At 45.1% G+C, this 63,778-nt stretch overlaps 1 protein-coding gene across 1 annotated transcript; it reads right to left on the bottom strand.

The window, feature by feature from the left end:
• Window positions 1-3,515: 3,515 nt before the first annotated feature.
• On the bottom strand, window positions 3,516-45,016 carry PAK5 (p21 (RAC1) activated kinase 5). Its single transcript, XM_086631121.1, has 8 exons — window positions 44,813-45,016; window positions 19,616-20,413; window positions 13,756-14,247; window positions 11,859-11,992; window positions 9,603-9,729; window positions 6,509-6,634; window positions 4,294-4,428; window positions 3,516-3,671 (listed from the first exon to the last, which is right to left on the bottom strand). The coding sequence occupies exons 1-8, from the start codon at window positions 45,014-45,016 to the stop codon at window positions 3,516-3,518; spliced, it is 2,172 nt and encodes a 723-aa protein (XP_086487247.1).
• Between the last annotated feature and the right edge of the window lie 18,762 nt (window positions 45,017-63,778).

The raw sequence follows: 63,778 nt of genomic DNA, 5'->3' as shown, positions 1-63,778 counted from the left end.
CTTCTGGAGTACTTCATACGCAGAGCTCTATGGGTGTGCCAATCACTTCTCTTTAATTTTCTGTTCTGTATGACCAACCACAACGGGACGTCTGGGCGTTTCTTTCAAGTGCTGGCATTGCCAACTCGTGTTGAGCCATGAAAGTTTTTTTTCTTGTGTGTGTAGAGCAGAAGTTGTGTATTTTTCTAATGTGTGTGTGTGTGTGTGCGCGTTTGGGGGGGAGCTCTCAGAATGGCCAAATGAGGGTGCCTTGGGTTGAAATGGTTCTTTCTCTAATACTGCTCTTACTACATCGTTTGCTTCAGCCTCACAAACCACACGGTGATTTCTGCCATGGGGAAGTTTCTTTTTGTGCAAGGAGAAGAAGGGAGGCTGGTGCGTGACAAACGGGTGCTCTGGGTCTGATCAGAACTGGCCTCTTCGGGGGTGGGATGATCCCAGGGAGAAACAAAGTAAGTCTCCCACGTAAAGGTTTTTGCAAAGGCTGATGGTACAGGTTTGAATTATTATTTTCCTTCATTATTTTTCCCCTCGCTTTGGGATTTTTTTGGTGATGTATTTAGGGTGTTTAGCTCATAGGCTGCCTGGCTTTGCCACACCCCATTGCACTGCAAACCCTAAGCCTTTGCACTTTCCTCCTTACGGCAAATTAAAATGTTTTTGGTGGTGGGTTTTTTTTTTCAGTCATGTAGGGGCTCTTTTGCCTCTTCCAACCTGCTGGTCCTTGTCTGTTGAGTGTGATGTGCTTGGGACAACTATTAAGTGTTGTTTCTTTTTTTTTTTTTCTTAATTTTGGGTAGAGGCACAGTTAACATCTCAAGCTGCTGCTTCTTACTCATGTCCTGTAGTTCATCATAGGTGTTTATGCAGTGATGGTGCCATCAACCAGGAGAAAAATTTATTGACTCCGAGATCTTCTTTTTTGAGGTCTTATTCCTACCTTCTTAATTTGGAAAATTATGGCTGGACAGAAGCATTTCCCTCTCCGAATATCTCAAACGAACAAATACAATCAAAAAGTAGAAAACAACCTATTTTCTTGCACTCGTAGAGACACCGACTCCTGACTGTCAGCTTCCTGTGGTTGGTGGGTAGGCACCGGTTTTACGTGCGATCCAGTGGCTTTCCTAACCCCAGATCTTTGTGGTACTGGAGCTCAACCCCTGCAACCTTCACTGAGGCTGGGGCTTCCCAGCAACTCCCCAGCCAGGAGTCAGGTCGCGGCTGTGACGAGCACCAAGGGACCAGGGCTGAGCAGCTGCCTTTCAACACAGACACAGCCACTGACCTTTCAAAATCACTAGGGACAGCTCTATAAATCACTATATATATGTGTTCTCTCTCATATACACAAGGAACCTCTTTTTTCTTGTTATTTGCTTGGTCCCGTACTGTGTGACTGAGCCAAATTTAGAAAATAGAAATAAGGCATGGGGGAAAAAAAAAAAACACACTGAAAATGAAAGCATTTATTAATTAATTTATTTAACTTGCATGTGCATTTGTCTCACCAGGAGCTGGTGTTCACAAAAAAAAACCCTTTGAAATTGACAAAACTTTCAACAAACTTGATGAATACTGTTTAAAGTATCTAATGATAAGAAAGTTGCAGAAAATTCACTTGTACAGCCTAAAATGTGCTGAAAATCGAAGAGAAAAACCCCACCAACCCCTTTTTTATTCAAAGATGGTTAAAAAAGTTTAATTTTGCGGCCAGTATGACAATTTCACCTGTTTGTCATTGCCTTTACCGGTGCAGCCTTTTTTCCTGAGTTGTCAAGACTACAAAACAGAATCCCCCTGGAAGGCTGCGGGTGCTGCGCGCTCCGCCAGGGGTCTGCGGGTGGGTGCCGGGAGCGCGTTGGCGGCGGGGCGGCGGAAGCCAAACACATTTTCTTTAGCATCTTCTTAAAATGTGCAAACAGGGTTAAGAAGAGAAAGCAGCGGGGAGTAAGACGCGCAGATGTAAGCACGTTTATTCAATGTTCACGTTCATATTTATCCCCTCTTTTCTTTTTCATTGCTTCTCTCCCTTCAAATGTTCTTTAACTTTTTAAGGACAATACTAAAGGAGCTTCTTTGCTATTGGTAACTCTTTTGTCCCAGAGGAAGATCTTTAAGAAACAGCTCCTGCCAGATTTAGATGTTTGGTTATAATTTACTACAATAAATAACAATTAATTTATTCACTACGAGATTCCGTAATAAGAAAGAAACTAACTGTGTTTTCACAAAATTGGCTTTGTGTTTCTTAATGGTATCGTAAAATGAGGTCAGTAAGAAAAAGAAAATCCCACCTTTGAAAAACATGGCTTCTGTATTATACATAATTAAAAAGAACAAATCATTAATAAATAAAATTCATTTATCATTGAAATAATTATGAAGCACTTCTAAAAATTTTAAAGGCAAATCTATTTAGGCCTACAGTTAACATGCAAAGTCATCCAACAAATAACACAAAATTGTACCGTAGTAGTCAACTGTTGCATCAACATTCAAAAAGGTCTAGACAGCAGCACGACTTCTTCCATATGGCGAACATCTCGTAACGCATCACAACGGTCTGTTGGAGCTCCAGAGGATACCCGCTGGGCAGGTGGGTGGACGGACTCTGGCCGTCCCTTTTCACTTCCAGAGCGGGACAGAAAGAATGGAGATCTTTGTGGTAAGAAAACTAAGCTCGTGGTGGCATAAAACGAAGGGACCGCCACGGTGCGAGAAGATGACCCTTGAGCAAAGGTACGCCAGATGTGTTAGCTGCCACCGTGGGAGAAACGGGGAGATGAGGGAGACCCTGATGACTGCTAACGCTCAGCAGCAGCCTTGGTTGCCACTGCATCACTGGTAGCGCCCCATCACCGTCACTCTCCTCGCCCCAATGGAAAATCTGCAAAACTTCCTAAAGGGTTTTCTTTTTCTGTTTTCAAAAGGGTTAAAAAAAGTAGGAAACTTTTTCTTAATCTCCTCAAATTCTTGCTAAGTTACACTTATTACTTTAACTAACACAACGGTTACGTGACAAAGTACGGCAAATTATCAAAACGTACTGTACAGAAAATTACAAATTCGTTGCAAAATACATTGCGCTGCTATGACTGAGATAAAAAGTGCTTTTTTTGTCAGAAAAGTGTTCTTCTGAAATAGAAGTGCCGTAGCCTGCAATAAAATTCTGGTGTTTCACTCTGGTTGTGCTATCCTCTAGTAATTATCTTTCCAAACTTGTTTGCATTTGGCACCTTTTTGCCTGGATGGCCAAGGCGACGACAGCGTGGGGGAGCGACGGTCCATGGCGGAGCGTGGCCACCCAGCTGGTGGCCAGGATCGCTCCAGGGTCCCTCGCAGCCCCAGAGAGCACCTCCTTGGTTTTTTACACACCGCGTTATTTCCACAGGGCTGGTTTTCCTCCGCAAGGTTTCACTCTTCCCTGCCCACGGTTCCCACGCAACCGCCGGGATTCCTGCGCGGCCGTTATCCGGAGTTTGCACCGACCTCCTCCCGAAAAGTCGCCGGCGTCAGCGGTGCCTGTGCTGCCTCATGAGGGGCACGATGCAAGAAGGGGGCCCGGCCAGTTTGAGAAACGGGTGTCTCAAGAGTTCCTGTGCTGTGGCTCTCTGCGAGGGCTCCCGCACCAGCATCGAGTCCAAGAAGCCCCGGAGGACCGAGGAGACCTGCAACATCACACTGGCATTAGGGGTGGACAAAGACACCGTTTCCAGCCTACGTTGGGTCTGTGCACGCTACTTTTCTTGAGAAGACAAGGGACAGACTGAGCTTTCCTACAGCCAACAGGTGTTCTGAGCTGAAGGGCCATGGGTCTTCTATGGGCCGTTAATATTGAAAGTACTGGGGGATCCGTGGGGTGCAGAAACACGCGCAACACACGGCTTTGCACGTGGAGGGGGGGGAAGCAGCAACACACTGAGGGCTCAGGTCTGACTTCTCAACAAACACCCAAAATGGGAGGTACCCACATGCATGGATGTACCAACCCATCCGCAGCAGGGCTCGTGCCAACTCGCTCTGGTCCTCGGCCAGGGTGGGAAGCACAGGGAGCACGAGGCTCTGCCCAGCTCCCTCCTCTGTCACTCACTGCAAAAGCAAAGCCAGGGCTGGGCACCAAAAAGGCTACAGTTTTCTGGTGGCTGTAGCCTCCCACGAGTCCTGTGTAGGACCCACTGCTCAAGGTGGTACCTTAAAGATGCAATTTATCCTTTGGGCATGCAAGTGTGTGGCTATGATTTTATTACACCTTTGTGTACGCAAAGTTCTCGTCCCCTGTGGCAATCTGACCTTGTGCATGTCCTTCACCCGGGGCGGTAAATTATCCCGGATTCGGCGCATGGCCTGCAGCGGTGGCTCGTTGAAGTAGGGAGGTTCACCGTCGATCATCTCTATCACCATGATGCCCAGGGACCAGATGTCCACCTGTAACACACAGTCCCTTCATAAACACCGCAGGTGGTGCAGAGACGGGGAGTAACAGGCTCAACACTTGAGTTTATGCAAACCTCCGAGCTGGCCCATTCTGTTGTACCTGGTGTCTGTGTCCAATCTAAGCCAAGAGTCTGGTGGTCCATCACCATAAATCTTTTTTTTTTTTTTTTAACCAGCTGACAAAGGTTTTTTTTATTTCTGAGCAGTAAGTGCATTGAACAAAAAAAAAAAAGATAAATGACTTACAAATCCTGTTCTGCAGCTGGTTTAGATGATGTCCATGGGAAGCACTAAGGTGCACTCGTTTGAGGCGCTGGCTGCACCTGCTGTGCTGCATTTCAGCTGCACTGATTTGCACCCACTGATACGTGCTGCTGCAGAGAGGTGCAGCGAGTAGGAGAGCAGGGTAAAATCCAGCTGCTGTGAAAACAGTTGCTCTATTTTTCCCCGAATATGAAAGACTACAGACACGCCATCTGAGCCCCCAAGGCAAATGCAAGCAATTAATACACTCAGGCCCGTTTCCAGCGAGCACAGGTAACGCTCTACGTAATCTTTGGAAAATGATTCAGCTCCATCTTAAAAAAAACCAACACACCTTTTTTTTTTGGTCCTGGCCTGCTGCAGAGCTGTTCCAGAATCCCAATCCTCTGATGACTGTAATTCCCGTCATTTGCCAGCCCAAATACAGCCAAGGCCAGCACGTACTGCTTTTCCTCTTTTGCCAACACTATCCTTCATTTTAAATCCTCTTTTTTTTTTTATTTTTCCCCTTTCTGTTATGGTTGGGAAACCTAATGTAGCTGTAAATTCAGCCACTTTATAATCCCTTCAGTGTTATTAATGGGCTAATAATAGCTGATGTTATTATCCCTGAAACGTCTCTTAGAATGCCACGTCCTGGGTGAACGCTGGTGCCTGCAGGGTGCTGTCGCTCTGGGGCGGACGCTCTCCTCGCCAGCGCCAGACCTGTCCCAGCTGCGTGATGTGAAGCTGTGGTGTCTCAGGCCTCAGCTCATTTCTCCCTCCCTCTATGTGTGTGTGTATCTGTGTGTAAATAGATCTCTCTCTCTCTCTCTGTCTTGCAGGTTTTCCCTCTGCAGCTGTTACTATAGGCACTATCAAGCAGAAGATGACTCTGCTCACCACGTAGAGGAGAAAATGCAGCCACGTCTCTGGCTGGGGAGGCGTGAGTCACTGTCATGGCTGAGCGTGGGAGAGGGGATTGCTCTTCCCAGGCTGGCAGCGCAGAAGCGTCGTGACTCAGAGCTTCGTAACGGACGGGGTACGGCACTGCAGAGCCACCGGGTCCCCCCCTACGAGGTCTTGCTGGTCTCATCTGAAGGGCTCCAATAGAAATGTGTGAATTGCCCTTCTTCAACTATTTGGCAGTGCTTAAAATAGTTCCCACAGACAGACTCCCCCAGCCCCCACACTCAACTAATGAGAGACCCCAGTGCAAGGAATGAGCCGATACGAAGACACAGAGGGTGGCAACCCAGCCCAGCAGCTGGCTCCTGTGCCTGAGACCCTACAGGACCATGCCTGTGCCTTTGCTGGCACCCCTCCGGAGGAAGGGGATCTTAGGCTTTAGCTGGATGAAAGCAGCGTGGCTCTCTGCCTGCAGGTCAGTGAAAACACTGGTGTGACCTGGCTGCACAGTACAGGCATGAGATTTGGCTACTGGTTTGGCATATGCAGGTGTAGACACCTGTAAGTGCAGCTCCAGCAGGCTTAGTAGTGAAGATCATCAAAGGGTCTTTCATGATGATGTGCAAATGATGCCAGTTTCCTTTAACAGAGCACCCTAAGCTAAAATCTGTAAAGGCATTACATTGTTTAACGCACTAAATGGAGTAGTTATTTAACGACCTCGTCTCAGAGAAATACTTTAAAAGGAAGCAGGATGCAGCACTCTGGGGCAAACATAATTGCTGCTGTTTAGCATATCTGCATAAATCCAGTTGAACTGTGCGTTTCTCACAGGCTTGGTGGGGTGGACCAAGGCTCCAGGCAGAGGGCACACAGCCGCCCTGGGTCTGCGTGGGCAGGCGGTGCCCGCGGCGCTCACCTCGGTGCCATAGGGCAGGCGGGAGATCACCTCCGGTGCCATCCAGTACGGCGTGCCAACCAGCGACTTCCTCCTGGGCACCTCCTTTGACACTTGGGCGCAGAACCCAAAGTCGGACAGTTTTATCTGGAAAGCGAAGAAAAAAAAAAAAGCCCCTCTTGAATAACAAGGCAAGTTCCCCCGAGACACACGTGCCGCTGAGATCCACGTCTCCAGCTGCTGCTGGGGAGGGGTACAGGGACGGAGCTGCAGCGTTTGCCTGGGATGGGACAGCACAGGAATTTTGGAAGTGTGGCTGGAGACGGCAATACAGCCTGGGGAATGTGTGGCTAATTAAACCCAAGGCAAGGAAAAGAAGTAGGAGAGAGCAGCAGTGGTGCTCGTTACTAAGGTTGCCTGGATAGCTCATTGCCTCTCCAGCAGCAAAAGATGCGGAGGCGACAAATCGCTTTTAATTCCTATTTAAAAAAATGGAAGGAAAGCAAAAAAGTTCTGAAGTAACAGTAATTTATAATGAATCCATTACTTCATGGATGTAAACCCCATGTTTGTCATCTATGTATGCACACTAATATTTAATAATACGCATATTGCAAGTGACACACATCACTCCTATTATTTGTAGCAGGTGTATGATCCATGAATTTGCCGAAAAACAGATTAAGGAAGTGTCATTCACCCTTTTTCCTTTCACCACAGAGAGCATGAGCAAACACAGACAGCAATACCCTCACCAATGATTTTTCAAGACCACGACCTCACACTGTGCACTATGACTAAAGAAACTGTTTCGTCTATGTAGCGGGAAGCTAATTTGGGGAAAGCAGGGAAGACTCTTCCAAAACAGTTCCAAGAGACAAGGGACACCTTCCCCTTTGCTTGGGAACTCAGGAATTAAAGACAGTCTTGTCCTTGAGTAGCTGTGGCAGTGACCTGAAATAGAAATAATGGGATACACAAACACTCTGGAGAGCAGCTCTTGCTGCATCATGTGCCTGCTCATACTTTTACAGCAGTTTTTTTTTTCTTCCACAAGAAAAAGTATGGAAAATTATTGCCTTCCCCCCACCCCTCCCTGTGGCTGTACAATGCCAAAGTGAAAATGCTCCAACCTCCAACCAAAACAAACTGGTCTGGTGGCATCACTTCCCTCCAGAAATGGCTTGTTCCTTAAGGCTAAAATTTTTTTGGTTTTTTGGGGGGGGTATTTTTTGTTTGTGGTTTTTTTTTCCCCCAAATACTTATTTGGAGGCCTTGAAAGTCTCATAAGGGTTTTCCTGGCCATGAGGCTAATCCCCATCACCCCCAGCTACACACCGCCCAGTGCAGCAGCGACCCATGTGCAAGGTCCATATGCTGCGTATCCGATCCCGTACTCGGCGCCTGGGGATATGAAGTGAGCCCAAACAGCCCCAGCACAAATGAAGTGGGAAGTTTCATAAACCACTGCATTGTGTAGACCAGCATTTCATTATCAGCACTGATTTGTTTCCTTTTGGCTTCAGTACAGACATTACTTTTTTTAAAACTAAAAGGGTATTATTTTTAACAGAATTACGAAATGATTGTTGGTATTTCTAGAACAAAGCCAATAATAGCCAAGTTCTCTGTGCTAAATGTATTTTTCAGTTTACAGGATGAAGAATGGAAGAAATAATGCGTATTTTGGAAGCAGAGCCCAATCTTCTTTTGTAGGAGCACAAGGGGTTTTGCATATCTATTGCTCATTCGAGTACATAAAAGAAGACGATTTTCTAAAAAAAGATAATTGCACAACACAGCCATGAAGAAATCTGCAATGCAGATAATAAGTACTGGAGTAATGAGTGTAATGAGGCACTGTATGCAGATCCTGAGAGCGGATCAGATTCTATTTCAGCAACATGGATTGAAATTGCAACTGAAAAACTCCTACACACGTGGAATTTTCTTCCCCTGACAGGATTAACAGGAGCAGCCCGCAACTGCTGCAGGAGGAAAATCCCTCTCCCTTGGTGAAGTGGGAATCAAATGATCAAGGCGAGCCTTTGATTAGAGAATCGGACCAGGCCTGGGAAGCCAAGGGTTCTGCCTTCTGGAGGAGAAGATCTAGGTTTGGTTCCAGACTGACCAGGTGCTCTTGGGCTCAGTCCAACCCACTAAGTCAGTCCTGCTTTAGACAGGTGTGGAGCAACCTTTAGAACCCTGTGATGGGACTCATCGGCCACGAGTGCGTTAGTTTTCACTCCAATTATCCCAATGGGGCCACAAGGCGAGATGCAAACTAGTGCCTAACTAACTCAAGCAGAAATTAGGGTCTTATGAGTGATTTGCCTCCTTCCACCAAAGCCTTTGGGTGCCCCAAGTTTAGATGCCTCATTTTTTACTGCTGGGTGTGCCCAGCAATACCACAGCACAAACCCACCTTTCTCCTTGTAAGGGAGTAACAACTTCTCTGGGACCAAACACTGCTGATGTAATATTCTTTTTGCGTGCAAACTTTATTTTGCTAATTAAGCAGGTCACGTGCAGCATTTTCTCTCCTTCTCGCCCCACTCATGAACATCACAAAGACAGTTCACTGCCAGCAGCATCCCGTCCAAGTAAATGGAAGTGTGGGACAGGTACTATTAACCATCTTCTAAGTACACCAATGGTAGAAGCTACTCTCACAGTCCAGGGAGTGTTTCAGCAGCAATGTAGACCCTTTCCCATTTGTACAGATTGATGTTAGCCTCCTAACTAGCTTGGGAAAACCGAGCAAATGTATAAAAACTTGCCAACTAAAGGATAACTAAATGTAGTAAGAAGGAAATATTTTTGAGAGGCATTGAAGTGGAAGTGGTGCAGCATGGAAGAAGGTCTCCCATCACCTAAGCATCACCCACGTGGCACAGCTCCTTCTGCCACTGCCTTTTGATGGCTCCGATCTCCCTCAGGGACTCTGCATGCAGTGCAGATGTCAGTCATCATTCAGGCCCGTGTTTTTCTGATTCAGCTCTCTAACAGAGGTTGTATCCCTTGGTTTCGCATGCCTGGCTTTTTTTTTTTTGAACGTGCACAGCTATTTTCCTGGCAGCCCTATCAGATGGCAGGAGAAACGTTGGGCGCTCACCCTCCCGTCGCTGGTGAGAAGGATGGAGTCGCTTTTGATGTCACGGTGGATGACGCCTTGGTTGTGCAGGTAGGACAGGGCTCTCAGGACGGACAGGCAGACGGTCGCTATCTGCTCCTCGTTCATCCTGAAACAGCAAGGTGGAAAAACGAGCTGAGCGTTAATGAAGACGGCGGGAAAGGGGAGCTGGAGCGAAGAGGCACAAGTCCCTGTTCATGCCAGCACACGGACAGCCAGGAGAACTTTTAGGCAATGGGTCTGTGGACTGACACTTTGGTCCTACTTCTGTTGGAAATGGGGAGATGAGGGGTGAGGAACAACTCTGCAACAAGGCCTGGATAAGTCTCCTTGCAGCACTGAAAAAGCAGAGTGTACTATGTGATGTTTCCCTCTGGGAAATAACAGAAATGCCTTATTTACAGTAAACTTACTGCTTGCCAAGGAGGGTAAGTGACTACTGGGATGGAATAAATATGAGAAAAAACACTCTTAATTGTGCAGATAAAACATCAGGCCCTGGGTGTAGCTCTTCGAGAGCACTTCTTTGCTTTTATGCCTTCTATAAAAATATTTAGGGTATTTCAGTAGAAAAATAAACAGCAAGAGTCCTCATTTCTGCGGATGTGCGTGAAACCCCACTCTGGAAGAAGCTGTCTGTCACAGCGTGATGGTGATTGTCGGGATGGGTGGTGTACCTTGATCCTGCTGCCCCATTGCTGATGTCTCCAGCATCTCTACTACGTGAGCAAAAAAATACCCGTGGAGATTTCTGCTTTAACTTCGTGCCATTTGCAGTGTTTTAGCAAAATCTTTGAGGGAAGGTCATGCAATGTAAAAAAAAAAAAAAATCCAGAAGCTTAAAGAAAGACTATTTTGAGTAAAAAAAGAGATGACAGCTCTTTAGAAGTGGTGTCCTGGGAACATCTGTTTGCCATTAAACTTCTGTCAGAAATATCTAAGATAGAGCTTTTAGTGTTTTGGGGAGCAGTAGTTAACAAATGACTTGCAATATTGTGATTTATTTCAGCACATCAGCTAAGGCAACGCTACAAACTAAAATACCTGGGTTACAACTCTCCTTCTGGTAGGATCTCAGAGCATTATTAAACTATGAAAGAAGACAAATTTTCTGATTTGCTCTTCCTTGCTTTTCTTCTTCCTCACTTAAATACTCTCCCACTGGTTTGGTGCAGAAATCTTTATTTTTTCATTCAAGTGGAAGAAATTAAATAAAGAATTCCTCTTCTCTATCTCGTTTTATCCTGCTTATCAGGAAAAGATGAGTGAAGAGCAGATGTAGAGAGGGCTGTAAAATCTAATGTCTTCGCTCAGAAGAGGAAGAGCAGTTCCATACACTACACCTTTTGTGCTGGTGAATCTCCTCCTTTAAAGGTACGATAGTGACTGAAATATGGGAATAAGCTTTACTGTAAACACAAATATTCTGATATAAAAATACTTTTCCCATTATGTTTTACGCTTAGTTTGCAGTTAACGTTTCTGACAGAGTGGTTACGTGGGTTACGAGCATGGAGAGAAATCACCCTTAGAACTGACGTAGTTATGACAGCAAAACCAACAATAGAGCTCACCAAACTGGGAAAAGAAGATTTTTTTTTTTCCATTTTAGGAAATAACGGAGAGAAAAGTCGTGTTGCTGTTATATTACCTCCTACAGCACTAGTAAATCCCCATCTACCAGCAAGCCCTTTCAGATATTTCTTTCCCTTCTATTTAAAAAATGCTGGTACTGACAGGAATTCATCTGCAGTGGCTTATTTATGCTGGTAAAGTGAGCGTGCTACAGTATGTGTATGTATGTATATACGCACACATGCATATATAGCTATATAAATACATATATATACATACACACTTATGAAAATATATTTTTCATTTATGTATACTATATGTATTTTTATGTTTGTATATATGTATTTTGTAGATACATACAAATAGGCAGCAATAACTATATATATACCTCCTGGCTCTATGTATGTATTTTTATATATACATAAAAATATATATTTATAGATATATTTTAAAATATATATTTTTATATATATATCTCATATATATATGATATAAAAATACATATATAGAGCCAGGAGGTACCCAGCTGCCCTCAGCAGGAGGTGAGGTCCGGAGGGCACGGTCTGGAGGCATCCATGAGGGAAAGTCACGGCATCTCCCTCCCACCCGGCTTACGCTGTGGGCTTTACGGTGCCGGTCCCCGGCGCAGCACACCCAACCCACCTCGTGTGAGTCACTATATCTGTCAGAGCGCCGCCCTCCAGAAACTCCATCACAACCCACAGCTCATCGCCAACAAGGTAACTGTTGTACATGTCAACCACGTTTTCATGATGGTAATCTCTCATGATTACAACCTGTGAGGGAGAAAAAAAGACGATATGTGGATTGCTACGAGCCGTATCTGACACTTGTTTTGACCTTCTTTTTCACTGTACTTTTCCCTTTGTGCTTAGCAAAGGTTCTGCTATGAATCACATCCTCCCTAATCCTTATGCCAACGCATAAACAAAATCAATATATTTACATAAAAATAACAGTCATTAAGAAGAAGGAAGAAACTTTAGTTGCTAAATTGTAAGTGGTAGATAATAGGGGTTTTTTTTCAGACTGCAGGAACAGGATTGTTTATTTCATTGCTTTTTTATTGCCAGTTGCTTTCAGTACAACAGAGATTTTTATCTTTTTTTTTGACCTGATCAATTGCTCAACCCGTCAAAGCCGCCTTCATCATGTATCGAACGGTACTCTGCACAGAATTTTAACAGAATGCTGCTAATAGAGGGGCTATTCATGACATGAGTCAAATCCCACACCTAACAGAGACTGCACAGAATTGGGACCGCAGTAACAGCAGCCCGGCCAAGGCAGCGACCATGACCACATGGTACTGAGGGATGTCAGAAAGGCGATCGGGAGGGAAAACAACAGCCAGGGAAGGCTTCATTGTAGATGGAGGAATTCTGAAAGAAATTTTCAGATGACACAAGCGACTGGAGCACGCCAGGGAAACAGCTTGGTCCTGCACAGCACGTAGGACTTACTTCAAGTTGTTACCATTCAAGAGATGCTCCGTTAGGGCTACCACAAGGCAGTTCAGTGCAGTCTTCCAGCACAGGCAAAACAAAGCCAAAATACCCAGTACAGTCATGGATTGTGCAAAGGAGAACTGAGTGAAGTTTGTTAAAAACGAGTATTTTAATTGAAAAGTTAAATTTTTAAAAGTTTTAAAGAAACCAGTCTGTTATGTGCTGAGGGAAGATCCTCTTACAGTTCGAATACAGGAAACAAATGATAGACTCGAAAGGTTAGTTCTCACAACAGATTTCCTGGGGGACCTGCAGTGTTTTTTTTGCATTGATCAGCATATTCACAAGTGATCGTGCAAAGGGAGCGGAGAACGAGCAACACTATCTTCTTTAAGGGAGTAAGAAGTAAAAAAAGAGAAACTCTTTGAGTTGCAGAAGGAACTCTCAGCACCAAACAAGTGGGTGAAAAAAAAAAGGCAAATGAAAACCAGTGTTCTTAAATTTAAAATAATGTACATGGGAAAAACAAGCTTCCATAAGCAGCTGTGGGTTCTGAACTGGCTGCAGCCACTCAGGAAAGGGAGACATGGGAATTAACACAGATGGTTCCATGAGAAAGGGATGTCAGCTCTTTGCTTAGTAACCATCAAGAAAGCAAAGGGACTGCTAATGGTTAGGAGATGAAAGAGGGAAGAAACAAAAAGCATGTAAATGCCAGAACACAGTGCAGGTGCTTCTTGAATAGTCTGGTTAGTTCAGATCCTCCATCTTGGAATAATAAACTAGACCAGTAAACAGTGAGAAAAAGTCAGCCAGGAGATGTCTGCATCTGATATGCTGCATGGACCAGCTGACAGATTTCTTAGCCATTGCCTGTGACTTCCCACCGGATTACAGGTTTAAAGCCAGGAGGAGATGTAGCTCATTTGAAACTGGTCTGGCTATACAATATTTATACAGCATAGATGCGCATGGGACTTACCACCTCTTTTAGAAAGATGTTAATTTGGCTCTCGAAGTTGCCATTTGGCCCACGTCTCCGGTTGAACCTATCGCCTGCAAAACCCGTCGCACCACCCAAACCAACGTACCTCATTAAAGAGCAGCTCCCTCCTCTGCTGCTTCCTGAGATCCATCTTCTTCACGGCGACTTGCTTTCCTGTGTGCTTCTCGGTGGCGATGCAGACGATCCCCGTGGAGCCCTCCCCAATCTTGATGAAGCTGTCCAAGTACTCCCGGGGGTCGCCGGGGCTGACCACTAGCTGCAGGGCAGCTCTGAACTGTTCATGGGACACCCTGGACGGCTGCTGGTCTGAGGAGGATCCCCAGCTGGGTGGAGGATAAGCACTTGACGTGATACTTGGGGAGCTGGGGTAGGAGGCGGTGGAAATATAGGGAGAGCTGGGCTGGAGAGATGGCTGGTGATAGTGGGATGCTTTGTGGTAGACCAAAGGGTACTGGTAGCTGCTGCTCGAATAGCTGACTTTGCTCTGACTTTGAGGTAGCTTTACTGGTCCCCTGGGGTAGGTGTCCGATCCAGAGAGCGGTGGGCTAACGACCAGCTGCGCCCGATCGTAATCCACCTGCGAGACAAAAGCAGAGGCGTGATCGCGGACGAACAACCAGCTTTCTCGCTGCCCGTCCAGCCCTCACCACTACGTTCGTTTTCGGCAGCCCTCGAGCTCCTCGGCAGGGTGCCGGGACGACGTGCTCCCACATGTACCTTCTTCTCAACGGGACACTGCTGCCCTGTATCTGAAAAGAGATTTTTTTAGACCACTGGGCTGCTGCACTCTCATCAGCATTAGAATGAGGCCAGGGAAGACCACGAGATCTTTTGTGCATCTTACGAGGTCCATTTTTCTGTCCAGGTACCTGTTTGTAGATAAAATAATCTTTGTTTTAATGCAAGCATATGCTCCAAAAAGTGGATTTGCTCCATATTTGCAGTGCCCTGCAGGGTCTCTGGGCTATTTCCTCAAAGAATTCATCCCCTTCATAATCAGTAGTCCTTTGGCAAATTCCAATTTGCGTCTTTCCCTTCAAATACCAGTTCCTGAGTTTTGACTCTCAGCCCTTAGTCTTTTCTTATGCTTTTCTCCAGCAATTCAGGGATGATCCAACCTCTTCTTGCAGAGGCGGTGGTATCCTGAAATCCCTGTCATCTCCTGCCTTGCCCTGCTACCGGCTGCTGTTTGAGTGACTGCACACATGAGTACGACGAGTGGCCTAATTCAATTTACCATTTCGTAAATCATTTTCCAGAGTGACACGCTACTTAACTGCAGTGTCACGAAACCGCTAATTTTCATCTGAAATCAGAGATAATCGCAAAGGAAATTATCCCGATGGGAGGCCTTGTTCATTTGCAGGTTCCTTTCTTTCGTTTTCCAAGCTTTCCTAAGCTTCTTACACTGAAAGCAAACAAGCACTCCACATTCACAAATATAATAGCTTGCTTCTATCCATACTAAAATAAAAAAAAAAAAGATGTAAGACAAAAACCCCTCGCCAAGCCCCCAAATACTTTTTTTTTCTGCTGGAAAAGAGTATTTCCACATTTATGATACAACATATGTGACTCCTGATGATGTGTGGAGCATCTCGGGGCAGGGGGATGGTTCGACACAGGCTCATGATGTAGCACAATTACAAATAATTATGGCAATGAATTCATTTAATCAATCAATTTCGGTGGCAGCGCACAGGGGTGGACAGAGCAGCAAACTCTACACAGCTCACGGTTGCTACTATTACTGCTGGCTGCCGGCCAGGAGTCCCTGATCCATGTTAGTTAAATGCACATTAATCTGAATTTGGCAGTGTAATCAAGGACCCAACTGAACTGTGAAATTGAATTCTGCGGTGGAACATCATTTGACCGTTTTATGCTAAGACTGCAAAAAAAAAAAAAAAAAAAAAAAAGGGAAAAAAAAATCTGCCGCAGCATCAATTTATCACTGTAGACTGCCGCACAGCGAGGAGGAGTTTCCATCTGGAGAAAAGCCTCTGTGATATTCCACCAGCATTTTCCCACCTCATGTGAGGTTTAGCAGGGAAGAGGAAAAAGCCTCTCCAGAGGGGCTGCTCAGAGGTTGCCCTCGGAAACGTGGAGCTGGAGTCCGCTTCCATCTGAGCCTCGCAGGCGGACGGCTACCAGCCGTACGGAGCATCCGGCGGGCGCGTAACGGAGTTGCACGGCCACCTCCCGGGATGCTGGTTTTGTCCAAGCAAAACATCCCCATGATGACAGCCGTAATTTCACCTACTGCGTCAGGCAGGGAGAGCCGTAAAATAGAAGAGGGTCAGAGACATCCTGAATTTCGTGAAGGACATTACATCTGCCAAACTAATTAACGCGGGAAAGTGCTCAGATGGTTTGGTGGAGGGAGGGCAACTCAGTCTAGCCCTGTCCTATATATCTGTGTACGTAGGGACACATAAATTATTGCTTTGGCTGTAAATAGGGTTGGGTTTTTTTGAAACTATTGCGATGGGGAAAGCCTTGTCTGGAAATTTAAGCTGGATAAATCCACACTAATGAATTATTTGAGGCTTCACCCATGCCTGATATTTCTGAGCACGTCCTAAGCTTAACACATTGGCAAAAGCAAATTTCACAGTGAAATTTTAAAATGAAAATTCAGGCGCTGAGTGCGCTTGCTAAGGATTTTCGAAAGCTTTTTGAAGTCAGCGTTGCAGTACAACATAAACCCATTCACATCCTGAATCCCATGAAATCTTACAAAAAAACAGGAGCTAAAAGAAGTAAATCAGCTGAACCTCTCCTCCGAGGCTGTGTCCTGACGCAGTGCTTCACATCCTGGCAAAATCGAACACGCTTTATTCCACCAATAATTCTATTTCTGCTACTGAATGCAATTACCTACTGAAAGGAAATTCTTTAAGGGCTACAAAGGAAAGAGAAACCAGCCCTGCTCTCATTCGGGATCGGGTCAAGGGAGCAGCCGAAGCTCTGACACGACATCCATCACGGCGCCGCGGTGCATGGCGATACCTGCTGCTGCTGCCTGGGTCTCTGCACCGACTCACAGCATTACCCGCGTCCCGCGCGTGGCCGCGTCGGCAGCCTGGTCTTTCTGTTGTTAAAAGGTGGATGAAACACTGTGTTTAGACGGAGCCTGTACCCTCCTAGAAGAGTGGCAAGCCCCTGGCCAGGTGGGCTTGCCTTTCAGCAAAAAGCTATGGGTGTGTGAATGAGAAAAGAGGGAAAAAAGGAGAGGATTTCTGATCGTAAAGGTTTGGCTCTGCCTTCACCAGGCTGGAAATGTCTTCCTGGTGCAGAGCATCTGCAAAACCCACAGCCGGGTGAGAGACCGCTGCCATGTTACAGCAGCACGAGGTAGGGGAGAGCAGGAATCAGGGCCCCTTGAAGCAGGGATAGGAGAAGGTCACCGAGAGCTGCTACCCAAAAAATGACAGGGAAAGGAGCTTTGAAACAGAACCTGGTGCAAAAGTTAAGAGGGCTGCCTGCGATGAAGAGGAGGGTAGAAAGAAAACATGCAGTGCAGAGTGTCCAAAAATCAGCAGACCTGGTGGGACGAGTTTGATATCGTGTGACAACATTGAGGAGAGCCCATTGAAGGAAGAGGGATGTAATCTCTGGGTCGTGAGGATAACGCACCATGCAAGTGTTACTGGAGTTGGTCTGCAAGAACAGGAGAGCAGGTGGGTAACACGGGGGTGGACTGGAGGGAACCAAGTCTGAGCCTCCTGCTTCCTACACCTCCATGGTCCCGCTGCACGGCGGTGGCCAAGCCCAGCGCAGCAGAAGCCTTCTGAAGTAATACCTCTGAAATCACTGATGGCGAAACAGGGCAGACATCGGATTTATGTGACATCTATCACCTGCAAATAATACTGAAGTAAGTCTGCTCTGCACGTTCAGAAGCCAAAATGAACGTCTTTGTTAAACGCATTTTGAAGCCATACGTTTGCGTCTGCAGACTTTTTCACCGCTTACTTTTTTCTTCCTTTTTGACTATACTTTAAAGCCAATCTCATTTGTAAAATATCTGATTCGAGACCTGATTCTCATTTAGTAAGCCCATTTGATGATCCATTATCTTACTAATGCCTCCTTGAAAAGAAGAGTCTTCAGCAATCATGCAAGACAAGAAACTGCTATTCACTTCCAGGAGCTGCGGACGGGTTTGGGAATTGAAACTGCTGCATTTAACAGTGAATCATCAAGTTTCAATACACCGAGGCTGTAGGAGTGTTTTTGATGCTCTGAGGAGAGAAACAGCTCACAATGAATCTTGCACGGCGGCATCTTTTTTTTTTTTTTTGTAAAAGTTGTTACTGCATTTTAATGGGATATTTGTCAATGTGTCTGGAGTGCTTTGAGCCCCGTAAAATCCACCTCTGTCTTCTGCCCTATTGAATGCTGTAAAACTGGCAGGAGCAGGTGCAAGAGAGTCTATGAATTACTGGATTCGTCCTTCTCTTTTCTAAACCCTGACAAAATGATGACTTTCAATGAAGGAAATGGCAGATAGCCCATCCCAGGCTTTCCTCAAAACTTCCAGAACCCGTATTTAACACCACACTCTTGCCTGCAGTTTAACGACCCACACGCATCCCTCCCACCACACCCTGAGCTCAGGAAAGGCAAGCAAAGAGACCTTGTGACTTTTCTACTTCCCCCACCATTTATCCTCAACCTCCAAAGCCCAGCTCTGCGCTTTAACACCATGTGGAATAAAAAACACATGGCTCTCCCTTTACCATGGGGCACTGGTTGTAACTCTGCATCCCAGGATCAGCAAAGCAGCTAGAACCTGAGCAAACAAGACACAGGCATGCCTCCGGCACAGGGCTATCATGGATTTGCAGAGACCTGGGACTTCTTCTGAGTCTGCAGCTGGACAGGACAACGTTCTCAGTGCACAGAGCCAGTATGAAAATGCACCGTTCAGATGTTCATTAAACAGCAGAGTGGGTCTCACCACCTGACAAGCCACCTACCTCAGCATGTTTGGTAAGTCACAGCAACCCAAGACTGCTTCAGCCCTGGAAAAATGAGCTATCATCTCGGTGCCCGTTGCTAGCGGAACTCAGTAATGTTCAAAGCAATCTATGCTGAAGAAAAAAATGTCTCTTGCAGAATATTAGATGTTTAAGCGGGTCATCATCATAGTTATGTGACTAGACATGTAAGAAAAGTGTTATTCTCTCAACTGAACAAATAGTTACAGCAAACTATTGCAAGTAGGGTAGGACAGCTTGTATAGGTAATATTCCTCACGTGACTTAGAAATGGCAGAGCAGGCCACGAAGTTGTGCAGAGGAGCTGCTTGTAAATATCGTGGTTGAAATGCTTTTTTGCACCTTAATTCTTTTTAACTACATCTAAAATGTCTTGGGTTGAGATGAGCTGCTTTGACTGAATTTCACTGCTTGAAAACAGAGTGGAGAGGGGTAAACCTCTCATTAGTGGCAAAGGGTTAATAAACCTTGTAGTATAAATATGGCATCTATACAATATAAATTATTAAAACGCAGAGGTTTTAAATAAAGTATTAAAACACATACAAGCCAGACCAGCTTCTCAGCCCAGGCCGAGATCTGCACGGGCGTATGAACTCCTAATGATACAAAAACTGCCCAAGAACTTGGAGTTATAGGGAATCCCAAGTAAACCCCCCCTGGAAGCTGGGCATCTCCAAACCTGCCTTTGAATAAATATCTGAAACCCACTGGTCCCTGACATCCATTTTCAGACACCCGATTGAAGTGGGTGGGTTTTCACACCCGCCAAGCGGCAGCTCCACAGCTCCCGGGCACATTACCGGCCGCGTTCGGCATCGCGTGCCCAAGCGTGGGTCCCTGCCCTTCGTTTCTTGCACGTGCTGAATTTTTTGCACTCCCCTTCTGGAGAGGCTGATCCCTGCCCTGGCAGCACTGACACCAGGGATGTCACGTTACCTTGGGGATGCCTGCCGCAGTTTCGGACAAGCGGGGGTAGGTGTAGGAGCTGTAGGAGTGTCCTTGCTGGTGTGCTTTAAAAGCACTTGCTCCGTAGGGCATGGCTGGCTCCTGCAGACCAGAGCCCGACCTGGATCTCTGCCTCATGGCTGGCTGAGGGCTTGCTGGGTCCACGTAGGATGACTTCGGCCTCTTGTCATAGTCGTCCTTGCCCAGGCCATGTCCCCAGTCGCCATCGCTGTAGTCCAGCCTCTCCTTGGGGCACTCGCTCTGCACCGACGCTCGGGATGGGGTGTAAGGAAAGGGATCTCTATAGTCCAGGGAGGATCCGCTGGGGATCCGCTGATACTCCAGCTTTAGGCCACCATATTCCAGCGGTTTGGGCTTTGTGTCCAGGTGTGGATGGTAATCTGGGAGGAACCTGGAGAGGTCTGACTGCAGGGGCGTCACTTCCGAATAATAGATGTCCCGGGAAGTCACCTTCATCATGTGCCCATTCTGCTTGGCGGCGTAGCTCCCTTTGTAGTACCGGTCTAACTCTTCCCCATAGAGAGTCTTGTCTCGATATTTTTCCACAACATAGTCCGTTGTAGTGTCTGACTCACTGGAGTACTGGGAATATGTGATATAACCATTTTCCTCCTGGTGCCTCGGCACATGGTTTGCGTTTCCTTGGTGGTGGGTGGGAGGACTTTCCTTCCGCAGCGAATTGGATCGCGTCACCGAGATATTGTCGAACTCTTCCAGCAGGCCGTTGATTGAAGTATCCTTTCGAGGCTTATTTCCTCTAACAATAGTCTGGGAATAAAAAATTGCTTTGATTAAATACTGATTTTCATTTAATATCTGACCAAGAAAACTACCAAAAAGAAAGAAAGTCTATGATTCACCCAGAAATACCCTTAGCGACGTGTTATGTTATTCAGTCACATACCTCAGAATAATCCATTGCAAGGAAAAAAATTCTCAATAAATACTTCAATAGGATGTGCAGAAATGAATAAACAAAGAGGGGTTAAATTCAGTGTACGTCATAAGCTGAGCTTTGGCATGCAACCTCAAGACACTCATAAAAATCCCAGTTTAAGAGGTGGGTGTTCAACAGCCCACAGCAGAGACATTTAAAACCACGACTTATTTTTCATTTGTTATTATTCAGTTGTCTACATCAAGCCAAACTGGTAGGCTGAATCTGATTTACAGGGTATGGATAAGCTAAACAAAAATCATTCAGCGGTCACTTCTAGATGTTATTTTAACAAACTGTTGGAATGAAAAGTAGCATATAGTTTACCAAGCACTGGGTTTGTTTTCTGGTTTTGTTTTTTTTTCTTTACAAAACAGTACGTTCCTGGGTAGCAGAATTACCACTGGGGATTGTCTTTTGGTTAACTTAGTATTAGAGACACTTGGGGAAGAGGGAAAAATAATATTAACTACGTCTCCTTCTTACAATACATGGCATCCAACAAACCATTGTACTCAGCCATGGCTTTGGGACATCCACATCACGGATGCCACGTGGTGGCAGTGACGGTGGCCCTGTTTGTGCCCTAATATTGCAAAATCCTCTATAGGTCCTCCAGCCATGGATGACGAGCGCGTAGGACCACCACAGATATGAACTTGCTCCCACAGACTGCCCACAACTCCCTGCCCATCCCTACTCCTTTCTGTTGGAAACACTGGTGCTCCTGGTAGGACAGGAGGTGAGCAGAGCTTGGTTACAGCTCTCCTTTAAGAACGACTGACTATTTTTAGCTAGTACCATCTGAAGACTGTACCATGTGGCTGCATCCATTTTTCGGCAGTTGACTCCCATTGAGCGCCGCTTCACGTTCATAAACACCTCGCAAGAATAAGATGTACAGATTAAGGGCTGGGGCCATAAATCACCGCGGCTCTACTGAAAAAACATTTGCTTTGCCGATTCGCTTCGGCTGAAGATCTATGGCTGCATCTTATTCAACTTGCTGAGTTTTTAAACAGTCACTGCAGTCACCCCAAGGAGATGTCCCTCTGTGAGGTGCAGCCTGCCCCCGCTGCATGCCGAATGTGGCTTGTTGGACATCAACTGTGGCATATTGGATATCAACTGTGGCATATCGTACACCAGCCATGGCACATCAGACACCAACCATGGCACATCGGACACCAGCCATGGCATATTGGACACCAACCATGGCACATCAGACACCAACTATGGCATACTGGACACCAACCATGGCATACTGGACACCAACCATGGCATATCGGACACTAACCATGGCATATTGGACACCAACCATGGCATATCGGACACTAACCATGGTATACTGGACACCAACCATGGCATGCTGGACACCAAACATGGCATATCAGACACCAACCATAGCACATTGGACACCAACCATGGCATACTGGACACCAACCATAGCATATCGGACACTAACCATGGTATATTGGACACCAACCATGGCATGCTGGACACCAAACATGGCATATCAGACACCAATCATAGCACATTGGACACCAACCATGGCACATCAGACACCAACCATGGCATACTGGACACCAACCATGGCATATCGTATGGCACCAATCATTCTTATCCAGCTGGACTGAGCTGAGCTAATGAACTACTAATTAACTACTCAACTCAAGGTACCTATCCTGCCCACAAGAGGCAGGCCATTTCCTCCTGGCTGCGGAAGATGCAACAGCGTCCCTGGTGCCGCAGCCCAGGCTGGTGAGCAACAACTGGTGACCCCGACGTGATACATCGATGAGACCCTGGAAAGCCCTGGGAAGCCCCGACTCCCTCGCCGAGCCGAGAGCCCGAGCCTAAGGAGCCCGAGCCAAAAGAGCTGGAGCCAGCACCGGAGCTGGGAGCTCGAGCGAGAGTCCTTCGGAGAAGAAGGTAAAGCCGCAAGCCCCGACGTGGTATTCGCGGGAGGGAAGCGTGCTGGAGTTGGATGAATGGGCCGGGTCTCTGCTCACCCTTAAAGCCTTTGTGAAAACAGAAAAAATGGTAAAACAAAAAGGGGGAATTATGGCACCAATCATTCTTATCCAGCTGGACTGAGTTGAGCTAATGAACTACTAATTAACTACTCAACTCAAGGTACCTATCCTGCCCACAAGAGGCAGGCCATTTCCTCCTGGATGCGGAAGATGCAACAGCGTCCCTGGTGCCGCAGCCCAGGCTGGTGAGCAACAGTATCGGACACTAATCACGGTATATTGGACACCAACCATGGCATACTGGACACCAACCATGGCATATCGGATGCCGACTGTTGTGTCCAGCCTGGCCGCTGGCCCTGCATTCACTGCAAGGCCGATAGAGGCAGCTCGGCTCCTGGCACGGTGAGGCTGCTCAATCCCTGCTCGAAAGCACGCAGGGGCTCAAACTTTGTCAAAATACACATTTCATCACTAACGAAATCACTTTTTCACAAAATGAACAGCAATGGACTTCTCTGTTACTCAGCAGAAGGCGGTTGAGTAAAGCTGGGCTACAAACAAAGCAGTCCTGACCTCACACTGATCCCTGCTCTGATTTATGTCCGTAATTACTTGCCTAGTTTGCTATTTTGAAGCTAGCGATATCGAAACAATAGGACAGCAAAAATAAGGGACAGCAAATAGATCATTCCTTTCGCCTCCGGAGCCATTCAGCAAGATGAGGGGAATCGCCCTCGTTCGGCGACAGCCTCTTTGGCAGGAGGGCTGCGCCATCATTCATATTTAATTATCACATAATAAACCAGCAACATTCGACAATGAAATGCTTATAATTGAAAACAAGATTGAAATACCCAACTGCCACCCCGCGTCCCCGGTGCAAACGCATGCCAAGGAGTGAAATGCCAATGTAATACTCTCCGCGGGACTGGTCTGCACAAAGGAGAGGTTTCCTGGAGCAACCTGCGTTGTGCCTGCACAAAAGGACCTCGGAGCTGGAGGGAGCCCCTGGGAGAAGAGCCGCCTCTTTGGTTACAGGAAAGAGGAGTTTTCCCTCTGCTCCTCCAAGCAGATGCTCTCTGGAAGCAGGATTTTTCAATCCCTTCAGCAGGAAGCTTTAGAAGAATGCAGTCGAGGGTTTATGTGTTGGTGAATTCGTCAATGACAAAACCCTGCAGTTTGGGGATTTTCTGCAGCCAGGTGCATGCTTGGGAACCACTTTTTGATTATGAAGATTTACAAAAAGTATTAATAGTGAAACGGTCTTGTAGAAAACTCCCGATTTTCAAAAAAAAAGGCATTTGTCATCGAAGCCCCAGTCCTATGAAGCAGTCTCGGTTAGCTCTGGGACCCTGGTGCCATCTCATCCCAACTGATGAAGTTAAGGGGATTAAGATCTAAAACCCTTTTGTCAGGAAAACACTGACTTGCAAGCATGATGGCTGCAATTTCGATTTGCTTTGGGCTCCTCTCTATGAGTAAATTAAAAGGGCCAGCACAAAGGGAGGATAAAACTTACTATCCCAGAGGCACATTTTCTAAAGAATAGTCAGTGATTTATTACTATTAATAACAATTATTATGAAGTTTATTATTATTAATTATTAATAATAAACCCACCAACAATAATATTTCCATTTGCTTTGGTTTGTTTTTAAATTCAGCACTTCCCTTACGTGAATGGACACACATCGTGGTGAGATGCCTCTCTGGCTAAATCAGCCTATCCGAGCTTGACTTTTTTCAAGGAAATATCCAGCGTTATTCCTATCAAAAGAACAGTACTGTCCACAGAGCAGATAATTTAGGAAGTGTTTCACTGAGACTCTCTGATATACGCTACGTTATCGAGTATTTTGCTATTTGAATAGGATGTTTATACACAAATCTGAAATACAGTGGGTGTCTCCCTGGTGGGCAGAAGCAATTCTGCATGACTTATTAGGCTTAAAAACCAAATTAAAATCCCAAAGCGGGTATTATTCTGTAAGATTAATGAGTAATTACTCTGTAAAGATGCCCACAGAGTACCAAAAATTAAAAAATAAAATCAAAGAAGATGTTTGTAAAAAATGAAACATACGTTGGGCCACATTAACCTGTCGAGGTCATTTACTACAAGAGAAGGTGTGTGCCAGGGGCTCGCCAGCACCCCCAGCTTCCTTGTGAAATGCAGTATTTGCAGAAAGAAGCCAAAAATTCAAAACTGCCATAACCACGGCCCAAATTCCCAACCCCCAAAGCCTAAGGTACCCAGGTTCAAAGGTGTGACTTCAGTGGAAATTGCTGACGTGGGAGTCTCGGCTTGGGAACGTAGACTCCGGTTACTGCATCGCCAGGCTGTGTGCTGCGTCGGTGAGCAGAGGGAAGAAACCTCCTGGGACTGAAATGCAACAGCAGGAATCACAAAAGATGGAAAATTCTAGCTCTAACTTAGAAAGCCAAACAAAAAACTTGAACGACAATGTAACAGAAAAGCTGGCTACATCGACACTGAAATAAACGCAGTTATCCTGATAACTAAGTTTCATAGGAACTAGACTGGTTTTTGCATTTTAGAGGCTTTATAAACTTAAAAAAAAAAACACAACTTGTGTTTCCACATAAAGAGGTAATTTTACTTTTCCTCAACTGAATTCATATAGAATTTTTTAATTTTTTTTTTTTTTAACCACTTACTGGTCTCCAAATTTTAAAGAATCTTTAAAGAATCTTTAAAGAAACTTAAAGAATCTTTGAAGTTGCTGCTAGTAGATAGCGAAAGCAAAGCATTATCCACCAAGATTGATGGGCTGGGATTTATGAAGCCTTTGTTTCTACTGAGATCATGTAATGGAAACCTGTACAACACCCTGGCACGCATGAAAAACAGAGATCAAGCCCCACCGCACGCGCAGCTTTCGCTGGGATCCCCGCGGAAAGATGGGATTTGGTCGAGTCGATACTCCATGTTTATTAAAGTACGTTTTTCAGCGCATTGTGCAATTTAGGAGGAATCAATGTTACAACAGATGAAGGAGGGCCGGTGAATTTTATGCTACCGTTACCGTCATACGTTAAAATCAATGGGGTGCAATCTCTGTGAATTAAAGTGTGGTATTCTGAATCTGTAGCTCTCATTTCATTTCCATTGCTCTCTGGACAGGTTTGGCGTTTGCTCCGGAGCACGGTGACAGTAGACATCCTTCATGGTGTTTCCGTAGTGGTCTGTCCTCCGGTGATAAGCTATAATGGATCTGTCTGTAAGAAACGCTGTCTTGCCTTGTTTCCAAGAGGAGATGAAAAACAGCTTCTGCGCTCAAATTCTGTATTAACCTTGACAATAATGAAGTGGGTAATTAACTGTTTTGCCCTAATACGACCTTGCGTTTATTGTCTTTAAAACTACCATACTTTAAGGATACTATAAGAATATATCATCCTTTGTCCTCCCGGAGCTGTGTGTTCAGAAGGCAATGAGGATATAAAATCTCTGTGATGTGCAGGGTTAAAAAAAAAAAAAGGTCTCTTAAGGAAATGTCACCCTTATAAACAGTCAATCTAAACTCTGGTTTTGCTTCTAGCTCGCTTATCCCCTCCTTTGCATTATATGTAAACTAAAAGTACAGCCTATGCATACCTGAAAATCAATTTTTTCTTAAGAAAAGGTGCATAAAGAACAGTTGGACGAAGTAATCTAAGTGTAAGTGATGGAAGTGTCAGTAATTTGTCTTCTTGTGCTGCAAGACATTCAAAGGATTTGAAGCTATGTTCATGACACCACGTTTTACTCCTCAGAGTAAGCAAATGTGAACAGCACTTCCTCGGGGAGAAAAACTGATCCTTGTCATCACATCAGGAGGAAAACTCTGGCTTTCTCTGGAAGTAACGGAGTTTTATAGCTGCAGCCAAGGGTGTAAGAGGTGTCAGGGGTCTGCACGTGACCTACTCTCACCAGAACAGGCTGTGAGATCTCAGACCAAGCACAGTCCTTAGAGGAGCTCAAAATAGCTGGAGATCTTCAAAACTGCAGACGGAAGAAAGTGTGCAGCAAAACCCTGCTTTTTCCAGCAGCCCAGGGCCAACACGAGGTGGGCTCCTTTCCCTTGTTTGTGAGGTTAAATTTTAAGTCTGAGCTGCTGTCTTGAGGGCTAACACAAGGACCAGGCTCAAAGAGGAAGACAGGAGATGAGAGATAAAGACCTGCCCATGGTCTCCAATGGTGGACTCTACACAGGTAAGTAAATATGCTGCCAGGGAGAAAAAGCAATGGCAGCTCAAAGTCCAGAGACTGGGGAGCACAGTCGAGATCCAGGACAGCTGGCCCACTGTTTTACTTAAAGTTTTTCTCCATTGAATATTCACTTGAGGACAAGTTCTAACCTCTTGAATCGCTTTTCCAAATGATGAGGTCAGTGCCATCCTCGCGACCCTGCTACGCTCCAGTGCATGTTTAATCACACCCAAGTGGGGAAGCTTCCTGAGAAAGGACCAAAAAACATTTCTGTACCTCTATTCTCTTTTTCCCTGACCTGATGATGGCATCATGGCAGGCTGCACTTCCCACGCTCATGGCAGAACTGCCAAACCAACGCTGCATTGCCATCTGCAAGAGACGAGCTTGTGCATCAGCCTTGGACATCAGACAAAAGACCATGTTTAAAAGAAGTGCACAAGTCTTGTCTATTTTTTGGACAACAGGAGTTCGGAGATAGAATTAAGGATTGGGTTTGTACTGACGTCACATTCCTCTCTGCATTTCCTCCCACCTAATGTAGGTGCAAGTGCCTTGGGGAACACACTCATACATTGCACTGCCCAAAAATCGCAGGGTTAGGAAGTTGCTGACGCGTCCCCTAGGTCTTGGCACAGTGGCCTTAGCGTTGAGTGACCTCTCCATGTGGCCAGAAGACCTGCTCCTCACCAGCAGCCACCCCAGGGCTCTCTCCCTTTGGGTGCCACCTGCTTGCACAACCGGTGCAGGGTCCTCTTCATAACCACATCTAAGCTGTGTCTATGTGGTTGTACCGCGAGGGAGGTAGTTGGATGTATCTGCTGCTTTGAACTCTGAGACCTGGATCACACCAAAACCCACATTCTGGCTGTGGGACCACCCAACTTCATCCTGAGTCCCAATCAGAGATGCCACGAATTGTGGAAGTGAAAAACAAGTGGTGCATCTGGGCAGCTGTCTCCTGACCTCGAGAAACAGCAGCAGCCAGACAGACGGACAGGCTGGCACCAGCGATCCACACCAACCAAATCAACCAATTTCCCCCTGGTAATACAAAACATTAAACTAAGTGGGAAGTTTAGGGTGCTCGTGCATTACAGCACTGCCCTGGAAACATGCCTTTTGCCACAGAAGCTCATCAGATACATGGCGAGAAACGGTGCTGGATGGGAAGAGACGTCATTTATCACTCCGCACCCTCCAGTAGTGTCCTACGGGATCTGCTCCAGTTTTGATCTACAGCCTGTCTACAAAACGGCTATTACTCAGAGTTAGTCGCAAGGAATACACAACAGACAGGAAAGTGTGTCAGAACATTTTTTCCTGAAGCCTGTAATTTAGAGCTTGGTTTACACCTGGAAGCCTCAGAGTTTATATCACTCTGTTAAGAATTCCTTCCCAATGCTATATATTCTTATTCTCCCCACAAAAATAATTCAAAAAATATTAATCATTTCTGGTATCCCTCAGATCCCTCCTGAAGGAAGGAGTTCTGCAAATTTCACCAGTGTTGGATGCCTCAGCTGGGTGTGGAGGAGCAGGTCTCTCCTCCCTGGATCATAAATGCACTGTACACCATACAGTCACCTGGCAAAACCAGGAACATGAGATCATGTCACCTGTCCCTTGCTGTGAAGGGTTTAAGCACGCGAGCCATGGTCCTGACTCATCAATTTCTCTAATCCCTTCCTAGCAGATCCAGCAACTCCTGGTGGGGATGGTGCTTAGACAGGACCTTTCCCATGCACAGGAGATATTAAATATAAATGAAAGCCCCCAAAGGAAAACTCAGACAAGTCCACCTCTGTGGTTCCGCCAGCTGGGAGCCACAGGATGTGCCATGTCTGGGATGTGCTCGTTACCAGGGCTGACTCAGCATCACCAGATATGAAAAAGCAGGTTTGACTCTGTCCACTCACTATCCTTCGACACGTTATTCACCTCCCAAAGGATGCTAACAGCAACAGAACATACAGTTTCTTTTTTGTCTTATGATAGAAGAGGCAATGGGTACTTGAACCAACACCTTGCCGCAGGTAACACCGCGCTTTCCAAGGGGAGAGGGGTCACTGTGGGTAATGTTAGTTCAGAAACACCTCCTTCAGAAAGGCTGATTTACCTGTTCTGTATGAAGTTTCCCCCATTCTGGTTTCCTTAGTATTGGACCAGAGACACTGAGCTTGGAGGAGTGCACTGCTGGGCTACTCAATGACTGTGTTACTCCAGGACTGCGCCCTTGTCTCTCTACTAAATTCAATGGAGTAGAAAAATAATTCATTCTCACAATTTCTCCTTTGGAGGACGGATGGGTCCCAGCGACTCCTTCCCATGCATCCACCAGTACAAAAATATATCCCACTTGCTTCTGCAAGCGCTACCTGACAAAATGCCGCAGCCACCCTGGGCTGAGCTCCGCAGCACGTTTTGATGGGTCTTGTCCATAAGGGATGGAAAGAGCTGAACAGGTCAGACGAGCTGTCATCGGGTTCCTGCTGCTGCAAACCAGCTACATGGAAACCCATGAAATATGCCCGTCTACGTCTGAGCACACATCGGCATCACCAAACATTTTTGCTGCACAACGACGTCGCTGCACAGGAGAGAGTTGAGCTTGGTAATACGTAGCCTTCAGATGCAGACATCCAATATTATCACATTAATTAATCTGATACTGGTCACAGCACAGGATAGGAGAGAAGCTGGGAAAACGTCTGCATGGCCACGTGTTAATTATTGCAAGACGTAGATGATGGTGGTGGTGATGATGTAGAAATGAAATTAGCCTGAAAAACACATATTACTCGATGGATCAAAATAAAGGTACAGCTAAAGGTTTGGGAGAAGTGTAATATGCTTAACACCACCACTAGTGCCAGCTGTTTAAAATTTTTCAAAAGTAAAATGACGGAAAACTAGAAAAAGAGGCTAACCAAACGGCGCCGTGTAATTTGTCACCCTTCACAGCAGTTTTAAAAGTTAGTTGCCATAGCAACAAGAGCAATATTTCATTATAATCACATTCACCGGTAATTCTTTTGACATCTTAAAATATAGTAACTTTAACAAAACACTTAGTTTTAAAATTCCACTGAAATATCTACATTCTCATAACTTTCCTTTTTTTTTTTAAATACACAAACATGGTTGTTATACGTCATTTGAAATGCTATTAGAGAATATTGTCAAAAATGGTTATTCTGGGTCTACTTAAAACACATCAGGTACGTGCAATTTTATATGCAATATGTATACACAGATCTCTCAGACACACAACAAATGAGTGTGAAATGTGACTTAAAATTTTTAGCTTGAGTGAGAAAGTGTCCTTATTGCTGACGAGTTATACAAGCACTTCACAGGGAGAGGGATGGAGTTATCTCAAAACCACGGAATTTCTATTTCCCAGGACTTAGGACACTTCAAAAATATCTTTTATCCCAAGATGGAATGACAAAGCAAAACGTTCCACAAGGTGAAATTCCTCAAAAACATTAACTGTGGGAGTTTTAACTGTCCTCTTAATAGCACTGCATTTTCCTAGGGCTGATGGCAATCGTTTCAGCGCGATAGCACACGAGAGTGGACCTGCTAAGCCAAAAAGCTGTATCAAACCACAGCAAAGCCTATAGTTTTTTGTATAAAATCCATCCCTCAAAGTTTCCCTATTTTATCAAATCAACGTTTTCTGCCAGACAAGATAGCTGACTCGGAAAGCCTGTGGCCAGCCCTGCTGATGAACACCAGCAGGATCAGGTCTCTTTTTCTCCCCTTTTCAAAGCCACATCATCTGCCAATGCCTCTGTGCTAGTGGATTTTTTTTCTCCTTCCCCAAGGAAGTTACAAGCAGATTCCGTTAAGATTTACTGAGGTATAGCTGTAGTCCAGCGATCCCTGATGCCATTTCTGCTCCATGCAGCATCCCGTGGTGGTTACAGGGGAACCCTGTAGCAGCAGCACCCCAGAGCTTCCCACTTGGGCTGACTTCAGAGGCAGCTATAAAACACAAGGCAAAGTTGGGGATGTTTGGACCAGATGACAGAAATCCTTCCCTCCAAGAAACACAACACTCTTTCCCAGTCTTGTAACACCGAGACAGGAGCAGACTGGAAACTCGTGACACGTCACAGCTCCAGGACTGACGTTTGCCGCAGGCAGGGCTGTGTGTGACTTGAACAGGTCTACGTCCAAATCAAAATGAGAGAATTAAGGGCAGTGAATATAAAGCCATGAAGCTCCAATGTCTCTAACTGGTACCGCTGAAATCTGAGCTTGGGAACTGGTTTGTGCCTGGATTACTGATGTGCTACAGGAGAGACGTGGGAAGGATGCCTCGGGCACTACAGCTCTTCATCCTCAGCCACCACGCAGGTACAGGGGACAGGAGATGAAGCAAGGGCTGGTGGCAATCCTGACGTCTCTTTCCGTTCTGGCATGACCACTTTTGAAAAGTGCAAAAATGCATCTTAAAGCAGGTCTGAACTGACTCTGCTACTCATGGCTTTGAACGTGGTGTAAGCACTTGTATCGGTGGAGAAACTGCAGGGAGGTGAGATGACAGGAGGATGCTGGACGGGCTTGGAGCCAGCCCAAAGGGCTGTAGAGTTTTCTGAAGCCCTCTCTGCAGCCACAAGACAATCGTTATCAAGCTTAACGTTGTGTAAGCCATGTGTCCTTACAGCTAATATTTGCAGCCTAGACTGTTATTTTTTGGGGTTTTTATGTGGAGGAGGTGTGAGGCAAATAAAAATCCACTTTTCTCGACAAAGGCAGAAGAAACAGCAAGAAGTAAGTAAGCACTCAACCACCACCTCCCCAAATACTTCAGCTTTGATAACCTACTGCTACGTTTCACGGGAGCTGTGGGTCTCCCACGTGGTGCCAACACCGAGGCACCACTGACGCTGCTCCTATGGCACAGAATCAGTATTTTCCATCTATACGTGACTAGTGCTGGGAACTGGTGGGGCACAACATCATGTGAGTCTTCCCAGGGATGATATACATGAAGAAAAAAAAAGTCCTTCTGCAACCAAGGCACATGACACAACCACAGATTTTATTCTAGGAGTCAGAAAGGAGCTGGGGTGGGATTTTCAGGGGAAAAGGAGCCCTTCAGTAGGGTGGGATGGTGTAAAAGCCAGTGCCCCATCATTTTAGTCTTGCTCACCACCATATATGTTTATTGCTATGACCACCAGTACAGGAGTACTGACTGCCGTCACGGACAATACAGCTTGCTCTCGACCAACAACGCCAATTAAATCACCCTGAAGAGAGCGACACTCTGGAATTCATGAAGTCACACCTCAGCATAAAACGTCTTTGTAGCTCAGATGAAGATGACATTTCCCTCGATGAGGTTCCCCTCGTGCCCTAAACATGCCCATTAACAAATGCAAGGTTGATGGAGCATTAACCCGATTAACGATGCCGGCACTTTTTTCTCAGTGAAAGATTTCTGGCTGTGGTTTGATTGAGCTTTCTGAAATATTTAAGTAAATTCCAGTGTGATAAAATTTTACGCTAGGGAAGTAACTGCCTTCATCTGACAGCTCTGGCAGTGGGGCACTTGCTTAGGAGGGCAGAGGCTCTTCGGTCACTCCGCTGTGGTCGCAGTCATCTCCCCGCTTTTAATTGGAATGAAGATTTTGACAGCCTGATAATTTAGAAGAAACAATTTCAACTGTATTACTTTTTACTTTTACCTCCTTTACTTTTACCACTGCAAAGGAGGCTTTATATATGGCAGATGCTTGAAGACAAAGTCAACATTTCTGTTTGAGAGCGCACAGAGGCCAGCTCGAGAAGCTCCTTGTGCTTTGCAAGCTGCGGCGCAGAGTTGTGAATTACCTTCCCACTTCACGAATCATCAGGAGAAGGCAGTGAGTGGAAGAAGATGTTGATGAGTGCTGCCTCAGTCCCAAGCACCACCCATGAGCCCAGCAAAGTACTGCTCAGGGTTGAGACGGTGACTGCAATCACAGCCCTGTGTACTTGGGATTACAACACCGAGGAAGACTGGGATGACGTGTGCGGTGCACTGGCCACGCTGGCAGGGTAGGAAGAGTCAAGGTAGAGAAGGAGAAATCACCCCGCAGGCAGCGCTGTGCTGAAAAATGCCTGATCCCATGGCCTTAAAAGTTTCAAATCCCATGGCAAGGAAGTTTCAAAGTACTTCACTAAAATTCCTGGGCCCCTCGTCCCTCCAGGGCCGCCTCCCACAGCACTTTGCCCATCAGGTCCTTGAAGAGGCCGAAGTCTGCCTTCTTAAAGTCTAGGGTACAGAGCTTGCTGAGTGGTTTCCTTGCTGCCCCATGGATCTTGAACTCCACCGTGTCGTGGTCACTGCAGAGTTGTAGAACACTGGAACAGGTTGCCCAGAGAGGTGGTGGATGCTCCATCCCTGGAGACGTTCAAGGCCCGGTTGGATGAGGCCCTGAGCAACCTGATCTAGTTGGAGATATCCCTGTTCCTTGCAGGGGGGTTGGACTAGATGGCCTTTGAAGGTCCCTTCCAGCCCTAACGATTCTATGATTCTATGATTCTAATTGTGTGCTCCTGGACACACAAATATAAGGTGTTTTTTTAAAATGTGATTTATGTTTCTGAGTATTATGGGCTCCTTCATCTTCTGAAACCTCACTCTTTGAGTTGAGTATTTAGGAATTTGTATTAGCAAAATAAAAACACAAAATCATTTCATATGCATTGTAAATTGCAGTATTCTTTCTTCCAAGGAAGTATATTAAGTTTTCCTTTTCATGGACAGCTATTAAAAGGGAAGGGCAGCAATAGGAATGCCCTGAGTTAAGTCATACTAACCTGCACCGAGTGACTTTCACCTGCAAACGTGGATATAGAGCAAGGAGTGCCCCTGTGCAGAAATCTAACCATTAGGTCAAATCTTCAAGGTGGGTGAGGGGAGAGACGTGAGGAGCTTCCTGAGTTGACATTTTAATTATTTGCTCGTAAACGAGAAGTGCAAATCAAACACCTTCTCGACGGGAACAAACCGAGGCGGATGATCTCGGAAGATGCTCCGCAGCAGAGTTAACTCAGCGGCGCGATGCCCGGCATGGCACCGCAATATCTCATTTACAAGAAACTGCCGAAACATTTCTAGGATAATCTCGATTTGATTCGATTTGCTGGGCTGTGCCGTCGCCAAGTGCGCTCCGTCCCCAGCGGCAGATTGGTCCTGACACGCTTAATAAATTAATCTGCCCAACAAAGTGCTGCTCCCTCCCCTCCTCTTCCTCCAACCCCCCCCAGACAGCACGGAAAGTCAGGAAGAAGGAGAAGGTATCACTGCTGATAAAAGAGAAATGGGGCTGCTTCCCCCAGCCTGGGGTGTGGGATGGGAGTCAGACCCGATTTCCTTTCCCAGAGCGTTTTCCCAGGGTAGTTCATAAAAGCTGGTGTGTTTAAACCAGTTTTCCATGCCTGTATATCCCAATGCTCCTGGAAAGCGTAACTTCTTACGGAAGCGTAAGTCTTAGCAGTAAGCATCTCCCCTTGCACTGTGCTTGGTGGGAATTATTAAATGCAAACTAGGACAGAAATAGCAATTACTGTTTTGTTCAGACTACAAAACTGTAAAATTCAGTAAAATACAATCTCTTGCAATTCTTTTAACCATGGGATCCTAATAGCTAACTAAAGCCTGCTGGATCTGAGCTTGGCAATTTAAAAGCAAAAATACTCATCCTAAATACTTCTCTTCTGTTCCCTTTTCTCCCTCCAAAGATCTGTATCTGAAATGCCCTTTTTTTTTCTGGCCCACACGGTTCAACTCTCAGACAACAGAAAAGGTATTTAAAAGTCTCTGCAGGCAAGTCAGCGTTGTTCCCCCGTAATACACAGCACTTGTCCAGTGTAATTGGATCCTGTGTGAAGGGGAAGACAAGAAAGAAAGAGCAGCAAAGCACTTTTAAATTCCTACAGAGCTACCAAACCCCAGATCTAATCATGTCAGAGCAGGAGACAGGAAAAAACACATTTACACCCGGAGCTTTGGCTGCCCAGGTAAGCGAGCTGCTTGGCAACGATATTTTCCCCCTAATCCTACTACTCTTTATGAGCCAAACTCTGCTGAGATTGAGTAAACTTGGCTAGTTGGTTATAATATAGAACATAATTTAACGAGACTATAACCAGTACGGTTTCTATTCTGGACTACAATGGACCAAACCAAGTTCCTTAGTAGACCTAGGAACAAATGCATCATGGAGATGTGCAGAACGTGTAGTTATTGAATGATTATTGTCATTGCACGGTTAAACGAAAATGTAAGTAGCAAACACTGCCCTAGGGCCGATGTGTGACCAAATTTATATGGAAAGCCCCTCCACAACTGGCTAAAACGTCTACCTTGAAAAAATGCCATCAGGATGTCCAAGCAGATTTCTCATTGCTTCCACTGTCTGGGTCCGCTTTTGACACACAGGGAGATGAATTTCCAGAGATTTCTTGCTGCCACCTAGTGTTCCCCACCGCCACCGAAATGAGCAGATTTTGTAACATCGACACAACTTTATCTCTAAGTGACTTCAGCAGCACTACTGGAGGTTTGGCTAGTCCATGGAAATAAGAAATCTCCCAGTGTGTTTTACTCCATCACCTTTCCAGCTGAGCCAAGTAAGAGCTCGCTGTTTTTTTCCACTGAAGTTTGGCAAAACACATTCAGCCTTTCCACATGTTTACCAGGGGAAGTATTTACTGCTTACACTTCACTATTTATTTTCTATGCTTTGCTCTGGGGGATCACTGCCAAGGTACAGGAACCAGAAGGACCCTACCGCTGCAGTAGCCAGCCTGAAGCATCACCTCCGTCTGCCCCAAATCCTGCTTCTGGTCCCAGAGGTCTTATGGGTCAGTACAGGGAAAGTTTTGGAGGCAAAAAGCTTGGCTAAACCAATGGAAAGGAAACAACAGTCATGGTAGCAGCAACGGAACCAGAGCCCTTTACCTCCAGGTAGCAAGCTGGGAGCACGGCTCATTTATCAGGGCAGGCTTGCAAGTGAGTGGAGTTACTGGGACAGTTTCCTATAAATTTGTCTTCAGGGACTAACTTCCATGTTAAAAAAAGAACCTGATTACGAGTGTCCTTGCTCAGGATTTAATTCCTGGCTCAGGTTCCAGGTTATACAGCCCTACCTGGAGAGTATTCCCAGTCTGGTATTCCCAGAGGAGACCACATTCAATTTCTGAAACGCTGACACTGAGAGTTTGCCCCTTTTACGTGTAGACCTACAGGTTAATGTGTCTCCTGAGTTCCAAAGCAGGCGAGTCTGCCTCTGCAGATGCAGACTGGGAACTCTAAATTTACTTTCAATTTTTACTTAGTGTGTTGCAAAGTTCTGCTCACGCACGTAAGGTCTCCTTAACAGAACTAAAGCTTGCCCTTGCAAGACTCCTCCAACACTAATATTACTTAAAATCACAATGCTGATGCAAACAGCATTTCAAAAAATTCTCTTCCTAATTATATTGGAGAAAACTACTTTTACCCACAGAAGTCTGTCATCTATATTGCCTATTATTGCTGCGGACCCAGGTAAAGTAAATCCTTTCTCATGCCAGCAGACGAATTCAAATCCATGCTAACTGTTGCATGAACAAAGCTTACCCAGATGATGAAGGATTTCTGAACGTCTCTAGATCTCCACCCTGCAGACAGCAAACTCCGACGCTACTCCAGGGAAGAGCTCCATGAGCTCAGCAGGACCCTGCAGGTGGAGGTGCAAGCCTGTCTCCAAGCATTTGCAGGAGCAGGGTATTGGTAGCACAAGCTCCTTCAGGGATGTCAGGGACCTTTCAAATGAGGGACATGACCAGCAGGTAATCAATTATCACCCCTCCAAGGCAGAGGGGTAAAATGATGCACTTAAAGTCTTACCGCAGTGAACTTGTCTACACGGTCCAACGTGGACCAAAGCATCATTCCCTACTCAGAGGTACGTGTGTTAGCTAGAGGGTCCACCTCTGAAAACCACATTTCTGCAGGCATTACTCCTGGATCATTTGAGCACATTTAAAGCACAGAAATGAGACAGAATGTGAAAAATTTCCTTTGTTGCTTACAGTATTTACTGCGTGTGGTGGGAGAGGGTTTGTTACTGGCAGTCTCAGGGTTTCTCTAGGATGGCCAGGTCCTGCTTGTAAACCCTGATGCTGGTGTCTACGATTCAGCTGTCAACAGACCCTTCAAACATACCTGGCTGAACCTGAAGGGTTTGTTCTGAGGGTCAAATACCTCAGTCAGAAAAATTATGTGAATAATTGATTTTCTGGTTCATTAGTTGAACTTAAAAACTGAGGAACATTTTGTGTTTTGAGTCTATCTGAGATGATAACGATGCTGTTTTTCCTTCTCTAAATGAGGCCTTAGAAAAACAACTTCAAGTCAGGCTGGATCAAGTGCTTCAATAGCGTGAAACGCAATGGTGTGAAAATGAAAGAGCTGCTGCTAAAAAGCCAATCAGGAGCTTAGCTGTTCAGAAAGCCAGAAACTCAAAACTATAAAGAAGAACTGAGGATGCATCAGTTAAGAGCACTATGGGAAGAGGTGCTTCCTTTATTTTACAATGACTGTAGGCTGCCAGTGTGATGATGGAGTAAAAAAATCTGTGCACCAGTTAATGTACTTTTGACAGAGATGAAGATGCATTGTCATTAAATGCAGGTGGATATGGATATGGAGAAGAGCTGAGGAGGGTGCAAGAAAAGAAGAAACTAGCATTACTGGAGCAGTACTCCCCTAAATTTTGTCCTCGGGCAGTCTTCCACCTCGCCTGACCTCCCTGCCCAGGGTACATGGGTGGAGAGGGCTGGGCAGCTCCTGCCATGGCGAGTGGCAGAAGACAAGTTGCTGTAACAGCCTTGCTCTGGGCTGCTTCCTGAGATGCTTCACATCCAAAGCTGCTTTGATCTTTGAAACGAAAATACTTAAATATTTTCACAGAAAAACCTGAAACAAACAATCTCTGATCTCCAAAATGTATCCTCTTCCAGCTGAAACTCTTTAAAGTGAAATTGCATTTTCCATAAAATGAATGAACTACTCATCTGAAAAATTTCTTCCTATTCTTTTATTCAGGCATTTTCTCTCGTGTTGAACTCAACTTCCCAGGCAGCAGCAATATTCTTTTAAAGGACTGACGTAAAACCCCATAATTTTCTGAAATCCATCAGAAACAAAACTGAAAGTGTCCTCTGTACAATGTAGTACATATGAGAACACATTAACTTAGTGATATCAATGACAAAAACTTCTCATCTGTGTACTTCTTGCATTTATTCATACTGTGGCTGATTTTTATCGGTACAGTGATAGATTTCCTGCAAGATTACACAAAATTGGCAACTTGTCTCTTCTCACACCAAGGAAATGTCGCAGTCAGACACATCCATGGACACTAGATGGCATATTTGCATTATACCTGTACAAGGGGTACGGTGATCAACTGAAGCAGTATTGTCACTTAAAAACGTGGAAATCAAATAGCTCTCAAGAATGAAGCATTATCCCTTTGAAATAAAAGCTTCTACTTAAATATGCTGCAGGAGTTTCTTCTGGCACTGTGCAGCATCGAACACACTCCTGTTCAGTGATCAAAACAAACTGCAAGTGGGACTGCCTTACAGGACAACTGCAAATCTCACCGTAATCACTTGTAGAAGAAGGTAATCACAGAAGATGATCCCAGGGCTGGAGCACCTCTGCTATGAAGACAGGCTGAGAGAGTTGGGGCTGTTCAGCCTGGAGAAGAGAAGGCTCCGGGGAGATCTTATAGCAGCTTTCCAGTACTTAAAGGGGGCCTACAGGAAAGCTGGAGAGGGACTTTTTACAAGGGCATGGAGTGATAGGACAAGGGGCAATGGATTTAAATTGAAAGAGGGGAGATTTAGATTAGATGGAAGGAAGAAATTTTTTACAATGAGGGAAGTGAAACACTGGAACAGGTTGCCCAGAGAAGTTGTGGATGCCCCATCCCTGGAAGTGTTCAAGGCCAGGTTGGATGAGGCTTTGAGCAACTTGGTCTAGGGGAAGGTGTCCCTGCCCATGGCAGGGAGGTTGGAACTAGATGATCTTTAAGGTCTCTTCCAACCCAAACCATTTTATGATTCTATGACTCTAAGAACTGAGGCTGGAAGGGACCTCTGTAGGTCATCCAGTCCAACCACTAGCTCAGAGCAATGCTAACGTCAAAGTCTGGTCAGGCTGCTCAGGGCATTGTCCATCAAATTTTGCCCTCTCCAAAGGCTGAGATCCCACAGCCCCTCCAGGCTGCTGTCCTGCTGCTCAACCATGCTCACTGGCAAAATACTTTCCTTTCACCCAAAATTTCCTATGCTGCAAGGTGTTGGCTCTTGTCCTTTTTGGAGACATCCCCTCCACCTTCTCTCCTCTCAGCTGAGCATGTGCCAGGCCCAGTGTGCAATTGCAAAGCATGTAATTAGGAAATGTGAATTATTAAGCATGAATTTTCATGATGTGGTTACAAGGAAGGCCCACGAGATGTCAGCAGCCTGCCAGGTCCTGTGGGCCCACAGCGTCCTGGTGGGATGGAAGCCAATCTTCTTCAAGCAAGAACTGCAGACTGTCCCATCTACTGAGCTACCACGGGAGGGATAAGTAAAAAGAAGGAGTTATCAAGAAGGAGAGGTAAAAATTTAGGAGGGCAAGCAAGAGAGGTCAGGACAACCACTGCTCTGTCTATCTGCCCCCAAGCAGAGGGCAAAGCCTTTGAGCAGCTCTTTATTTCTAAATCCCTCTTTCCCTGGTCAGGCATTTTCCCCTGTGCAATTCCACATGGGAGGAGAGGGCTGCAGGTTATCTAGTGAGAGCTAGGCATTTCTGACCGCTCAAACCCAGAAAAGGACCCCTGCTCATCTCCCCTCTTTGAGGTCTTTGGCCACTCAGCACCTCCGTGCACAGCTCTGCAGATGCTCGGTGTCCTCCACCTAAACATGGAAAGCATGTAAACACAGGGAAAAAATGACACCTTAAATGAGACTTGACTTTCATTCTGGAAATACTTTACGAGGCCCAATAGGATGAGGAAGTGAAATATCAGCTTTTCCTTCTGTCAACATGCACAGCAAACAGAAGCTTTGATTTTCATGTCAGAGTTATTAAAAGGTTCATGATCCGTAACTCATTTTCTGATTATTTTTCCCTTGTGTAATAGAGAGGCTGAAATACAGCAGTAGAAGCTTAGAAAGGTTTTAAAAATTACAGTTAACTCGCCAGGATCAGGGTCAAGGTTTGAGAGGCAGAAGTGAGAAAAACTGAAACTAATAAGGCAAAACATACAGATTAGACCACTGAAACATGAGGATGAGAGAGACAGAGAGAGAAAAGCCAGTGACCCTGCGGTGTGTCCCCTACAGAAATTCGCTGCCTTGAGACACCCACACATTGCAGGATACCAGGTAAATGAACTGCCACAGATTAATGGCACAATTAAGGTGCATCTCAAATTAACGTGCATCTCGGCGCAGCCGTGGGCATTCAAGGGCATTTTGGTGAAGCGACGGGAAGGATGCTGTTTTCTCTACCTTTAAGGCAGCTCAACCCACATGCACAGAAGAGGTTCCTTCCGTTTCAAAGACAATGCAGCATTGACACCAAGCTGAGGATCTCGTTCTGCCTTTGCTGGCTGAACACCGACCCCTCTGCATCACCAAGCTGTGTTAATGCTCATTTCGATGCGTGTCACATACCACAGGGCAGCGATGTCCTCATCCCCTTCTACCCTGTGTTTTGGAGGGAAGAAAATGGGGGAGAAAATTCAGGAAATGTGAAATTCCATCACATAAGCATGGTTGGATTTATTGCAATCTGCTCAGGAGAGAAGGACAGGTGGAGGTCCCAGCAGGAAGGATTCAGTCCTCTTGATGCCACTATATATTTGGCCACTCAAATACTCACAGCCACCTTCCTCCTTGCTCAAGGACAAGCCCACCACCACGTCATCCTTAAGTTGGGTACCTTGACTTGCCGACGGTGTGGATGGGTGAGACTACCCAAAGCATCAACAAAAGCAAAGCAACGGGGGCTTAATGCATATACCAGCTCAGACTGCTGAAGAATAACCCCAGCGCGGTGTTTCTTCAGGAACAAACGGCATTTTTTTTCCTCCAGTAACTGACAGAAGTGAGGAAGCTCAGCTGTTCACTGCACTGGGAAACACAAGAAGGGATTTTAACAAGTCATCAGTGCTCTCCAGCTCCCACTGACAGCAGCAGTCATTCACGCATCTTAACGGAGCAACTTTACACAGTCGATGCTAAGCTCTTTTGGCAAAAATCCCCAAAATATGGGTTCTCGTGTTTGTTTTCCTAATACTTCGAGCAGAGCAGAGAAACCATGAAGAATGAGTTTTGCTGCCTAAGGACAATGCATTTGCTTAGTTCTTGATTCCGAAGCTTTGAAAAAATCAAAGGGTGGCAACAAACTGAAGCTCCTGTGCAGCGTAACGGCCACGACATGCCAAGCACATCGTCTGCCGAGGGCCAACATGCAAGCCATGAGCTCCAGGTACACACGGGACAACTGCAAAGTACTGAAACAAGAGGACTGACAGGCCTGACATCAGGATCTCAGACTTCATGAAGCCTATTTTAATAGTACGGTAAGACACAGATGGTTCACATTTTTCATGAGGAGATGTTTTCAGTGAAAAATCAGCCTTTTTTCAACACCCCCTGTCTCCACACCTCAAACCTATCAAGATCACTGTCACTTTCTATTTTTCATGAAATTTTCTGCTGCGTTTTACTGACTCTTGTTAGCATCTGAAATACGCAATACTCTGCTGCTATCTGGGTCACCCGCACCAAGAAGGGGAATCCCATTATTGTCTCTCCTTGTACTTGGAATGAATGAATTTGTACAGTCAGCTCAGGTTTGGATTCAAACGCTGACATTACCACGACAAGCCGCTGCCACCCGCGTGCGAAAGCACTGCAAGCCTTTCATCCCAGCCAACGCAGAGGCAGGGCGATGACATCCCCCAGGATATTTGGGAGCCCAGGGTGCTGCCTCTTCGTCACCGCTGCTGCTGCCTTTGAATATAGATGGGAGCACTGAGAATATTTATCATTTATTAGTTTTACCCAAAGGAATACACTATGCACCATCAGATCGTATCTGCTTTGCAGACCGAGAAATGAGCAAACATCACTGGAAAGCTGCAAAACCTACAGAAGTCAAGAAAAAGTCTTTCCCTTCCTCTGCTTCGGAAAACACCAGTTCTGTCTCAAAAACAAGAAATCATGCTCTCAAAGTCTACCTCTATGATGTGTGCTACTCTTCAGTCACGAAGCAGAAGCTATTAGCAGGAATGCTTCTGTCTCGTACCATACAGGCAGTCAATACTGAAGTAATTAAACAGAGAATAAATTTAAGAGTGCAGAACAGTGGAGTTACAGAGCTGCTGTATGACCTGAAACCACAGCATGAACAAACTCTGGCCAAATGCCTCAGCCTGACTTAATACTGTGACTCAGGACACAATTACGAATCTTCTTCTGCTACACCTCAGTGCGTTCACAAGTGCTTTAATTAAACTATCAACTGCTGGGTGGAAAAGAGAAAAGTTGTAAACAATTCTGAGATCTTGGAGCCTTTGGTTCCTATCTTCACAAACTGCCGCCAAGTGTATCTTAAAATCTTCAGTTCTCTCTGAAGTAATGAAATCCGCAGTGCCTAAATCACCTTTCAAGAGAACTAAAGGTGTTGGTGCATGTGCACACATAAACAATTTGTCTAAATTAAATGTTTATGCTGAACTAGTTTAGCAACATTAAATATTCTTCAGTTTTAAAGTGGCCACAACTCAGTTTCTCTCCATAAGTTAACTTATATCAAAATAAGGCAAGTTAATTCTTAATAAATATGCAGTAAAATGTTATCTTGCAATCGAGTTAAAAGGAAATTCTCAACTGACAGTCAATGCCTCTCAGTTGCTATTAAAACTAACCTGTTTTTCTAGCACTATTATGGAGGCCCATTTCAACGGGCTGTAATTGAGCCTCAGATGGGGAAAGTAACTGGAGGGTGAAGGCACAATTTCTTGAACCCTTCAGTCTTAAACCCATTTCCTCGTCTAACTATACCTCTGGAGCAGTGGCATGCAATTAACTGCCATTTGGGTAATCCGCTTCCAAATTCAAACCTTCCATCTATGCAGAAAACCCTTCCTGCAGGTCCCTCTGCAGATGGACTTGTTTGTGCTCAGCCCCACAGCCACTGCTGAGATGGGGACTAGGTTGCAGGCACCCTATCCCTGGGACACATGTCCTGGGAAGAGGTCGTGGGATGCACGGCTGCATCAAGGACCACTGCAGCCAAGGCTACACTGGAAGAACGAGCTCGGCTTGGGAGCTGCATTCCAGCTCCTGGCCCCAGCCCTTTCCCAGCATGGGATGGTTTAATTCAGAAGCACATCCCTGGCATATGCACATACATAGACTCTAGATATACAGACATATGTAGACCTCTGATGTACAGACAGAAAAGTAGGAATTGACAATTTATTGGAAACAACTGACAGTGATTTTCTCCACATCAAAATGCAGCAATTACACATTTGAGGTGTGATCTTTTACACCCTGCAGTGTGTTCACTTCAGTGGGACTCTGCACAATAACCAAGCTACACGTATGTCCATTTGCAGGCTGAGACCCAGAGTTGTGTTGTCTGTATGGTGCTGGGAAAGCTAACACATTTTAAAACTTTTTAAGCATATGGATTTATGGGTCCAGAACTGCAGAAAAGAGATGCTACTGCTGCAAGATAGTAAACTCAAATTTTTTCATTTAAAACATCTTTATGTATTCATGTCAAAACATCCAGGGATATTTTAGTGTTAAGAAGGGCTGTGGAACAAAGTTGCTCTACTCCCCCAGCAGGAAAATGTTTGCCCAGTTTTTTCCTCATTATTCTGAGCCTCCATTACACAGTAAGGTATTTTTTTACAGAAAAAATATCAAGACTTTTGTTTTATCCCCCTTGTCCTGTAGCAACACTCAGCAATCCTGATCAGCAAGTGATGAGCGTCCTTCAGGAGCAGGCGGCAAATGTAAATTTAGCAAAGAGCACTTATCAAATATAAATAACAGGGTCTGTGCTCTCGGGATTATCTGATTTTCTCTGGCTGCTGAAAAATCCACATGAAAATGAAATCCTAAATTTGTTTTGCAGCTGCACGACAGCGAGAAGTACATGGCTGGCAGGGTATAGGCTACCAACCACCAGCACATGAGTGTGATTTTTTGGGCTGTGCGGATGTGCAATCCCAGAAATGCTGCTAAATCAGGGCAATCCTGAGCCTCTAAGGATGGGGATCCCAGAGCCACACTAGTGCCCTGTCCAGAGCTGTTCTACCCTCTGAGTCAAGTTTTTTCCCCAGCTCTCCAGCCTGAACCTCCCAAGCCACAACCTGGAGCTGTTTCCCCTCTTTCTACCGCCCGGTGAGCAGCTCAGTTCCATCACCTGTGCTAACCCCTCCAGGCAGCAGTGGGTGGCAATGAGATCCCTCCCTGAGCTGCTTGCCCGGCTGAACAAGCAATTTAATTTTTTTCCTTTGCTGTAGTTCTCCCTCCCTCCCTTGCTCCAAACTGCCTTTGCCTAAAGCATCGTTCTTAAATTAATTATCAAAGTGCTGTATGCGGCAGAGCAGCATCGTTTTGGGCCTCCACCGAGACTTGTGGCTTTTTCTTCTACAGCCTAGGAGTGGAAAGGCACAGCCCCTGCAAAACCCATGGCATGCTCTTCTGGGACGTCCGTACAAGTTTTATACACGCAACAATTTTTCCTGGCAGCTCTCCTATTAAATATCTGGATTTGCAGCTCTCTCTGTACTTGCACACTCCCCAGCTGTGCCAGTCTCCTGGGACAGTCATTCTCTGCACCGCAGAGATTTTCTGTTTGTTGGTGCAATTTCAACTCTGGCGGGCAGAGCGGTATGGTCAAGGTTACACACGATCAAAGGTAGGTCAGAAAAAGCAAAGGAGCCTTTGCACAATACCTTCATAGGCGCGAGCTGGATGGGAGTGATGCATGAGGGATCCACCATAGGCTTCGGCCGGTTGGCCGTGTCCGCCAGCAAGCTGTGCCACTGCTGAGGTAGTCCCGTGAACTTCTGCTCCCGGTGGTCAAAGCCAGTGTGAACCCGATGCTCAAAGTTAGAGGGCCCAGAAATTTCGAGTCTTTTCTTCTTCTTTCCGAACATGGTGGAAAAATCTGGAGAATTCATATGGAAATAGGAAAGAAAAGGGAAAAAAAAACCATCATATTTATGCTTTGTTGCAACTTGTAGCCATTGTCTCTGCTGTATGGATAATTTAATAGAGGTTATTGGCCAAGTACCTACATGAATCTTACTCTTAATCACACACCGTCTTTAAGATCTATGCAAGGAAAGCACTTATCTGAGATTTTAAGAAATTAACCTGGTCTCCAAGTTATATATGTTCATAATACCATATAAAACAAGCAAATGCCTCTATTTCCAGGGGATAAAGCCCCAGGTCCTAGTCTCTCCTCCTCTCTCTGCTGATCTGCTCATGCTGCAAGGTGCACCCCACAAAAGCTCAGAGCCCTGAGCTCTCCCAGCTGCAGCAGCGTCCGGCTTTGCTCGGAGGACAGCACGCGGCGTACGAGGCGGGCTGCGCCCCGACACGCTGCAAGAGCAAACGCACACACAGCTTTGTGTCTTCAATCTATACATCAGATCGTGGAGAAATGACAACCCACCCCAGCTGAGAGCCCGGCCCTGCTATTTTCATATCTAGATCTCACCCAGCAGCAGTGGAAGTGGGATTTATTCCTACACCATTTCAGCGATGCAAACAGACGGAGAGCTCAGATCTCAGTCCAACCTGGTCTAAGGGCCTTCATCTGCGTTTGTAAAGGGTCCTGCTTAAGAACAGTTATCAGGTATCAGCTGCTACAATCCTCATATTTACATAGCACGACTTCTCCTTTGGGAAAGAAATGATTTGCTGTGAGAGACACGTGCTTGCAGCACCCGGGTCTATGCCTGGGTGGGTGCAGCTTGTGGGCTCCTGGCCAGTAGACTCAGGTGGGATCCATCACAGTGATGGCCAGACTCCTTTTAAAGAGCAGAAGGAAGGAACAGCTCCTTTGGTCTTTGTGCAGAGGAGAGAGAGGAGTCCTTCCAACACTGTACAAGCAAGGAACTGGAGGCTGTTGGAGGAAAAGTGACCTTCCCAGCTCATACATCAAGAGAGACCTGCATTGACCTGGCAGCTCAGTAAAGCTAATTGTTAGAGCATTTACTCTATAGAAAGTGAGCTTTTTGGTCAACTATGTTATTTGTTATTTCCTGGTAAGAGAGGGTTGGTTTGCTTTCCTCCTGTCTGCTTTGCCTGTCCTGAGGAGCCTGCGGAAGGCAGCTGGAGGGTCTGCAGGGCACACAGGGAGCACAGACAGATAGCTGGGGCAAGAGAGGTTTCAGAGGTGAAGAGGAAGGAGGTGTGAACTGCAAACTAAAAGAGATGAAGGTATTTGCTCACTGTATTGGTATAGGAAATAACCTATATGCTCACAATATGGATTAATCATTGGGTTTGGTGGGTCCCAACTCAACAGCAAAGTAGAGACCAGTAGTTATATCGAGGTAAGTTCAGAATTGACTTGCTGAAGCACTCCAGAAACCTGCTGCCTAAAGGAAGGAGAAATTCCTGGTCCAAGGGAAATGGACAGAGGTCCTGCTGCTTTTTAATGAAATGCTGTCCTGTCCCAGAAAAGTCCTCCACCAGCTTTCTGCTGTCTCAAAACAGTCCTCCACCTTGATTTCATCTCATGGCTGTTTCAAGCAGGACTTGGTAAGCTCTCGAGCAGCAGGAACAGAAGCATCTGCTTGAAATAGCAGCCAGGCGAGGAGGCCAGCAGGTCCATAAAACCTCTTATATCACGGGAGAGACTCAGCTGTAAACATGCTGCCCTGACTTTATGATTCAGGAGGTGGAGAGGAGAAGCTCAGGGAAGGAAATACAGTTGCGCTGCTGCAAGATAAAAAGATGGGATGATAAATCAAGTATTTATTCCAGCCTCGTTCCCTCTTACTAGTTTATTTAAAGATCCATTATTTTAAAATTGATTGCTGGCTGCTTTATAAGTCCCCTCTGTGTGTTTGCAGGTGACTGTGTCTCCCTTGTGCCTATTTTCTTTAGACAGAGCAGACCTGCTCGCAATGGCCTTTCTTCACAAGTGTCATCTTCCACACCTCCCTCTGGCTTTGCCCTCCTTCTCTGAACTCCCTCCAAATCTCCAGCCCTTTTGACAGTCTTGCTCCATCTCTGTTAACTCAGGTATCTTCCTCACCTTCCTCTCTTGAAACCTCTTATGATCACCTCGCTATTCAGCCCTTTTTCCACTTCCAGCATTGTGAACTTTGTAATGTCAGTGGCTTGTCAGGTACCTTGTGGCATTTGCGGAGGTGCTTCCAGCCTAACCTAAAGCCGTCACGGTTGGTCTCTGTTCAAAGATTATTTATTTTCAAGGCTCAAACAGAAGCAGGCAGCAGTTCAGGTAGTTGCTTCTACTCACCGCTCATCCGCAGGGCTCCACAAATCACAGCCAGCTGCAGATCAATGGCACTGGATTGATTTCATTCACCCTCTGGGATGTGAATCTATGAGACCTATTGGAGTCACATTTTAAACCATCAGCTCTAGACATGTACTACTTCATCTGATCAATGCCAGTACTTGCAAGGCTTCCTGCTGGACTTGCACCCTAATGCAGCTGTTAGATGCTCAAAGCCCTCCAGAGCACCAAACACCACAAGATAGATAAAAGTGTATCAGCTGGCATACTGCATATTGCCTTTTTAAAATATACAGTGGATTCATTCAACAAGACATTACTACTTTGTTTTTAAATTGCTCTTTGATACATTGCACTCTCTTGTTTTAATACCACTGCAGCTAGAAGCAAATGCAAAATTCACCCCAGTGGGACCTTTACTTTTTCAAGAGAGAATTTTGGTCTCAAACCTGATGCCAAGGGCACCTTTTTGCACAGGGATGGTGTCTGAGGCCTGGGCAGTAGGATTTTGCCCTCCCTTTTGACTGCAGCTCATGCTTAGATCAGCTTAAATTGACCGTGAAGCTATAGCAGGAGAGACAGGGATACTAGCACCTCGCACAGCAAGGGATGGATTCGGCCAGGCAGACAAATGCACAAATGCTCTACATCGTGGTGGCTGGAGAACATTCCCTGTGGGGCTGTGCCTGTGAAAGGTGATCAAGAAACCTGGCTGATGGTGGCCTCAGCCCCATGGGAGAGGGGCAGGAGCTGCCTCTCCAACAGCTCTGCAAATAGATTCTTGGTGCTACCGAAAGGACCAGAGCTTTGAATGGCTCTTAAAGGTATCAATAATAAATGTTGTGCAGTGCAGCATCGCTTCATCAACCAGCAGGATCTCTCTGTTTCGCTGCAAAGCAAAGCTGACCTCTCCTTACTGTGGTCTCTCTAAATAACTGTAATTAACATACACAGCAATTGCAAGGAAACTTCATTTCCTCTGATTTCTCCCAAAGAATGGGAATGATGCTACTTGTTTTCTTTAGCTGTCTGAGGATGCGGGTTGGAGGCAGCCAAGCCTGTGAAACCTCTTGCTCCTGGCTTGTAAGAGTCCTGATTCAGCCCTCACTAATATGCTTAGTTCTCAGGCCTAAAAAAAGGAGAGATGATGTAATTTTTGCTATAGCTTTATTGATATGATATAAAAATTAAAGCATTTACTCATTTAATCAGATGTGGAAGCAGAAAACATCCTAAACAAGTAAATAAATGAGAAAGTTCTCCAAGGCTTAGCAAATTGTTTTAGCAGTAAGAAGTACCCAAGTGTTTCGAAGAGAAATGATGGACCTTTCCAGGATGCCAGACAACATATGCAACACAAATGTTACGAAATTTCTATCAAGAGTACCAAATGCATGAACTTTAAGTTCATGCAGGCACCTGTCCTCTCTCTGTTGAGCTAAACAGCAATCCTCTTGGCAGTCATTAAGAAACTCTAATTTCCTAACGTGATTAGTTAGGAAAACATCCCATAGATAACAGGGCAATCACTGATGTTTATAGATGAGGCAAGGGAAGGTAAGTGGCTGGAGGGCAGCTCCGTGGGGCTGCCCTTGTGGCATCCTCACCTGGCCCTCCCCATGCCAGGTCACTCATCCTTAACTTAATTCCTTGTGACAGCCTCCAACATACTCCCGATCGTGCCAGCTTTCTCAGCAAATGCCATCTCTCTGCCCAGCTCCTCCTGTGCTCGCCCCCACAGAACAAGAGGAAATGAGAGGTATCGTACTCCTAATTTGTTGCTATTTTTGTGGGGATGAGAACAATCGGGATGTCTGTCCTCTACTTGCATGTGCTTTGCTAATGAATAGTCTGGCTGAGTTCAACATGACATACGTGGTGCAAGGTGATACTCAATGTGATGGGGTCTTGGGGAGCCTGTCCTACCAACAGCTACTGTTGATGGCAGTGGACTTGAGCTAGCTTCAGGAGAAAAGAAAACAACATGACTCCTCATTACATGGCTTCAATGAGGTATCTTTCTACAGAAAGACTTACCCTTACGCTGAAATGATGCGGCACGTTAATTTTGTGTTTGAAAATGGGAGGTTTGAAGGAGGTACAGTTACAGCAAACAACGAACTTAGTAAGTGTGACAGCATGAGACCAAAACCAAGTCTGTTCTTAAGCAGATAAGTCTGTGCTCAGCTCAGGGCTGCAATGCTGAGGGGCTCAGTCCAACCCACGGTCCAACTGCGGCACAAGAATAAAGATGAGGGACTTGGTTTCTTTACCAAAGCCATGATGGAAAGAATATGGACATGAAGTTTACCGGAGGAAAGCACAATACTGGTGGGGAAAATCAGACTATTGCCCGACCTCTACCGTCTATGATGGCTGAGCAACCCACAGCAGTGCCTGTTTCAGCTGCACTGATGAGGATTGAGGAAGGGATAGCAGGATAAATGTATAAGCTGTATTTTGTAAATAGTTACCCAAAACCTTTTATAATGGCAGTAATTGCACGATTCAAGTTTCCACCCAAGAAAGGAGTACCACCAGCTCTGCTGGTGTCTGCCAAACAGCTGTAACACAGCTCCATCCAGCTGCTGCAAGAACCCAGGCAATGCTGAAAGGGTGCTATCGGGAGCGATCACTGCATCTTGCACTTAATGCTGTTTACTGTAGTGCCTAATAAATCAAATTACATGCTAATGAGCACACCCTGCCTGTTAGATCTATGCCAGCCTTGGCTTCTTTTCACTTCACTCCCTTCTATGCACAGAAATAATTCACTGAGCACCACGGTGCCATGGACTCCTGGACTGGTCCAAATTTCACGCGTGATCTTCAGTGCCAGATTAGGTCCCCACACGCAGAGAAAATTCCCCGTGTCCGAGGTACTGCTTGTGCAAGGTGTGAGACACGGATCAGCAAAGCAAATCCATGCTGTCAGCTACTACACCATCATCATGCTGCATCCCAGTCACAAATGAAGGTATTTTTCCAGTCTGAAGTATCCTTCAGACTGAGAAGGGATGGTGGGGAGGTGGGGGAAAGGCTCTTTACATTAGTGATGGGTGACAGAACAAGAGGAAATGGGTATAAGCTTAGTCAGGGGAGGTTCAGGTTGGATGTTAGAAAGAATTTCTTCTCTGAAAGGGTTGTCAGCCACTGGAATAGGCTGCCCAGGGAGGTGGTTGAGTCTCCATCCTGAATGTGTTTAAGAAAAGGGTGGCTGAACTACTTAGGGATATGTTTTAATGGGGGATTAGGGACGGTTGGACTGGATGATCTCTAAGGTCTTTTCCAACCTAGAAATCTATGAAATCCTACAGCCCTATCCTGGAGTAAGAGAGTAATAGTATTATTTTAGGTGCCAAGGGAGCCCATTCAGGTCCTTCCATGAGAGTGCCTGTGCTCAGGGCAGGATTTCCAACAACAGCCTTCCCATGAGAAGTTAAAGCCTTGCCCAACTCGTACCCCTGAGCTCACATTCAGAGGTGACAGGTTGCTCTGTTTGTTCAATCTTGTACACTTGGCCCCCTCCTGGGGTTTTGGTGGGTTGTCCTTCCCCTGTATGTGAGATCAGTGGACACCTGGGGGGGCTGATGAACTGAAGAGCTGAAAGTCCGTATTTATGTAAATAGCCTCAAAGAACAAATTTTTACACTCCTAGCACGTAAAACCCAAGGCAGTTGGAATAAAAGGAAAAAAGGATGCTCTCAGTCTGAAAGTCAATCGTATTCTGTATCTTTTATCATAACCTAAATAAGAGCAACCTAGTCAACCCACCAAGTAAGAGAGAAGTCTGCTCAACTCTGCCTGATGTATGGAGTGCCAGACCCTGCTCCCAATGAAAAAGCCAGAGCTGCTTTTTTTCTTCCCCTCCCAGTAGCTATTCTTTTAGGTTGCAAACTAGGAAAAAGTTGCAAACACTTATTTTGTCTTGTGATCTTGAAAACCACCAAAGAGCCCCAAGTGCATCCACTAAGTACCGACAATGGCACTTACCATCCCAGATGACCCAACAGTCTAACACTGAGCAAAAGCCTGTGAAATTTTGCCATACATAAAAACACACAATAACGTTACAAAGTTAGTAACTAGAGTAACAAAGGGAGATGAGTACTTTTACTTAAAAATAAGCTTTTAATGTAATAGATAGAGGGTTTGTGTATTTTTTTCATTATAGTATTTCAGGGTTTTTTTATTATAGTATTTCAGCAGCCAAATGTTGTGTTCCACCAAGCCAAGAAAATCATCAGTGTCCAGCAGCGCCTGCTGATAACCCCAAGCTGCCCCGAGAAGCCTGCAAATACTTCTTATGCACACCTTTCTGCTGCTCCAGCACGTGGCTGGGATGTAAATATTCCCTCGGGAGGGGCTCTGTGTATCGTCTCACTCAGCCCAGCCGCATGTTTGCTTTTTAAAAACCAGCAATTAGTTCATTTTCAATTAGGAAGCGCACATGGCGTTAAGTCCAGCAGCCTGTATTTTTTCTGCAGGGGTTCCCTGTGGTTCCTCTGCTGAGCAAGCGGCAGCAGAGCCCATTTCCCTTGGGTACAGGGATGCTATTAGCATCTCAAAATTGTCTTCATGCACACTGAGTATCATCTGCAAGCCTGGACTGGGGGGCAGCAGCGAGGGCTTGAACCCCTCCAATGCCCTGTGAAAAGGCACGTTTTCCCCCACGGCAGCTACACAGCCAAAAAACCTGCTTTACAGCTAGAAGTGTTAATAAAATGCTTTGTTTTTAACAACTTCTAAGAAAATTGTTAGCAACGCAGATTGCAAAAATGGGAGATGGGTGCGGGTTGCTTTCCTTTTGACAATTTTTACTTACTAATAACAGTTTTCTGAAGCACCAGGACCCCAATTATTCCCCTCCAGAGCAAACAAAATGCAGTAATACATCATTAGCTTTGCCAGCTTCTGTTCCTGTGCTCTGATTAATTGTAACCTTTCCCGATATTTGATCGTAAATGAAAGAGTATGAATTGAGAAGCACAAATTAAATTAACGTGTCAAGCCAGCTTGCAGAGCCAGTACTCCAGATAAATGTGAGCTGGGCTGATATTCATTCTCAAGGAGAAAGCAAATGTCTGGTATGGACTGATGGCAGCATAAATCGCTAAGAAATACTCTGTAAGTGAGAGGTTAAAATGATGCTGGTTCTCCTTCAGCTCACACTGGTGCAAATCCCCACTGCTGAGGCGACCAGAAGGAGACTGACACATATCTGTGTATCCCTATAGCTATAAAAATGAGGAAAATACTTCATTTTTTTTTCTTTTTCTAATAAGTAATAGCAACAGCAGTATCTTTGTATTTCCGTTTTGTTTGCTTTTAGGAAGGTTCTAAGCTTCTGGGTGGGGATCTTCTGCTGCTAGCTGCAATCAGAGAATGAATTTCCTTTGAAAAAAAAAAAGTGTGCCTTTATTACAGGCATACTTTTTTTTTTAGTAAGAATTTACCTCTATTTTTAACTGAAAATAGAGAACACTACCCTATTTTTCAGGAGATGAAACAAGAAGCAATAGCTAGAAAAGCAGAGTGGACTTAACGAGAAGCCAATCAAGTTAATGGAAAGGCTTCTAAAAACTGCCCAGGTTTCAGGTCAGGCCTGACACACCACTGTGACTCTAGGAAAGAGGAGAAATCCCATTTGACTTCCAAGATAATATACTCCTAAATTCATCCCTAACTTTCAGAGGATCTTCCTGGATGTATAGGATGTAGATGAATAGGGGGCACCCAGGAACTGGGGGACAGCTGCCTGCAGAACACACTAAAACCACAGGTAGGTGGGTCCTACGGTCATGTCTTGCATTCATTTATTCATTGGTCTTATCTCGAGGGAGATCTCATTACCTGTTTAGATACAAGGTAGTTTCAGGCCTCGTGAAAGGATATTGCTTGGTTTGTCATGTGGATGGACAACACCCCATGCAGAATCCTGGGCTGGTTCATCCATCTAATTAGAGACCTGGTTTCCCGTGATCTCTGCTTAATCCTCTGCTTTTCTCGATTACGATTTAGGCATTTCAATTTGGGAACAATAAAATAAACCTTTAGAAAACGTTCTGATGTACCCTACCAATGATTAAACACTGACTCTCTGATGGCAATAAAAAGGATGAACAAATCCTCAGTGGACTAAGTCAGCCAATACAGCTTACATTTTAAGAGTCCTCTCTACCATCCTGCTCAAGCTCTTCTGCACGTAAATACTGTCACTGATGAAAAGTTCATCACCTGTGACCATACGGTTTTTCCTGTCTCTATCTATTGTAATTCAAAGAAAGTCTAGAAATACCATTTTCAACACATGTCTACATGACTTCTAGGAACAAAAAAACTTGACGGTCAATAGGATTCAACTTATTCCCATGGATTTTCAAGGTGCCTTATATTTTTGAGATGGGACAGACTATTAAAATACATGCTTTAATCATGGGAAAATACATAGCGACGGTCTAGACCACACTCACTAAGCACAAAAATGCCATCCTTTCCAAAGCCCCTCATTTACCCTACAGCATTCTGCTCACTTCAACCTTAGGTCAAATCAGCCATTTTTTCCAGAGTTCCCGTGTCACTGTACAACATAATAAAAATAAATTTAAACAATTACAAGCTGCCCAGGACTTGTCATTGTCCACATTTCTTTTCAATCCCACAATGCTTTGTTTATGGTTGAAAATGCCTTCATTCGTCACAGCACAGTAGGGCGTCTCTTGATAGCTGGCCCATGAGACATATCTAATAGAAATGCACAATGGAACAAAATACAGGGAAAAAAAAAATAACAGAGGGCAAGGCATGCTTCTAGAGAAATAGTAAAAGCTGGTACAGAGTAGCCAAACCAGGACTGATGTACTCCAGGGAACAATACTCGTTCTTCTTATTGAAAGCTACTCTTGTACAAGGACTCATTTCCACACTCTGACTGACATGTGCTTTCCTAATTTAGAAGCCTTGTGATTCCCAGTGGATTTTAATGCTCAGTAATTTTCAGCTGAGTAGCTTAAACGCATATATTGTAGTCCGTCACTCTCTATTATCTTATACACAAGCACACATATATAGCAATGCACGGACAGAGGTTCCTGCAGTGAATTAGTCTACAACAGCTCTGGGCAGATCAAAGAGAAAAAAAAAACAAACAAACAAAACCCAACAAAACCCCACCTCAAATAATTTCTATCCCTAGCAACTGAAAAGATTCCAGATTTTCAGAAGCAAACGGTCCTTTGGGTGTTCAGCTTGAGACAATTAACAGTATTAACTTTGTAGGAAATGCTGGACACCCACAGGGAGGGGGTATTAAATAAGGTACCCATTAAATGAGACACTCCAAATCTCAAGCTACTTCAAAGCAGTTGTAATATTTTTTCTGAGTTGATATTATTATTATTTAAAATAGAGTTCTATATTATAAAGCATATAGGTACTCTATTTCCATGTCTGAAACAGCTACTCTAGTTCTATGTAGTTCTATGTAGTTCTATGTATGTTCTATGTTCTTCTATTATCGAGAAGGAAAGCGATGATCTATCAGCAGAGAAGACAGAGTGAGAAGAGAGATCAGGAAAGCCTGCAGGAAATATCAAAACCAGAGTTGTGAAACAACATTACTTAATTCTGAATATTAGTATTAGTAAATATCGATGTTCCTATAGATTGGGGTGACTGTAGGATAAGAAGTGATATGAAATCCTATATCTGTCAAGAGAAAGGACTGGGTAAAGGGCTTGAAAAATCTTTCTGATTGATCGTGCACCAGGTTACACTTTCTTTGCATTTTGGGCCACATCCTCAGTGGCATCTGCTGGCAAAGCCTTGGCAAAATAGGCTTATGGGCATCGACCAACTTGTAGCACAGTGAAGGTGACATTAAAATGCCTTGTTTTGGCTTTTTGCATGTAAAGCTTTAGTTTTAACCCGCTGAAACTGAGGTTCCTCCCCAATGCTTGACGGTAGTTGCAAAGCTGGCTTTACAAACACACCAATGACCAAACCATGTCAGGCTGCAGTAGGGCTTTTTTACGGTTCCGAGGAAAGACTCATCACAAGACCAAACTGTTGGTCACAAGTGCCCTGTATTTACTATTGATGTATCCTGGTAATCCGTAAAAAACAGCTTTTACTTTTTAAAAAAAGGATGCAAAACGGTTTCTAGGACTCAAAACCAATTTATCTTATGCTGGCTGCATCCATGAACGTACCAAAACTGCATCGAGGAGGGGCTCTCGGGGGGGTGCCTGCCCCAGCACAGCTTATTTTGCAGCACCCAGCGGGTGCCGTGGGGCAGGCGGTGACAAGCACGAATGGGACCGGAGTGGGACACACGCCTGTGACAGCATCACGTGCCACCGAGACACATTAATGAGACGGGGGCTCCGGAGTCGACCTCCTGCTGTAAATCCTTACTGGTATGTTTGCATTCAACACAGTGATTTTTTCTACAATAATATTAATTGCAGTTCTTATTTTACTTCTAAAATGATACAGGCTGTGCTGGCTTTCAGGAATGGCTCTATCACCATAACATTTATATTAAAGGTTGCTTTCCAATGAATGATCAACAGAAACAAATGCTTCCTAATGCATTCTTTGATAAGAATATTCTTCAGGATGAAACACATCTCCTGACCTGTAAGTGTTTACCAAGAAGTGGAACAAAATAAGATTATCTGATGTGTCAAAATATCTTTAAAATGCAAACATGTCTACAGATTAACATATTCACAGCAAGTGCCTGGAAGATGAATATCACGCCTGTTGTTGTTATCACTTCAGGTTTCCTACCTTAGTATCAGGTTTTGCTCTGTATCACTTATATATAACTGAAGGAAAAATATTTCCATAGTCTACAATAAATGGCAAATGTATAGATTCTACTTTAAATTTTCACTCCTTACATAATTTCTTGCCTTTTTTTTTCACTCTGCATTGTGCTGAGAAACTGGTTTGAAAGTCAATTCTTATCCTATTACCTATTGAGTTGCTGTCATGCAATACTCAGTTTCCATATTAAAAATGAGAACTTATCCCTTGAAGGGTTTGCTAGAGCTTACTATTTATTACCTCCTTCAGCAAGTTTACCATAAGCTCTTTGTACAGAACACTGAACGTTTACGAAGCAATGCCCGCTCAGTCCTCCTCCCTTTGGATCATCTGCAACAATCAATTCCAACTGAGTAACTCCTCAACACTGATTTTTTCGGAGCTAAGCGAGCTTGCCATGCAGACTTTGTATTTTTCCATCTCCAGAGTGATGGGTCTCACCTGTTCTCTGTTTAACTGGGTGATAAAGGTTGTAGGGAGAAATGGAGACCCTCTATGCTGTATCTCTGAAACCAACATGGAAGTTTTGAGACTAGCCACAGAAAAGCAAACAAAAACCATAACATAATGTAAATTGAATGAAAATACCCATACACTTTTATCTCAATCAGTGCAAATCCAGAAAAATGAACACTATTCTGAGTGTTTTATTGTTTTTCAGCTTTTAAATGACTAAAATACAAATGATTTTTGACTGCAAGCAGGTTTTGAGCAACTGGAGAAGTTACTGCATCTTGGATGGCCACCACTGCCACTGGCTACGACTCCTTCCTTCGGAGGAAGGATGCGCACATGTGAATCACTGCATTTCGCTGGGACCATCCATACGCTGTTTCTGGGAAGGGCATGTTTTGCCTCTCCAGGATGAAGGGTTTCATCTGAAATGGTCCAAAAGGGCACTTCCAGCCTCTCAAAAAAAACAGGAAAAGGAAGTTGCTGGTTGACTGACCAGCTAAGACTATTTCCAGAAACCTTGGTCTGGAAACACCAAGAGAAGCTGCCATATGGCTGCGTGTGTGAGCTGGTTCAGCTTTGAACCTTTCAGGCAATTACGTCGAAAAGCCACTTCCATCCCAGAAGAAACGCTCCTCCTGCTTGACCAACACAGCATCATCCCTCCACAGCCCAGACTGACTGATTTTACAAGCAGCTCCAAAGGAGGTTGTTTCATTGAGAAAACGCCATCGTAACAAGGAGTCTGCAAGAGAAGGCAAGTTCTTCTCCAAGTATTTTCTGAGAAATCTTATTTATCATAGAGGGGGAGATGCTGAGCCTATGCAGAGGTGAAGAACTTGGCCATCATCTCTTGGGAATCGACGGCCCATGGCTCCCATCCTGACAGGAAAATGGTGTCAGTGGCCCGCCAGATCCCGAGTCCTCTTTTTATATCCCAGGAAAACACAAATTTAGCCTATTTGCATCTGGGATTACAGATCCTTCTTGAAGTCTCAGCAGCAAAAACACACCATCAATTAGAAAATAATAATCAAAAAAAAAAAGAGAGACATCTCTGCACGCCAACTCTGGTTGCGTTCACCGCTCTTTCCAGGGGCAGGGAGATTTGTTAGTTTACTCATTCCTTCCCTGCTTTGTTAAGGAACAACTCACACGACACTGCTGATACAACTGGGAAATCAAAAGATGAACTGGGAAAGCGACTGCAAAAAGCTGCATTAAGGAAAGACACACGCTTATGCCGGGTGGTGGGGGCCCGAGGCAGCACTCGGTGAAATCAGGGACTGCAAAGTTTGCTGGCTGAGATAAGAATTAAGTGTGCAGAAGGAGGTCAGTTCCTAATGGAAATACCTTCTTACCAGAACAAAATTATTGTTTCTGGTCAAATGAAGTATGTTGTCCAACCAAACCTTTCGTTTGATTTTTTCACTATTTTCCTTTCCCTCTTAAATACAGAATAATATAAAACTCAAAAGCCATTTAAGTTAAATCCCCTAAAACGTCAACTTAGGTTTTTTCCTCAAATTTCTGGCCATATGATTCAGTACATTCCCTGGTATTTTTTAGAAAATGTTTTAGAAGGACAATTTTAAGACAGCCACGATACTCTAATTAATGGAAGACATTGCAAATGAATGACAACTTAATTTACAATATACCCCTCCAATTCAGTCTCTGCACTCCATGATGCTACGGACTCAGCCTTCGGCTGCACCCTGTGCACCCGCCCCGGCGTGTCTCCCGGTGCGGTGTCCCGCTGTCCTGCTTTCGGCTGGGACAGGGTTAGTTTTAATTTTTCACAGAGCAGCTAGAAGAGCTCTGTGTTCTGGATTTAGCGTGGGATTTGGTATGGGAAGAATACCGATAGCACATTGATGTTTATACTTGGTGCTGAGACACCAAGGACCTTTCAGCTTCCCAAGTTTTGCCAGTGTGCAGGAGCACAACGGGCTGGGGGGAGCATAACCCGGACAAAGGGCCCCCAACTCCTCTTATGACTTGAATTTAGACTTAGGATCGAGGGCTAAATTGGAATGAAGTATTCCATGTCATGTAATGTCATGCCCAGGATATGCATGAGGGCTGAGCAGGAACTTTGGAATTCTCTTCCAAGGGCTCTCTCGGAGCTTTCTCTCTCTCTCTTTTCAGGCCTCTCACTTGTCCGGGATTGCGGTGTCTGGACTTACCTGTTTCGGGATCGCTTGCTGGGATGAAACAGGTGTTTGTCACCAAGTGGTGAGCAATTACACTGTGCATCACTTGTTTGTATTTATAATTTTTTTATATATATGCATATTATCATTATTTTATTATTAATAATTTATTATCGTTATATTAATAATTATTATTCCGTTGTTCTCATCTCAACTCACGAGTCTCCTTCCCTTTTCCCTTTTAATTCTCTTTCATATTGCCCTGCAGGCGGGGGACACTGAGCGAGCAGTGTGGCATTTAGCTGCTGGCTGGGTTAAACCACGACACCAGACTGGGGTACAGCCATACTGACAACCCTAATTTTCTAAATTATTTCCAGCTACTTCAGGATAACAGCAGGAAGAAGTCCTGAACAGCTTTTGAAATGACTGTGCAAAGCATACTGGGTTGTATAACACCTTTTCCAGTAAAACTCCCTTTTACTGCTCTGAAGGTAATGAACCACGTTATTACAACTACTATTTATTACCTATAGGCTGGATGTTTTAAATGGAAATAACATCATCCCGGCCCCTCGTGTTTCTTACTTGTGGTGTGTCCTTGAAAGTAACCAATGCTCAGGATGCCAAAAGCTGAAGGCTCAGCTCGCCCACATACGAGATGTGATAGGAATAAATCGGTGCAAAGTCCATGTGAGCTAGTGGGGGCTCAGGCTGGAAGAGCTGTATCTGCAGCAGAGCTGCCACGCAGCCTTTAACTACCTGTGGTGCCATTTAAAAACATCAGCCCATTCAGTATATTGATCCATTTTTTTTTAAATGCCAAACATGCAGCTGGGCATTTACAGAGAAATGGAAAAAATGTATATTTACTAGAATGGTGTGACTTGACTTATTGGGAAGGAGTTTCAAAACTCAAAGGAAACTCCAAAATCTAAAGAGCTTCAGACTTGACCCTAAGAGTTACTATCAGGCTTGTTAGGGCAAACCTCGCTCCTGTGTACCTGGTGAGAGCAGAGCTGGGTACTTGCTGCTGTGTTTCACACCTCCCCAAAAGTCATCTTCAAATGTCATTTATCTGTGCTCCGCTGTAGAGCAGTCTCATTGCAGTCTTGGGCTTTCTGGAGCATCATTCAGGTCCTGATTCAATTGCTGTTGGTTTCAGTGGAAGGACTCTGACCCTAGAAACAGCCACTTTCTTCTCTGATTTCCTCTAGTGATAGCAGGATGGGAAAAATCACCCTACATGATGACAGCACAGTCAAAAGTAGGGGAGAAGGAGAGCAAGCTGGCTGACTTAATTTGAGAAAGCTTACTTCCTATTCCCTTTCTTTGTAACACAGGCTAGAGGAGATGTTGCTTCCTTCCCTTCCCCGCTTTTGCTGCCACTGTCTCCAATGTCTCAATGGAAACCAAAGTCTCAGCAACTTCAACTGTTCCCCTTCATCAATGTTTTCTGAGCCAAATTTTTGTAACGCTGGACAAAGACTGACCTGGACATTATCTGCTCTGAATCGAGCAAAGTTTACGTTCAGCAAAAAATGAAAAGGAAAGATAGAAATTCCCAACTTGGAAAAATCTCTGAGCCAATATTTGTAAACAAAGTCTAATTTAATTACCAATATATGTCTTTTTACAGCTGTCCAACCTTGGAAGAGTGCACTCCCGTTGGGATGAAGCAATCACACTATTTAACATGCAAAATCACTACTCGCCCATCAGTTCATTAATAGGTATATTTTTCTAATTCAGAGGAAAAGGCGAGTTACAGGCAAAGCAGAAGAGCAATAATCCAAACACGAGCATCTGAAACGCTCCACTGAACTCTGCTCCAGGAAACATAAGAAAAGATTTTTTTCTCTTTTCTTCCCCGCCGATGACAGCTTTCCAGTGCCGCTGGCATCCATCACGTGTGCAGAGGCAAATGCTTCCACACTTGGTAATAATCAGAGCACGGAAATTAAGGATCGGGGGGAGGAGGATTTACGTTTTTTTTCTGTTGGCTAAAGGCACGCTTCAATCTGAAGAGCGCGCGAAGGGAACTCAGTAGCAGCTTCCTCCTCCATTTCCACTTTCCGAGCAGAGCCAGGACTCCCTGCAGCTCTTCCATGTCGCTAATTTTTCCAGGGCTCTCAGTTTTGCTGTGCTCCCGCTCCCCACGCCAAGCCGGGGCTGGCTCCCGAAGGACTACCTCCACCAGCTCCTACCTATCCTTCCCTGCACCGCTCCTCTGTTACCTATTTATGCAAAATAATCTTCCAAACTCTCTCAAAACTTCATCTCAAACCCAACTTCATTGCGAGCTATCACTCTGTCCCTACCCTCACTGTCACTTCGGGTTAGCAAAGAGCAAAGTTATTTCCCTCTCCCTTTTTGACTCCCAGCATTTGCTGCAAAATAATACGAGACCAAAGAACTGCCCTCAGAACAGCTTCTCACACAGCAGATAAAAAGGATTTTCCTTAACGTCATCATGTACTGGGATTAATAAATACACAACAAGGCAACACAGAGGCAAACTTAGGTACTGCAGGGACTAGGTAGGAAATATATACAAATTATGGTTACAAGAACACAGAGTAAAAGCAAGAACAAATGTAAAAGACACTACCTAAAGATGCCTAAAATCAGGACAGAATATTAATAAATTATTAACATGGCAGGTTTCAGAACAGGTGTATAGAGATTCTGTATCTCTACAAAATCAGCTTTCAAAAGTCTAAGACATTAAGACTTAATCAATCAGTGTACATTATTTTACAGATGAGATATCAACCAGTCAGTTAAAATCCAGAAATAAAAGTCGGCATTTAATTCAAGCTTCTCTAGGAAAGAGATTTGTTTGAAAGAGGTCGATTAAGCCGTCCACTCAAGTTAATCTCTTCTATTTATTTAAAAAAAAAAAAAGGAATAAGGAAAAAAATGATGATAGGTCAGCAAAGTAAAATTTTCCTATGGATGCATCAAAGCAAAACCTGCAGGTCAGCTTGCCTTCAGCTGGGAGAAACACAGGCAGAAATTGCAATCAGCCTGCAATTCATACGGGTGAATCACGTGGAGATGATTCAGATCAAATTGTCCTCCGAATTAGCCTAATGAAACACTCTCCTCCGAGGAAGGTAGCCGTACCTGAACCGTTTTGGCAGAAGTTAATATTTTAACTTGCAAGTCTGGTTTAGAAAGAGACTCTGTGGTCAGGGCAGAAGAAAGGGGACCCCCAAAGAAACTATTTCCATTAGTTTGCGTTCTCTTCCAGAAGTAGGCAGCTGCCCATCTCTGCCTTCACAGCCCCTTTTCCCCGCACACCTTCATGCTGTTCACAGCACCGTCACCGTTTGCATAAACTGCCTTTAAGCTTTTGAGTCACCGATGGTCACAGAGGTCAATACATTTGTTTCTTCTGAATATTGATGGGTTTTAGTGTTTGGTGTTCCTTCCTCTTTCTTTGGTCCCACTGTAACTCATTTCTGAGCTCCTTATAGCCCAGCAGCAAGCGCCAGGCGAACCGCACACTGTGCAGCCCATCTGCTTCCCGTTGACACCTGCCTCTTCGCCCCGTGTTGCATCCGCTCGGCAGCGTGCGTGATCTTTGTGGCAAGGTTTTCTGTATGTTAAGCCAACCCATCCTTCTGAATCAGAAAACGAGAAGAGCAGCGTTATCCCTTACCAGAGCCATCGCTGTATAGTTTCCTTCCGTGCTAACCAGCACTCAAACTCTTTTCCCCAACACAAAACACTAGAAAAAAATGGAGAAAATTTGCAGCGTGCAACCGTTCATCGGACAGGTGAGGAGCCCACCACTACACTGTGACACCTCTTATCAGCAAAAGCATCAGCATTTATTTGCTGTGACATCGATCACGTTGGAGGACGCTCCCAGAACTTAAGAAAACGGCCCGATGCATGCGCCCGTAGCAAGGACGCAAGGGACAGGCAATCCCTATAGGGAAACCATGCACAGGTCAACAGGGTGGCAGGGAAGAGAGGAGTCTGCAATGGGAAACACAGGAGCAATGAGAGCAGGGTGGTAGGCACGAATGTAGAAGCCACACTGAGTGTCTCCAGGAAGATGGGACGGGCACAGAGGTATCCATGCAAGTGGCTGGTAGAGGGAGGGGAGGCTGAGCCAAATGCAATAGAAAACTGAGTAAGTGATGAGAGGCCAGGTGAGAAGGAGCTAAATCAATCTAGTAGCTTTGACTCAATCCAGCATTGAAGGGGAAAACCAGCCAAGCAGCTCTTACAGGGCAGGGAGGAGGATCTGATCAGCTACACTTCACATGGAGTGAAGTGATGGTACCAGAGTAGGCACCATGTGGTGGCCGCTGCAGGTCCCCTCTGCTGGGTCTGCCCTGCATATTTCCCCCAGCACCCTGATCACTCAAAATTTAGTTAATTAGACACAGACCCAGCCTTGGCAGCTCCCTTCCCCCAACAGGAGGGCTTCACAAATCCATAAAACTCCTTTGGGCTCAGCTCTTTATCCCTCTCACTGTTCCTTGGAAGTGAGACTTTCTGAGATCGTAACATTCCGTTTCCATCTGTGGCTCCAGGAACATCCAAAGCCACGCGGCACAAGTGGATAATCCTTGGCTCTTTGCAAAAACATGCTTGCAATTGGTTTCTAGGAAATTTATTGATGTAGAAGCGGCTAAAGGGGGCTCGCTTTCTGCACAGATTTATCAGTACCAGTGCGTTTCTGCCAGGGTTTCCAAAGAACTTCCACCCATTTGGAGCACATGTGCTTTGTCTCAGCTCTGCCTTTCTCTAAAAGAAAAAAAATCTCCTTTCACAGCTGCCTCCATGGAAACAGCAACTCTGTGGTGTTGGCGATGCTCCAGGCTTGATGGGCTCGGTTCAAACATGGAAATCTGCATTTCTTGATCACAGAGCGCTGAAACCTTAAGCTGGAATCCCAGAGCCCATCTAGGTCTCCTCTGGCTTGTTCGTCACCACCAGTGAAGGTCCTGCAGGTCAAA

Source organism: Tauraco erythrolophus, chromosome 2, assembly GCF_009769465.1.
Source record: "Tauraco erythrolophus isolate bTauEry1 chromosome 2, bTauEry1.pri, whole genome shotgun sequence".
NCBI classification, from domain to species: domain Eukaryota; kingdom Metazoa; phylum Chordata; class Aves; order Musophagiformes; family Musophagidae; genus Tauraco; species Tauraco erythrolophus.
Note: the sequence above shows the minus strand (reverse complement) of the source record. Positions and strands in the feature narration are given on the sequence as shown.

Excerpts from the sequence above, each read along its gene's own strand:
- PAK5 (XM_086631121.1), bottom strand. The coding sequence starts at position 45,016 with ATGTTCGGAAAGAAGAAGAAAAGACTCGAAATTTCTGGGCCCTCTAAC. Across the intron at positions 9,730-11,858 it reads GATATAGTGACTCACACGAG|GATGAACGAGGAGCAGATAG; the intron begins GTGGGTTGGGTG and ends TTGCTGTTTCAG. Across the intron at positions 4,429-6,508 it reads GCCTGCCCTATGGCACCGAG|GTGGACATCTGGTCCCTGGG; the intron begins GTGAGCGCCGCG and ends TGTGTGTTACAG.